General features: G+C 43.6%; 4 protein-coding genes across 7 annotated transcripts in view; 3 read left to right on the top strand and 1 right to left on the bottom strand.

Moving 5' to 3' along the window:
* Nucleotides 1-3,348, top strand: part of carmil3 (capping protein regulator and myosin 1 linker 3) — a 75,168-nt gene extending 71,820 nt beyond the window's left edge. For 2 of the 4 annotated variants that reach the window (XM_068568606.1, XM_068568617.1), the window contains exons 37-41: nt 204-310; nt 407-608; nt 752-823; nt 1,128-1,247; nt 2,588-3,348. In XM_068568606.1, coding sequence (XP_068424707.1) covers nt 204-310; nt 407-608; nt 752-823; nt 1,128-1,247; nt 2,588-2,628 — 542 coding nt within the window. In that variant the 3' untranslated portion in view covers nt 2,629-3,348. The remainder of the gene's footprint in view (nt 1-203; nt 311-406; nt 609-751; nt 824-1,127; nt 1,248-2,587) is intronic. The other 2 variants (XM_068568626.1, XM_068568635.1) reach the window with 2 other exon arrangements.
* Nucleotides 3,349-12,571: 9,223 nt separating this feature from the next.
* si:ch211-119o8.4 (somatostatin receptor type 5) lies at nt 12,572-20,033 on the top strand. Its single transcript, XM_068600437.1, has 3 exons — nt 12,572-12,978; nt 13,571-14,166; nt 19,888-20,033. Exons 1-3 carry the CDS (start codon nt 12,572-12,574, stop codon nt 20,031-20,033), a joined length of 1,149 nt encoding a protein of 382 aa, XP_068456538.1.
* On the top strand, nt 19,976-44,676 carry rem2 (RAS (RAD and GEM)-like GTP binding 2). Its single transcript, XM_068601142.1, has 5 exons — nt 19,976-20,106; nt 22,558-22,894; nt 24,970-25,043; nt 34,659-34,836; nt 43,458-44,676. The coding sequence occupies exons 1-5, from the start codon at nt 20,095-20,097 to the stop codon at nt 43,784-43,786; spliced, it is 930 nt and encodes a 309-aa protein (XP_068457243.1). The 5' UTR covers nt 19,976-20,094; the 3' UTR covers nt 43,787-44,676.
* A 5,994-nt stretch (nt 44,677-50,670) lies between these two features.
* LOC137782067 (nucleolar protein 9) lies at nt 50,671-57,356 on the bottom strand. Its single transcript, XM_068571159.1, has 12 exons — nt 57,298-57,356; nt 56,637-56,962; nt 55,762-55,998; nt 55,450-55,641; nt 54,627-54,734; nt 53,002-53,143; nt 52,698-52,890; nt 52,452-52,592; nt 52,152-52,271; nt 51,788-52,000; nt 50,963-51,068; nt 50,671-50,869 (listed from the first exon to the last, which is right to left on the bottom strand). The coding sequence occupies exons 2-12, from the start codon at nt 56,896-56,898 to the stop codon at nt 50,715-50,717; spliced, it is 1,869 nt and encodes a 622-aa protein (XP_068427260.1). The 5' UTR covers nt 56,899-56,962; nt 57,298-57,356; the 3' UTR covers nt 50,671-50,714.
* Nucleotides 57,357-62,970: the final 5,614 nt, after the last annotated feature.

The following is a 62,970-nucleotide window of genomic DNA, read 5'->3' on the forward strand; positions in this document are numbered from 1 at the left end:
ATGTATAGCATACATACAGTGTATACTTTTTTTTTAATAGTTTTTCTTTGTGCTACATATGTTTGGCAGTGAGTTCCTTCCTAGTCTTGTCGAGGCTTACTGCTCCTCGGTGTTCTTGCTTAAGTGTTTTTCCTTTTTATTTTCCAGCAATTCTCTGTGCGTCGTGGTAAGAACTGTGCTGGCTGTGTTTTTCTCTTCCCCAGAAGAGGCGGGAAGGCTGCAAGGAGAAGAAGACCAGAGTGAGAGAAGGCACGAGGAGAAGCAGCGGGCGCGAGGGCCGGAAGGCCAGCGTCCTCTGCTGCTTGGCAAGGTATGTGTACGACATGTAAAACAGAATGAGGAAAACATTTAGTGCTAACAGACCGACGCGTTGACATGGCACACAAACGCTGCGCTCCTCCCTCAGCCCGGTCTCGACCTCTCAAGAGACGAGACCTCTCCGGCTTCTGCCAAAACCTCACCTATGAGTCCAGGCGAAGAACCGACCAATGGCCAGAGGAGGGAGCCTCCTGCTCAGCCAATCATTCAAGAGGAGGGAGCCGCTGAGAGGAAAAGTCCGGCCCCATCAGCCGCGCTGGGGATGGATGCAGCAGATCCCGTCAGTCAAGGTGCTGGAACAACTTAACTTTAGTGGAATGTGGTCTTCATTGTTCTGTATAGTCATTGTAGATTTCTACTATTTAGAATAAAGTGGCAACATATGATGATGATGATGATGATGATGATGATTTTTGTCTGTTCCACCAACCAGACAAGGAAGAAGGTTATAATGGAGTTTCAGCAACATCGCGCCACACCAGGAAGTCCAACTCGTTTGACATAGGTACTGCATGTCTCTCTGACGCGCCCACATCATGATGAAACATGCATGTTTGAGTTCTACGCATGGATGTCTGAGACAGATGCACATCTCGCTGTTTTGTTGTTCATAATTCATAACAAGGACACAGCTCCGTTTGTAATCAAAAGAAAGCGTTGCGAGTCTCTTATTTGATCCGCTCCCATGCCCCGTAGAGCTTCCTGGCTGCGTACCACATTGCCGCTTCATCCTGCAACCCCTCTTTCTGTTCCTACACCCCACTCTTGTGTGTGTTCTCGTGCCATTCCCTCCTCCCCACTCCCTTCAGGCATGGAACAGGACAGCCCCTACGATCTGGAGAAGTCCTCAGATTGCAGATTCCCTGTAACAAAGACCCGTTTCCCTCAGTACAGAAACAGATCTCTGGACTGCCCTGCTGGGACCAGGTGTATGTATCTGTTTCACTTCCTGCCAATATGTGTGGCGTGACAACCATGTAGCAGGAGGCTTGCAAGTGTTCACCCTTGAGTTTTTAAAGGGTTTATTGCAATACACAGTCATTGTTATCTCATACGTCTACAGTCTTTAATAAGACATTTTATAACTTCACTTTTGCAAAAGCTCAATTGTCGGCTTATCCAAAGCCCTACACATGGATGAGTCATACCCAACATATTGAATGCATGCTTGTTCCGGTATTTCGTGAATGGCTGACAAAAGAAAGAAATCACAAAACATCATTTAAAGATGTAATTTGGTGGTTTTCCAGTAACGTCTCATTGCAGCTGGCAGCCGGATCTGACACTGCCTGGATAAGCATGCTATTAAACCCTTATCATTTTTTCCTCAAACACAGAGAAATCACTCTTGCTTTAATTTGAGCTGATTCCTTTTTATACTATGTTGCATTATTGAGATAATTGGCAGCCGTGTTGAGCTGATTCGTCATCAGTTTCTTCAGCGAGCCGTTTAGCACTGAAGATGAAAACCCTGTGGCAGTGGAGCACCGGCGGCACTAATGGCATGGCAAAACCACTGCCAATTGCCTCTGTATTACAGAACTGTATATCAAGAACCTGCTGTATGGGACAAAATGACAATCCCTGGGAGAATCATAAATAGGTCTGCATGTCAGAAATGTAGCATAACAGCCAGTTATATACAAAGTGTGGAAGCGAAGTGGCTCTCTGGACCTGTCTGAAGGCTGACGCATCCAGCCCAGACTTCATCATCCGGACAATAGGCACGACGTCACATTTGTGTTTCCTGCTCGCCAGCGATTTCTTAAAGTGGAGTCCAGTTAACAGTAGAGTGATTTTCTCATGCACTTCTATACAACCAGTCTTCTTCTTTAAGCAAGTAGTCAACCCTGCTGGCCATTAGAAAGAATTTTAGGCAGTTGTTTTGGCTTTACTTTACAGACCTGGAGCCGGCCACCAAGAACACATCTGACTTCTCATCTATTGTTAATACAAGCTATTGATTAGTGCAGCTTTAAACTTGCAATAGCTTGATTATTACTTGGTGAACAGAAATAACCTTAATGAAGTAGATGTTGCCTATTTACAAATCAAGCACATACGCAGCAGCATTATCATTCAGTTGGAGTCGCGTTTGTGTGAAACCGATGAAAGCAAGTCCAATAACATTACTTCAGCTCTGCAGATCAAACAGGAACTGGAGGTTTGGGTGATACTTGTCTGTGGGTCTGTCTCTAATCGTAAAAACCCAAAATGTTGATTAGTTCAGCTTTAGAGTTATGTAGTGACATTGTCTTTGCTTCTTTAGGTTATGAGAGTCCCCAGCTTGGGAACAGAGACCTGCTATGACGTTATCAGTGGACTGGGGGAAACTTGCTGGCCAGGGAAGACTGGAACAAGGAAGACTGGAGAGAGACGAGCTTTTAAAACTGTGTGGACTGAAATGCCGATGCTGCAACAGCTACAGCTACTTTTTTTTTCTTTTCTCCTTTTTGATCCATGTAAACATGTGTTGCTAAAAATGCATGTACTGGTATGCTTTCTGTCCGGTTGTACCTGCCATGTTATTTCTCGGGCGTAAGGAAAATGCTCTGACCTGCAGTACATAGAGCACACCGTAGTTCAATGTCTCTCCAGTGGGCTCATCGTGAACCCTTTTATGCATTTGTGTAAAATAATTTAATGCCGTATGCTCCGCTCACCCCCCTCCCCGTCTTTTACTGACAATCTGTGACTACTAAAAGTGAGTTTGTACTGCATTTATCCGAACAGAGATGTAAATATGGAATATAAAACTGCACTAACCATCGTGGTAACCTAACAATCATGTTTTTAATTGTAATCTTATATCATTTGATAACTGTGTAACTATGCTTTTTTCTTTTTTTTTGTGTATGCTGACATTGATGATTAAGATATGTGTCATCATGCACTGAACACTCCCATCTCTGCAAGAGTATTTAATTATCCCTTACAGTTTGAATCTGATTTTGCAGGCCTGAAAATGAGTATATTTTCTAAAAATGGTTCTCCAAATCAGAATAAATAAAATTGACTTTACACAAGGAACTGTATCCCTGAAAGTCATGTTCATCAGATGATTTTACACACAAGGGTTGTTCATCATTCTTATTCGTCATGGGGTGTTTCTTGCCGAGTTAAGATGAGAAATGCTGGAGCCGCGGTTAGCTTTCTTCAGGATGCCATTGGCTAAGAAATAAACTTTGGCTTTAGCCACATGCGGGCTAAGCTGCAGGGTGTAGCTTGATATAACATGGCATAAATTGTATTTTTATGTATTATGCATCCTTCATTTGGCCAGGAAAGTCCCATTGAGATAAAAGGTCTCTAAATTTCTGGGCGTTCTAGTCAAGGCGGCAGCATTGAAAAACAACAAAAAGTAAAATCTTATAACGTACTATCAAGAGACAACATGAGGTAACGGGTGCCAAAAGAGAGGCCTTGTATGTCCTTCAGGGCACTTTGTAAAGCTGTACTCAAAGAAGGGAGTGCGTCTAAAGTGAGGATATGTTGCCCAGGGTGCACACAAACAGAAATGTTGCCAGTTTGACCAAGCGTTGAGCACACCCTGGGGCATTTCTACAAATATTCAACTGCAGGAGCTACAAGTCAGGATTGTGTCCCTCTGTTGTATGAAGCCAAATCAACATTGCTCAAGCAACATTTTTCCATTGAAAACAATATTTTAACCTGAAAATGCAAGTTTTGGGTCAGCAATGTATTCAAAATAAAAAATAATTGTATGCTTTTTTTAGGTTAAATATAATGTTGATTCAATTCCGTTTTTTATTTATTTATTTTTTTCAAATGTATTTTTTTTTGCTTTTCAGTAATATAATTTATATTTTCAACATTTTTTTTCTTTCAAATGAACAAAACTATTGCTTTTATGGCTACTGTTGCTTCAACTTTAATCATTTTTTCAAAGTCTGTCTTCTTGTCTCATGGGGGCTGTGACGTAATAAATCCAGCGCCACCTTTTGACCGCCTGCTGTTCCCGCCTCTGAGCAGCAGAGGGCAGCAGACGCCCGCGCGCTCCTCTCGCCTGAACCCGACTTCCCGCTGTGCCACAGACAGACGCGCCGCTGCCAAGTCATGCTTCCCCATCATTACCATAAACATGGATCCCAGCCACTGTGGCTGCAGTAATGAGGCCAGAATATGCACATGAAGGGAGGTTACGTCCATGCAATACCGCTGTTGTGATGTTGATGCGATGTCTCCAGAGGAGATCAGCACGGACGGCATAGGCATGCTCATCAATTACTGCGCATCTCCGGTGTATGTTTACAGCGGATTAGGCCAATACAAGCAGCGGGCTCTAACGTGCACGCTCTCTGACATGCACACGTGTGAGATCAGTGTTGTTACAAACCAGGACGGGGCATGCGCCGGGTCACTGGATAAGCTCTTTGTCTTTCCATCCAGCACGCGGAGGTCCCTCACGTTACATGCCCCGCTCAGTGTTTTACGACACTGTCTGTAAACCTATACGCGCGTGCGCAATGTGCGCTCATTCGTCTCGATGCGCATTGGATGGTGTGAAGTGTGCGCTGCAAATTATCTGCGTGTTTTCTTTTTTTTTTTTCTTTTGCGCGTCGCATGGGCGCAGCACCAGCAGATGGGTCAACAGCAAGCCACTTGACTCGCTGTGTCAACAGCAGAAGGCTGGTGATGGGGGGGGGGGGAGGGGGTGAGGGGGATTTGTGTGAGCCAGTGTGCTCCTCCTGAGCAGCACGAGCCCAGGTAACAAAGCCTGACACGTGACGGGGTTCCACTGTAGGTGCAGCATGATGCCAAGAAATTAGAAAAAAAAATGTAGCTAGTGATTTTCTTTGTTAGGTAGCACAATAATACCACACACAAAAAAAGGATTTCCGCATAGTGTCACCACAATGACAATAATAGTATAGTGTGAGTCCTATCTCCTTTCAAACACCTAAGCCCTCGTTTTGCCCTGCTTTATATGCAAGCAGTTTATTCAGCCAATTTATAATTTTTCGTATGCTTTTTATTTCATTCTTCAATATGCAAAACATTCATAATTTATTTAAGAATCGGTATGCAGGCTTGGATGAGGCTGTGGTCATTTTTCCGGATGTTCCCGAATTTTTTAAGTAGAAGAAATGTTCAGTTTTTGTTAGTGTCTCTTGGGCACAATTGTCTTTTCATATTTTCTCGTGGCGATCTGTGCCATGGAAAGAATAATCAAGCGAAATGGTCTGCAGCTTGATTAAGGCTCGGGGAAGCGAACACGACTCAAGAATTAAATAGCTTTTTTACGCAACGGAGGAGCTGTGTTTGTTATTAAAAGCCCCCAGCCAATGCTTTCATTTGGACAGGGCCGAGCAACAACATATCATAGCTCTGACTATCACATTTAAATGTACTGTACAGTCTTTGCTGTGGTCAGCGGAATACAGATTACAAAGAAATACCACAATGGTGGTTGCTCTACACAATCAACTCAAACTTACCACAATGAAACACAAAGAGACTCACACATCTTGGAAAATGGGCAAAGAATCACCAAGAAAAACAAAGCATTGTGATTTTTTGCCCATCACACTACAAATTACACGACAAAGAGACTTAAAATGACTACAAAGATGATTACAATAGAGACTTGTGATGAGTCTCATAGAAAGTCACTCTAAATGACAACAAAAACCCTCAAAATTATTACAAAGGGACTCAAGATGACTACAAAGACTCAATATGACTACAAAGAGATTTAAGATGACAACAAAGAGACTCAAGATGACTACAAAGAGACTCAAGATGACTACAAAGACACTGGGCAGCTGTGGCTCAAAATCAGAGGATCGACAGTTCGATCCCTGGCTCTGCTAGTACATGCTGATGTGTCCTTGGGCAAGACAAGTTAATCCCGTAGCTGCCTGCAGTGCGTGAATGTTGTATGAATGCTAGTCAGTCTTGACGGGCATGTGGCACCTTGCATGAAAGTCCATGCAATTTACCATCACTGAAAAAGACTGCAAAGAGACTCACCATGAATACAAAGAGACTAAAGATGAGTACAAAGAGACTCAAGATGACTACAAAGACATTCAAAATCATTTCAAAAGAGCATCATGATGACTACAAAGAGACTCATGACTATAAAGAGACTCATGATGACTACAAAGAGACTCATGACGACTACAAAGAGACTTATGATGACTACAAAGAGACTTATGATGACTACAAAGAGACTCATGACGACTACAAAGAGACTTATGATGACTACAAAGAGACTCATGACAACTACAAAGAGACTTATGACAACTACAAAGAGACTCATGACGACTACAAAGAGACTCACGACTATAAAGAGACTCATAATGACTACAACTCATGTTGACTACGAAGAGACGCATGATGACTTCAAAGAGACCCATAATGACTACAAAGAGACGCATGATGACTACAAAGAGACGCATGATGACTACAAAGAGACGCATGATGACTACAAAGAGACGCATGATGACTACAAAGAGACGCATGATGACTACAAAGAGACGCATGATGACTACAAAGAGACGCATGATGACTACAAAGAGACGCATGATGACTACAAAGAGACTCATGATGACTATAAGAGACTCATGTCGACTACAAAGCAGCTACAAAGAAACAAAATTACTCCAAAAGTGGAAAGAAAAAAAAATGCAGACAAAAACTGACTGTCCTTAACTTTTGTATGTCTGTGCCCAGGGGCCCAATGTCCCAGAATCCGCCCACAAGTCTAGTAATAACCATGATATGTGGGCTAAATGGTAGTATAGAATATCTGATTAAACTCTGACCTTTTCATTGGACCCTTATAAATAAAACATATGACAAAGGCAGTCAAACGGCATAAACAAAGACCAACAACACTAAAACTGTGTCCAGGTCTGTGCCCCACTGTGCTGTAAATCAGCAAAGCCCATGAACCCATAAACTTTACTGCCTCCATTTCCCTGCCACAACTCAGACGAACACCTTTTAGTCCTCCCTTTAATAGAACGAACGTGACGCAACCGAGCGCCGCATCCTCGCATTCCTCCGGCTCCATCCTGAACGCCCCGCGACAAAGACGTCTCCCACCGACGCAGCTGTGGCTCTCAGGTTCATGAAAGGCTTCTCTTCATTTTCGCATTCTATCTTTACGATCTGAGGAGGCGTGTTTGACACTCTCCACGCACAGGCCTCGGTGGAAGCAGTCATTCATCCACCATCCATCCACCATCCATCCTCCCTCCATCCTCTCTCCATCCTCCCTCGTCTCTGCGTCGTCTGCCTCGCTCTGAACGCTCTTCATCACCCTCTTTCTCTCTCTGCACTCTCTCTTTCTCCTGCTCCTATACCTGTTTATTTTCCCTTAGAACAAGTGAGTCCCATAATACCCACTGCCAGCAATTATTGGAGATTAAAGCTGTGTGTGTGTGTGTGTGTTTTGGTGTGCTTGCCTTTGTCTAGGTTTTTCAATGTGTTTGTGTGCATTCTTCTGCTTAGGCGTGTCAGTTTGTGTGAGTGTTAGAGAAAGCGATAGTGAGGTCAGCGTTGGAGGAGTTGAGGCAGTGTTTAGTGGGAGATATTTTGACAGAAAATCCCTCGAGGTTGAGGGAGAGAGGTTGACTGAGGTAACACAGCCAAAGGGGGGAGGCGGGGTTACTCAAAGCACTGACGTTGCGCAGCGTGGCCAAAAGTATGTGGCCCATATGTGATTGTAGCCAGGCCACTGGTGTGACTCTCAGGATGGCAATATCTTGGCATCTACCAGATGTTTTGGCACAAAGCTTTCATGGTCCCCAGAGGGTGAATCCTCACCCGTTTGATCCTCTGATCCTCCCTCCGTAGCGCCACCGTCAAATTCCACTTTGTGTTTCGTTCAGCGCCAGCATGAGGGCAGAGTTTCAATTTGTACAATACTTTGGTTTTTAATCAATAAAAAAGACAACCGTGTCCATGTTGACCGAAAATAAAAATAAAAGAAACATCTTAAGAAGCCCTTCACACCAGGTTCCATCAGGGAGAAGATGAATAAATAGTTTACACACTAAAAAAAACACTAAATCCGCCACAGTCAGTCACAAAAAGTAACTGTCACTGCGTCATTGTATTTGGTGACGATTAGCAAATGTTACCCTCCTAACATGCTCGATTAAGATGGTGAACATTGTAAATGCTTGATGCTAAATATATATCTACTCTTTTAGTTCATACTGCAGCAGCCCTGTTGCACGCAGTATGCATTCAACTAAGACATCAACCCGCCACTTTGTCATGAAATTGCAGCTTGAACTTTGACCCTCTTGCTCATATATCTACTCCACAGAGGCTTGTGTTTCAGAAAAGTCTGCTGGCATTTTCCATTCCATTATCCAAACAACTTATATCCTATTTCGGGTTGCAGCGGCGCTGGAGCCGATCCCAGCTGTCAATGGGCGAAGGCAGGGTTCCCTGGACGGGTCTCCACTTTATCACACATAGAGACAGACTCTCACTCACATTCACACCTCCGGGCAATTTCAGAGCCTTCAACCTGAGCCGCATGTCTTTGAACTGTGGGAGGAAGCCGGAGAACCCGGAGGGGAACCCACGCTGCCACGCGGAGAACGTGAGATTCCACACAGATTCCCGGGCCGAACATCCTGGTATTTTTCATTAGCAGACTATGTATTGGGACACACTGAGTATGTCCCAATACATATGTAAGTATGTTACTGTCGATCATTCCAGTTCATTCCATATGAGATCAATGTGGATGTCTGTTCTATCTGCAGGCAAGCGAAAACTACTCCCCCTCCATCGGTCTGTCTCTCTTTCTCTCTCATGTTAGAATAAAAAGAATGGCCTGCTCCAAGCTGTTGGCACAGTTTGAGGCACACCTTTGACAATGAAAGGAAAGTGCTGTCTGTGGCCAAAGAACAGCATGAAAAGTCAAAAGGGGGAGGAGGAGGAGGATGGGGGAGGAGGAGGAGGGATTCAGGGAGGAGCGCAGGTGTGTGCCCTCTCGTTCTCTTTCAGGCAGCACATCAGCTGATGGTGAGTGGAGGGCTTTTCCCCTGAGCAGGTCACTCTTCACAGTAAGTGAGGCACACGCGTCTCTCCTCTTTGTATTTCCCCGCGGCTCTGCCCGCATTTTCGACCTCGGCATTTTGCTTTTTGCGCTTCTACCTCCAGTCCCCACCTGAGAGCTGCTGCTCATCATTCCTGGCTCCTGTGTGAACTCACCTGAGGTTTGACTTCTCTGTGTTACTCTGTTTTGATGAAATGCTCTTTTTTTTTTTGGACAGGATTTTTTAATAGATTATTTGGTGAGCTCGTCATAGTCACTTCTTTGAGTTGAACTTTACAGAAATGTGTATAAGAATGCCAGTGCACCAATTTCTATTTAGCATACTAGATATTTAATACTGCTGCGGGTAAAAATTGTCTGCTTAGATTTGAAATCTTCTTCATAAAGGGTAACATGACATGTACGGTTATATAAATATCTTAATGTTAAACAATTATATTTCTAAACTGCTAATGTTTAGTGGCACGAGAAGACAAGTTAGAAGAGGTTTATTTTTACCATTCATCCTGAGGGGAACATGAATGTGTATATGTCATGACAATTCCTCTGATAGTTATTCCAACATTGGACCACAAACGTCCACCTCAGAGTGGTGCAGGAGGAACTATCACCACAGTATTTTGGGTTCGACCTCTGGGGACCTCGAGTGTCAATCTAATAACAATACATCCAATACTTTTTTTAAGAGATGTATCATTCTGGCATGGCTAAAACCTTTACATCTGGTGACTGCAAATGCTCCCTAATTTTTGTATACCCATCAAACCGTTAATGTATCTTTAGAAGCATCTGCTTTCCACACTTTGCAACATTTTTCTCGTATGTCACCCATCTGTATTCCTCAATTCAATTTTGTGGTAAATCAATCTTCTTCTTTTTTTCTCCCCTTGCTGCCTCCTCCTTTCCCGCTGAAAACCACAGGCTGGATTGATTGATTTTTCATCTACAGCTGTATGTGAATCCATGAATACTGCAGGCAAGCAGTGAAAGTGGTGGGACACTGAAAATAGCCCGGAGCCAGTTCCAACTTCTAAATCAGTAAGTCAGCACAGCAGGAGTCAATGTGTCTAAACACAATTAGCTCAGCCTTGTGTTGCTCACTTTGTGTCTCTTCCCATCACTTGTGTGTTAGACTGTCGCTCATCATCCGTCATGTTACGTTGTCTTTCCCCTTTCAGCCCCTTCCCGCAGTACTGCTGCTCCTCACTCCTCATAAAGCTGCAGCTGTCATAATAAAACCCGAGTGACAGGGAAAAAATAAACACGATGAGGTTTGTGTTATTGCGATGTGCAAAGTCACATTTATTTTGCCTCGAAGCGGGCTGCTAATTTGTTATTTGCCCTCAAATAAAGGATTTCCCCCTTTTTTCTTATTTATATACACAATTAACAGTTAGCGAGGACTCTCCGTCGTTGAAATCGCCAACTGAGCGGCCTCGCTGACCTTCTTGCTTCGCATGCGAAGCGCACATTATCACCCACCCCCAAAGATTAATATTTGGACAGGGATGTTAAGCTTGAGTGAGATACTGCAGAAAAAGGACAGATGGATGAAGCAATGAACAAACCTTTGTTCATTTGTCATTTGTACGTCCATCTGTCCCTCACACACACACGCACACATACACAGTTGATTAGGATTTGACATAAGTGGGAGTAATGATGCATCCCACCGCCACACTCTGGCATTTTGTCACATTCATAATGTCCCAATTGATAGTTAAAGAGCTTATCGTTGTGAGCGAAAATGACAAAGAGTTGTCGTATGAATGACAATTGTCAGAACTAGAAAGTAACTCACACACACTCGAGTACTATACTTGTTTACGATTTTAAAATACTTGAGTGTGAGGAGGGACATATTGCACTTTTTACTTCCCAACACTTATTTAACAGCTCTTAGTTAGATTTCGGCCTCAGATGTTTTCGTACACAACATGGGATAACATTCTACTACTCATCCCAACCAAATACAACATTTAAGTAAACCAGCAAATAATCATTTTGTACAAAGTTTCTAAAAGGATTTGCATACACATACATACCATTAGCTATAGCTTCTGTCCTATAGCTCATGTAGCTACTTATGCAGTTCAAGTTAAATGTGTCAAAGTAAAGATTGCATCAAGTTTGTGAGTCCAGACTTCTGAAACGCCCGCATGTCTCAGGATATAGACTCCCATGGTGTTTGAAAGAGCCTTTGGTTTAATCTGTCTTCAAAGTCTCGTGGTTTGTTTGGTTTCAGGCGTCCTGGGGGACGCGGCCGGGATTGGCCCGATCGATCCGAGAAACCGTCGGCGACACGGCTGATATTCAGGGAGTCGGACGCCGATGTAAAAATCCGTTATTCACTCAAACCTTCGCCAAATGTCAGCGCACAGGCCGGCGAATCCATTAAATGGCTTGTTTACGTGTTGAAATAAGCGGTGTGTTTACTTGCAGGGGCTTCGCTCTGGTCGACCACCTGACCCTTAAACCTGAGGCTTCGCCTTCTGCCTCCGCACAACTAGTCTGTGTGTGTTGTTTATCCAACCGGGAGCAAACAAGCTCCCCCATCCTCTGTCTGCCGGTGCCAGGAGAGGTCAGGGGTTTGTGTCGTGACGCAGTCGACTTGCTGGTGTCACCGAGTGTTTGTTGATGTCACCCCTGGAGAGGAGAAGAAGGGCGGGAGGAGGTGGGGGAGCTAGAGCCGTCGAGGCTAAATCATCTGGCTCGTCAATCACAGAGGGAGGGGCCCGGTGAGCTTCGAGTTACAGTTGATTCGGGCCCCATCGCGCTGCAACTATTATCAGCATGAATAATACATGGGAGTGAGTTGATTGAAATTAGTTTTCAGAATTATGGCGACTCAGCGTGCGTCTCGACACTCCTGATTTTGTCTTTCTCTCACAGCCGTTGCTCGTTCTCCTCACCTCTCAGTATCCTTTTGCGCCGTTGCTCCCTCTCTTTCTCATCGTCTCTGTGCCGCTCCTGTCTCATCTCGTTTGCAATTTCTCACATTCATTCTCTCCCCTTGACCTCTATGTCACCCCCCCCCCCCCCCACATTCACTCCCTTCACCCAGCCCTTCCATTTTGTTTTATCGCTTTTATTTATATCCACGATCTTATTTCGTAGAATTGCTCCCAATTTGTTCTGTTTCTTCTTATCGCCCTCTTCTCATTTTTTTTTCTTCCGTACACCAGCTGGAGCCTTGCCTTCACCATGCCTGCCATAGTCAATCTCCTTTTCAACGTGGTCTCCACCAACACCACCATCTCCTTCACCGTGGTGCTGCCCCTGTTCAGCCTGGTCTCTCTGCTGGTGGGGGTCGGAGGTCACCTCCTGCTGTGGCTGGTGCTGGTGAGGAACCCTCGCAGTCGCTCCAGGCCGGGCTCCGTGCTGCTCCTCAACCTCAGCCTGGCGGACCTGGGCGCCCTGCTCACCCTGCCGTGCGTCCTCCTGAGTGCCAGCTTCCGGGACTGGCAGCTAGGGGGCGGGACCTGCGTCCTCCTGGGGTTCATGACCTCTGTGACGGTGGGGGGGGAAATCTTCAGCCTGGCGGCGCTGGCGGTGCTGAGGTATCGTATCGTTGCGCCGCAGACGAGACGGCCTGCCAGCCTGACACAAGTGTGAGTATGTGTGTGTGTGTTTCTTAAAACATATCATTCCTTTTACTTATTGTTAACACGTTCCATAAAAGCAACAATTTATCCTCGAGGTTTGCACATTAATCCACTGTTGAAAATAGTCTGCAACAATGTTGCCATCACTGGAGTTAAAGTAACAGGAAATTGTTCTTGTTTTAGGAAATCATTTGAGCTTTTCAAACTCAACACATAATGGCTTCTACAGGTAGAAATGGGATTGTTACCCAATGCACAAGACGACTCCCTCAAACAGTCACTTCGGTGATCCTCTCCTCTTGTCAGCACGCTTGAGAATAATGCCAGAGTCAATTTCTTTACTCCAACCTAGAGGCAGTAAAGAAGAGGCATAAATCAAATGTGCCAACGCGGAGCCGAACCATGAGCATATATCACAGGTCAGGGTCGACATTGAAGGTCAATGCTATAACAAATGGTTGGCTGCCATTAAATCATAACGTCGCTATCCTTCCTATCAGACCCGAGTCTACGTTTTCTTTCGGAGCCGACCTATTGCGAGCCCAGACGCGATCCTCCTGCACAACCAAATACGCCCGTGCTCTGCTCTCCTCCGCAGGTCGTGCACCGTCGTGGCCATTTGGCTGGTCTCAGTAACCATGGCGCTGCCCAAGGTCACCTACATCGACTTTGACGGGGCCTGCACGTGGGCGGTGAGCCGCGACGAGTGGCTGTACTTCCTGGTTCCCGCTTTTCTGGTTTATTACGTGGCCCCTCTCCTCTGTATCGCCGTTAACTGTGGCCTCATCATCTCCCACCTCCACGGCTGCAGGAACACTCTGGTTGCCCACCGGCGCAACAAGAAGGCCACCGCCCTGCTCATCGCTTCAACGCTGGTGTTCGCGATCAGCTGGCTGCCGTATTATGCACTTGAGTTCGTCAATGTCATGTCCCCTTATGTCAGTTCGGCAGCTTCCCCTGTCAGCACGCCACATGTCCCGCCCACCTCTCTCGCGCCGAGCGAGGCAACCGCGACCAGGGTGTCCCTGCTGTGGGAGGTGGCGTCCCTGGTGGCCATTTTGCTGGTGTGCCTGGCTCCGTGCTGGAACCCGCCGCTCTACTTCCTCTTGTCGCGTCCGGCCGTGCGTCAGCTGCGGGCTCTGCTGCCGTCCTTCTTTCAGAAGCACTTGGGGAAAACCCCTGTGCAGCGCTGGCGTATTGCTCCTGCTCCTCGCACAGGCCTGTCACACCCTCGGCCTCCTGCACACTCACTTACTCAGCAAACTCCAACACTCTGGCTAACTCAGTAAAGTTAGTACACACGGCTGCGCTCACTCATATTCCTGTGACGTACTATTTATATTTCCCATCATGGAAAAAACAAAAAACTGCACCGTAAGTCAGGTTATAAGCCGCTACTAACTTCTGCTCTATTTGATTCTAAATGGACCAAAACTTACTAAATTAACATAATGCTGCATTGAAGAAGACTTGACACGAGAGATTAATACCATACACTCATGTTTACAATGATTACTGAGGGAATAAATCAACAGAGAAGTAGAGTCATTGTCTCATTAACTTTTATACTATCTTATATATTTCTTTTTTGCAACCAGAGGAGTCTTGACTGACTTGACTGGCTTCAACTTGTCAGAAGCGGAGGTTGCCACCTGCAAGAAAAACACAAATGAGTCGCACTATGCTTTGCATACAGATGCTATTATGTTTGTTTGGGAGCGTGTGCAGCCACAGCCACAACCTCAAGATTACAGTAAATGTGAAAAAGGCTCCACGCAACAGCGTATGAGTCTCTCTGATAGACGACAGAGTATCATAAACAAAATGCATTATGTGCCATAAAACCACAGGGCTTATATTCGCCATCGCAATGCCAGTGTCACTCAGCAACTTGCAGTCCGAGCAGTACGACGCTCGCAGCAGACGAGAGCCTCCGATCCAAAATCAAGTGAAGAGAGAATTTTTAAAGGAATTCACAAACGAGTTCCTGGTAATATCAAAGCATTGGTCACCATTTAAAAATCCAGGTCCACTGAACTTAAAGACAAGCCCCGACGTGGGATCTGAACCTACCATCGTAACAGCCCTTTCGGGGACTTAATGACGTCTGCTGAGCCCACACTGGCCATCCAAGCAAACACAAATCAAATTCCCCACGGAGCTTTTAAACAACCATCTGATAAATGTGACATATATCATGGGCACAATATGAAAAGAGCATCTCGGAGATGGTGACAAGCGATGTAACCTCATAAACCTATTTCTAAGCCGTCTGGCTGAACAAAACACTGGGGACATGAAGAGGGCCGTGGCCGTCCCCCTGTAAAGCTCTCGGTGGCCGAACCATCTATATTCAATCTAATCTGAACAACCTCGTGAAAAGGGCCCTCTTTGACTCGTTGGAAGCACGGATAGAAGTGCTCTTGTTTCGCCCTGAGCTTGAATGCGGGGAAGTGCTTATTAAACTTGGATTTGACACAAAGGATCACATCAGAACATCAGCACGGGAAAATGACTTCTTACCAAGTAGAGTCCATCTGCTTGGTTTAATATCGCCATGTAAAGGACACGGCATGCTTTGTTCGACAAATCGCATGAGGACAAGTAATTGGATTGTTTTGTTCGCAGGCTATTCATATTGAGAGATGTGAAGCAGTGATTTTAATTAATTGTCAAGTTGGACTCGCTTGAGCTGAAGAACCCAGATGGAAATTGGTTGATTTCAAAAGCAAAACAAATCTGGTTCACAAATCAAAGTTAGCATCCATTCAAAAATCCTTTAAAAATATTTTTTTTATAAATAGGCATTACAATATACAAGTGTAAGTTCATGAAGACAATTGCATAAATTCTATATTTAATCAGATGCTGATGGCTCGGCTCTGTGTATTACATCTTATTTTCAACCCAAAAATATTTTTCACTGCTTAGCCTAGTGCTATTTAACAGGGAGTACATCACTATAAAATGTTATATCGTTGTTGTAACGTGTTTGTATAATCCTTGAAAGATAAGAAGGAAAAATGTTAAATTCTTAACAGTGAAGTTTCACAGGTAGGTTGTGGGCCGGCCCTTTCTGAGTCCCATCCATCCATCCATTATCTGAACCGCTTATCCTCATTAGGGTCGCGGGGCGCTGGAGCCGATCCCAGCCGTCAAGGGGCGAAGGCAGGGTACACCCTGGACAAGTCGCCAGTCCATCACAGGGCGGACATAGAGACAGACAACCATTTACGCTCACATTCACTCCTACGGGCAATTTAGAGTCCAATTAACCTATGCAGCATGTCTTTGGACTGTGGGAGGAAGCCGGAGAACCCGGAGAGAACCCACGCTGCCACTGGGAGAACATGCAAACTCCACACAGAAGGACCAGTATCCGCACGGGATCCGAACCACAGACCCTCTTTCTGAGTCTCCATTGTTAAATGTCTCACTAGAGCCGAACACCTGTGTAAGTAACAGGAAGACGGCTCCACCATAAAGTCATCGTTTATTATTTCATTTCCTTGAAGAGCAAAAAGCAGTCGCCGGCATGTGAATGTGATAAACACCTGACGCAATCTCTGACCTTGCGTTGGCCATCTTATTGACTTCCCTAAATTGCACCTCTGTTGCCTCTTGACCTCCTGACATCCTGACGCAGCCCAATGACAGACCGCAGTGTTTCCTTTGGGGAGGCTCCTGCGTCGATACCGTCTTGGCGGCTAATGAGAGCACTTATCCACGTCATCTGTCTGCCGCTGTGATCCTCTCGCTCAGTGCAAGGCACCGGCGCGCTCTGATGTCCTGATGAGACTCAATTAAGTCTGCAGATTAGTGAAAGCTTAAAATATAAGTCACGCTCAGCAGCCCCGTAGAGAGGATCCGTTCCATTTCCATTCTCAGAGTCCTCTCGCGTGTCTGCGGGCCTGTTGTAGTTTTAGAAGAAGAAGAAGGAAAAAAAGCACAGTGAGATCAGCCGGCTGCAAAGTGAGAGAGGAAACTAATATGCAAGGCGTTTAGATGGGGCATTTTGGAGAGGTATTGATTATTTGAGTGTGACATCAAGTATCACCTCACCCCATAATTGCCTTAAGAGGACATCTGCTCATTCACTGCCATTGAACACTGTTTAAATCCCACAGGGAGGATCTGTTTAATACAAAGAGCTATAGTGATAGTAGTGATTCACAAATGGGCCTTTGGCTATCCAGCATGTTTACAAAGCAGGATGGACTCTCTGTTCCTCTCAGTAATATACCACATAACACATTATGCTTTTTCATATGCCTATTTCCGACATTTCCAGAATGCATGTTTACAAATCATTGTGAATGCTTCTTTCATCTGCCTCCAATGTTAGTTTTGTTTAAGAAGAAGATATTTAAGATACTTTTTTCATTTTGTAGTTTTTTATAATATTTTGCACGTAGCTTTGGTTCAAATGTGTTAAATGTTTCCGTCTTTGAGACTAAATACACCATTGAACTTCTAAGTTGTGATTTTTTTTAACTTTAATTTGCATGTCATCTTAAAGAAGCTCATCCTGACGGTTTTCTTCAAAGTCCTTGTTCTTCACATAACGTGACCATAAATGGCGCTTTTTGTCTCAGGAAAATGCGTTCCTAAATGAAACTATGAAAGAAGACATTCAGCATCACTTATCACCAAAGTTAGGTCTGAATAAGTTCATTCTGTGATTTATGGGTTCAGCATATGAAGGGCAAAAGCCCTCTTCATGAAGGAATGTTTGTTTGAAGGAATGGCGTACCGTAAGGAAGAAGACAAGATGATAAGAGTTGGCAGAAGGCAACAGAAAGCATCACACACTGTGATGTTTAAGGGTTTTGCAGGCAAAGCCTTGGCTTAGAGACTAAAAACATTAGAAACGCTCCAGCATCGGCAACAAGGACATTACTAAAAGCAACTTGCGTCACTGCTGATCAGGAAGCGGTTGGTTTTGTGCTTCTGGGCTTTTGAGTCTTTTGTTTCATGTGCAAATCAGCTTACAGTAAAGTGGGCCATAACTCTTAAAAACATAGAGGGACAGAGGAGTAAATTGATGGGCGATTGGATCAGAGAAGGTTCCAACTCTGGGACAAAATGTGACTCGATGCTTTATGGAAGCAGATTTTTATTTCTCACATATTTGCTGCGGTTTTGTCAGTTTCCAAGGGGTTTCGTGAATACATCGAACCAATGGATTTTCCACTGAGTGTCACACACACACACACACACACACACACACACACACACACACACACACACACACACACACACACACACACACACACACACACACACACAGTCAGTGTCATTTTAGCAGGTGATGGACTTTATGGCTAATGGATACACAACATCAGTTCACACAGAAACATATACTTCCCTGCAAACAGGCCATTTTGAAGAAATGGGAAGCGATAGATGGAAGACTGAATCAATGGGGGCACTGTGGTCATAAAACTAAGCGTGTACGCCGACGGACAGACACCTCTGTCACCAATACGGAACAATCTATGAAGATTTAAATGATATGCATAAATGTGATGTCAGTTTCCAGAACATTGATTTTCCTTGTGATATTCATCTCTGACAGGCAAATGTCCGGAGAGAGAGAGAGAGAGAGAGAGAGAGAGAGAGAGAGAGAGAGAGAGAGAGAGAGAGAGAGAGAGAGAGAGAGAGAGAGAGAGAGAGAGAGAGAGATTGACCTACTAGAATGGAATCAGGATGTTGTGGAGCTTTTGTGCTTCAACCGTTCTGCTGTCAGGACGTCCCAGTTCATTAAACAAATATTTGTCTTCTGACAGATGATCATTTACATATTTAAATACAAACCTAAAGCACTGTAGTAGTCTACGACCATGATCTCCTTTGAAAAAAAAGACAAAATGGGCAGAGTATACCGAGAATAGTATATTATCAGGATACCCCCAATAGTGCAATTGATAGTTTTGTAACACATGTTTCTGTTCACTTAAAGCTAAACTGAACTGATGACATCATCAGGTTTGTCCTTGTTATCTTCCCAGATTCCTCCCAGCTCCCACACATACATTACTCAACTGTTTTGAACAAATGAATTATTTGACATCGTGACAAGAAACTTCTCCCCTCGAGTACATTTTTCATTTTAATTTTTAATGAAATCTTATTCTCTCTCATTTGACGTCGAACAACAAAAATATTTTAAAACTCTCTAAAAACAAACTTAACTCTGCTTCCCTCTGGTGGCCGCGTCACCCCACCGTGACAAAAGAAGAAGAAGAAAAACTGATCCCCTACAGTCTCAAGCTGAAAGAAACACACCGGGAAAAGCCCTGACCGGTGCTTTTATTGTGAAGGAGCGGGGTGAACTGAAACCAGGACCACTGGTCTCCCCTCGCCATCCCTCCACCCAACCCACAGGGAGAAGGGAGATCACTCACCGAAGGACGACCCCCCCACCCTCTCCCTCCCTTCCTTGCTCCCTCCCTCCCTCCAGAGAGAGAGAGAGAGAGAGAGAGAGAGAGAGAGAGAGAGAGAGAGAGAGAGAGAGAGAGAGAGAGAGAGAGAGAGAGAGAGATGCAGGTACTGATGGAGGTGTGGAGGTGGGCGCAGTCGCTGCTGGCCGTTGGGACACCGAGGGGACAAGAGGGGATGGTCTGATGGTGTGATGGCTTTAATTCTTCTCTCCACAAGAACTCGCCTCTCGCAGGTGTAGTAGCCTCTCCTGTCGCTCCTTCAGCCCCAGGTTTCCATGCGCCGGGGTACACACCACACACTCTCTCTCTCTCTCTCACACACACACACACACACACACACACACACACACACACACACACACACACACACACACACACACACACACACCCTGCCTTCAAGTCACCAGAGGAGCGTTTTTTTTTTTTTAATTTTTTAACGCGAAGTGGGAAGAATAACATAATGTCAAACCAGACGTGGCGCGTCTCCTGTGCGCGCCGCCCGTTACTGTGAACGCGGTGCCGGTCCGCACCCAGCACCCTGCACCCAGCACCCAGCACCCAGCACCCAGCACCCTGCACCGAGCACCCTGCACCCTGCACCCAGCGCAGATGACCTGAACCGAGCGGCCGAAGGGGTTGCAGCTGACTTGTTCCATAAAGAGAAGACTTATTGATAACCATGGCGGACCAGGTAAGGCGAAACCTGCTTCCACACCTCGTGCGCTCTGCACAATAGTCTAGGCTGCACGCGCACACACACACCAGGTAGGCAACACAAAAATCTCTCTCTCTCTCTCTCTCTCTCTCTCTCTCTCTCTCTCTCTCTCTCTCTCTCTCTCTCTCTCTCTCTCTCTCTAATGTGTATCTGAGAGAATCGCACGAGATCTCATTATTATTTTTTTTATCCAGGACACTTTCTCCCCGTCACACACTAACTCTGTATCTGTCATTTTTGTTGTTGTTCATCTTTACTCCTAAAATGTTATGGACATAATTTTGACTTCCAGCGTGTGTGTGTGTGTGTGTGTGTGTGTGTGTGTGTGTGTGTGTGTGTGTGTGTGTGTGTGTGTGTGTGTGTGTGTGTGTGTCTCAATGGGGACTTCATAGTAACCTTCGTAGTAGTGTTCCGCTCTGCATGCTCTCCATCTGTATGCGTCTGTCTGTACCATTTGACCACAGAGTGAATTGCACTGAGCTACACACTGAACGTGGTTGGGAGGACTGAGACTCCAGCAGACATAACTATAGGCTTCAGCTGGAGCACAAGCAGCAGCAGCAGACAGCATAATTGGGCTGTAGCGACGGAGGGATAAAAACATTGCCTGTAGTATTAATTTTGTATCGTGCACTATTGTTTGCCCCAGTTCTGCTCGACAGCTTGGCGAGGGAAGAGAAGATTAACCCTTGACACGCTGGCTCAGTCCGCGGTCAGAGTCCCCCCTCCTCCCACGTACTTAATTGATTAGCTCGTCCAATTAACCCGAGTGATGCCGCATGAATGATGCATGGGCGTATTACGTTACGTCACAGGTAGCACACCTCAGCTGCATGAGCGACACATGCATTATTATACTGATCAGTAGTATTTTAGACTATACTGTATTATACTAGACTATATTATACTATAATATAGTATAATATAGTCTAGTATAGTATAGGATAATATATTATGCCATATTATACTATATTAAACTATACTAAACTATCATTTATTATACTATACTATATTATACTAAACGAGACTAGTACATACTATAATAGACCATTATACTTTACTAGACTATATTATATTAGACTAGATTATATTATACTACTAGACTATATTATACTCGACTATACTATACTACTATATTATACTTTTCTAGACTAGACTATATAATACTATACTATAATATATTATACTATACTAGACTATACTATACTATACTATGCCATACTAGACTAGACTATATAGACTAGACTAGATTACACTAGACTGTACTACTATATTATACTAGACACGACTAGACAATACTAGACTTGACTATATTATAGTATACTATACTATATTAGACTAGACTAGAGTAGACTATATTATCTAATACTAGAGTACAAAGTCACCAGTTTATTAAGTACAACTGGAGCTCCCCTCTAAAAAAACAAATCTAACACAATACGGTCAACAGCCCTGAGATAAATCCTAACTTTGTGATGTTTATAATGTGTAGTCAATGTTGACATCGTGTCAGAGAGACGTGTTCATTCAGGTCATTGTTATTTGCGAGACTTTCCTCTGTGTTCATGCTGAATTGGTTTGCATTATCCTCTAATGCGCTCCTGTTATTGTGTCAATACCCTATAATTAAGCGCCAATACTGTACTTAGCTTTGCCACAAGCAGATGCTGGGCCGTGGAAGCCCAGGGGCGCTGGAGCTAGATTAATTGCTGTATTAATATTGATGAGGGTTGTCCATGGTTGACCTGCTGTGGCTGCAAACACACTATTATTCACATGCACGCGCACACTTTTTCTCTGGCAAACTATTGTTCCAGAGAAAAGCACCGACAGCTTTCCCTTTTTTAATCAAACATTTAAATTGAAATGACTGTGGATGGAGATCAAGACTTTTAGTTTCTGAACCATTAATGTGTGCATTAATGCGGTGGTCTTTATATGTATTTGCACATAGTACAGTAGTCACCTGGCAGCACTTACACATTACACACAGCTACAACCTCTTCCCTTTCCCCTCTATCTGTGTGTGTGTGTCTTTTTCAACCTGCTGTCTTTTAGCATCTTCTTATCTTCTGTCAGTCTTTCAGCAGCTCGTCCTGCCTCCCACCCTTTGTTACCCTCCTCCTCCTCCTCCTCCTCCTCTTCCTCTCGTAGGTTCCCTTTGACATGCTCTGCATCTTCATCTGCATCTTCCTCTCACACTGCCACTTATCTGACTCACCTCCACTGTTATCACCTCCCTCCTCTTTACATACACAGGCAGTGGAAACACCCTTCCCCCATTCTTCAGTGATAGCATTTACCAGAATAGACGGCCCTACTGCACATGTAAATCTGCAGCCTATGTGCACCTCTTGGACTATTTGTCCGAACTGTCTGAGACTCACGTGTCTGTCTTTTGTATTTTCCGTCTCAATGTAATTCTAGTACAGTATGTTTCTCACCACGGCGCCCCCCCTCCGGCGTGGGAGCACACCCCTGCCTCTCAAACACCAGCTGCGGAGGGAAGAGGCCGTATCCGAGGACTGCGATTGGATCCCGGGCATCGCGGAGCCGGCCATGTTGCCTATCAGTGACACAGGGGTGACTCGGGATGAGTCCGGTAGCCAATCAGCAGTTGCCCAGTTGGCTTACCACAGCCATGGCGGAGCATTGAAGATAGTGCTACTGGGTCAGACTGGCGTGGGAAAGTCGTCGCTAGCCTTATCTCTGGCTGGGCAGTCGGACAGATCCCTCTCTATAGACTCTGAGACACAAGCTTGTGGTAAAGACTTGGATAGGGATTGGTGGAGTGTGTTTTTGTGTGTGCACCTGCTAAACATTTTAAAATCCATCTTACCGGTTGACTTTAGAAACGCTTCATTCAGACACTAAATATAACAGGAAACTGGTGCAATTCCGTTGCCAAAAGTTTGATACCACTCTCTATGTCTGGAGGCTAAGTATGAACTTGGAGGTAGCAATTGGTTAGCTTAGCTTAGCATAAAGATCGTAAACAGGGGGAAGCAGCGAGAATGGCTCTGTCCAAAGATAATACAACCTACATAACACCTCTAAACTTGGGACTAATTAACAATATACAGCTAATTGAACAGGAAACAGATGCTATGGGGGTTGTGTGCTGGAAACTGGCCACAGAGCCGGGCCCAGAGGATTTCCCCCCTTTTTCCCCCAATCTTCATGGAAAGCTAAGCTAACCAGCTGTTCACTATTTTCATATTAATATAAAGAAATTAAAGAGAACTTGAATGACGTATTTCCCCTCTTGGTATGTTTCCCTTCGAGGCTTTGGCCTCGGTCTTTGGCCTCAGTTGGTCGCCAGGTCTGTCTGTTACACAGCTCACTGCCACACAGAGGATAATCAGCCCTGGTCCTGAACCAGCCCAGTCGACGAGTCAGTGTCACAGAGACGACTGCTCGCCCTCATGCATGAAGCTCCCTTGCCCCTGACTCACGCCATACAGTATTCATTACGGCCCATGTTGTACACTCAGAGTCATGCATCATAAATTGATAGAAAAGCACTTCCATCCAAGAAGCTTGTACACTATGTTTTTACGACGGCACTCCCTTCCTCATTTAAAAATATTAACCGAGCGCTAAATCATTCTATGAGTTACACGTGTGAGGTGTAAAAAAAAAAAAAATAACCAATTAAAAATAAACTAATCGACACCTATTTAATTAACACTTTTTCGCTAGTTTTGACCAGATGCTCTAGCAGCCCTGTGAGTTGGTTAACACTTCACCAATCAATACGTGTCATCATAAAGTAATTAGCAGTAAATTACAGCAAGACCTTATTAAAACCAGAGGATTTGCTATGCTGTCTAAATTTCCAGCTATTTTGGGTTTGCTCGTATGTTAAAAGTTGCTGTGTTACCTTTTTTCTTCTTTGTAACAAGAGATTTCCTTTGTAATTTACCAGTAGAATGCAGCAAACAGAAGCATTTTCTATGTCTATATTGTTGCTATTATTGTCAACAAATCCCATGAAAAGCCACAACCAGCGACAAATGAATCCAAGCATTGTTTGTGTAGTCAAAGCCTGATGTATTGTAAATAACATATCACCGAGCCACACCACTGTCAGATGTTCTTTAAGACGAGCGCGGATACTGTAGATGATTTTAAAGTAAATCCCACATACTGACCACTAAAAACTTGATATTGCACTAAATGTTAAAATAGTTGAATAACTAAAATAGTCCTAAACAAATACACCCATAAAAGTATTTTTAGCAGCGCTCCCCCTTTTAAACTATTACATGTTCAGAACTTAGTGTCCCTAACCATTAAAGGTTAGGGACATCTGAAAGGGTTGAAAAATAGCCTACAATGTTGTTGGTTTAGTACAAAACTTTATAGAAATGAATGTCCTCATAAAGAAAAGCAGCAGAGTTTTGCAGTAACACTTTCCAAACATGGCCCCATAACCCAATTTAAACATCTTTAAACTGCTTCAAAGTGTCTCGAGTAGGTCAAGGACATTTTTCAAGACCTGACATTTTCAGGTTGAGCCATTTCTCTTCAATTAATATTGCAATTAATTTAGACTCCACAATGCATCTGCGTCGATGTAATATTTTAGAATGTCAATACATATATAAATAAGAAGAGATCCCGGAGAAGACCCAGAACACGCTGGAGGGATTGTATCTCTCGGATAGCAAGTCTGGATCGGTCTGCGGGGTTAAAAAATAGATGGATGAAATACATATATATATATATATATATATATATATATATATATATATATATATATATATATATATATATATATATATCTTTGTCATTGCACTGTGTACTCATGTGTGTAACATGGCTATTTGCTTGCAGGTGAGGGCTACGAGTGCTCAGTGACAGTCGACGATGAAGACAGCAAACTCATCATTTTTGACAACTGGAAACAGGTGAGCTACTGACTGTCAGCTTCACATTGAGTCACTCTGTCTTCTTAAATTTGGCCACTTTTGTCTTTTTCCTCTTGCGCCCGGCATTCCTTTTCTCAAAGTCACCATTTCACTTCTCCTGGTTTGACATTCGTTGCTTGTTCATAAGAAATGGAAGAAGAGAAAAAAGAAGGGCATTTGTTAGATTTCTGTGATGTGCAAATTATTTGTGTGTAAAGAGAGTGTGTTGCCGACTGTGGCTTTTATGTGTGTGGGTGTGTGTTACACTTAGCGGGGAATCCTGTATGAGCAGCTGTGGCCACTGCACTCCAGCTTCTTTTCTTTTTTTTAAGTTCTCTTGTTCGCAAAGAAAAGTGGAAATCGCTCTCACATTAACCTTGCCTGTTTCAATTGGAAATCTTCACTTAACGAGAACATTTTGGGCGATTACATTGCTCCATCCACTGAGCGGAACAGTGCGAGTGAGTTAATACGACCCTGTGGCCATGGCTTCTGAGCTGGAAAAACTTGAACTGTGTACAGGCAGATAACAACAGCATCTTGTCAAACCGCTCCTTATCCCTCTGATGACATTGTGCATGCGGCCATTAATACCTAATAATTAATCATATTAATAATGGGATGGTACCATTGGGCCATCTAATTAGAGTCTACGGTGGTCTCATGCATCTTTTTCCAGATATCCACACGGCCTTTAGGGGCTTTCCCCGTAAGGTTACATTATTCACACACGGTTGAATCAATCTCTGGGGAACTCTGCCTGAAAGCTAGATAATTTCTTTGCTTCCTCACTTTTTTCTGTAACTCCTCTCCCCCTTTTTCCCACCCCCAATTGTGTTACCATCCCTTCCTGTGGCTGTCACCATCTCCAAATCTCACTTCCCATGCACTCTCTTTGTTGTTGTTGTTTTTTTATCTGGTGCTTGCTCGCCTCTATCCACTGGCTTTTTTCTGTCGTGGATGACTCTCGAGTTAATTACATGTGTTATTCTGTGCGTGTTAATACGAGGCAAAGCATTAAGGCTGAAGCAACAGACCCAGGCCAGCGGGAAGCTTGGAATAACTCCAAGGCCGTCAGCAGTGAGGGAGGAGGCAGAGAGGACTGGACTGCCTCCCAAATCATCTGCCAATCCATGCTCATGCTTCTGGGCTTTTCATCTTTTTGGGGTGATGCTCATTGATGAAAGTCACATATATACACGTAAGGACGGAGAGACTAGCACACAAAGAGTGAGATAAGCAGACAGGTGCCGTTCAGCTGCCTCTCAAGCGTCGTGGCCTCAAACTGGTACAGCATTAACTGCCAGCCTCATGATGCTGGGCTGCAAGTGTTCTCCATGGGGCACCACAACCTACACCCAAGTTACCATAGCAACATGCAGACACACACACACACACACACACACACACACACACACACACACACACATAGAGGACTGACTCAATCACTCACTCACGCATAAGACCATGCTAGAACAGTCAGCATCCATTGCTGTTGGCTGTGGAGCTTCTTATGTTCACTGGCCAGCCCGGCGCACAGCGCCTCATTGTTTGCCTTGCAATAAAAACTGCATAAAAAAAAAGAAAAGAAAATAGAAAAAAACCAATACATTCACACTCTGTGATTGTTCCTTCAAGTGCTCTCTTGGCTTGACTCCCAGCTGATTGACACATGAAGGTCTAGCTGGTGCTGTAATCTGCCCAACGAGAGCGGCGCACAACAAACCGCTGGTAGAGCTTAACACGAATGCAGAAACATACACTGCATGGACACATGGACTCTGCTGACAGACATGAGTATGTGTGTGTGCACTGGCCGCATCGGCATCGTCAAGTGTGCGAAACATACCAGCATACACGTGCACAGAAGGCTGAGAGTCTGCTCAGCCAGACGCTGGGATGTTGTGAGTGTTGTCGGCATCACGTGGGGTTGGATGGTTTAAATAAGTCATCCGTTGGCCCAAAATAGAAACACTGGCACACTTGGCCTTGACCTACCCGGCCCAGGCTGCCGTTTGCCTTTAGACTGACGTTGGTTGTGTAATGTATCTCTTAAACAGCCGACTCTTGTATGTCGGGGAACCAAGTGGGATATTGAGGTCACTGAGGTCCAGATCCTCTTTTTTTCCGCCGCCTGAGCGTGTGTCAGCAGTTATTCTAAGCTTGAGCCAGTCCAGGAATTCCTATTATTATTTGATAACTTGAAATATCAACATTTATTAAAGGCAACTGAAAAGTGCAGCCTGAGGCCTGTAAAAGATGTACGCCAGCGTTGTATATGTACATGTATATCAATCAGCGTGTCGTGAGGAGATTTTGCTGCTGCCCACTGAGGACAGAATTGTTTATTATGGCAAAACAGGATGTAATTTGGAAGAAGATAATTGCTGCTTGACCACATTCTTTTTCTCAATTAGGAGGGGAAGAAAAACATGGTTCCACCATCCAGTTCTTGGAACAAATACAGATTTTGGCCCTGTCCCCAGTGGGGAAGTCCTTCCCAGGACAGTTTCCTGTTTTGCTGTTCTGTAGCCTTATGAGAGTCGTTCTGGACCATTTCCAGTTTCTCCTTTCTTGCTCTAATCCACATAAACTACTATACGTCACTAGTCTTGTTTGTTTTAACCTCCGTTGGGAGTCACTGCTCAATTTGTTTGTGTGGACTACTGTGAACCAAAACACACAAATGGAAAAAGCTTCAGGCTGCATTGCATTTAAGGGGATGAATATCAAATGATGGACGGCATAAGCAGAGAAACTCATGGAAAGGTTGTCTTGACAGAAAAGACAGGATCGAGAGAGACATGATAACTGACAATTCAGCTCATTCATCATTTTGTCAATAATCCAATAAAAAAATCTCAAGAAGGGCCTGAGCTCTGAATGCATCACTGTATCTCTACAGTAGTCATAATCATCCCGTTACTGAAACATGATGTGATGCTACAGTGACCCCGTCAGCTAGCTATCGCTAGTTTCTTGGCTAGAAAGCTTTCTACACATGCTTCATTTTTTATGTCAATGATCCTGACGGTATTTCTGAAGTAGCCACTTTAACTTTGAATATACTAACATTGACATGGGTTCTTGCTAACAAACGTTAGCATGAGATGAAATTGACATCAGTAAGCTAGCTGTCTAACATAGTAGCTAACGCTAAAGCCTTTCTGTCACAGTCTTGTCTTTCTGTCCCTCTTCCACACCTCCTCCTCCCCAGGACCCTTCACTGTCCTTTTCCATCCATCCACCAGGTGCCCTCTCTTTCCCGTCATTGCATGACTGCCCCACCCGTCTGCTCAGCTGTTCCCACGTGGCTCTCATCAGCCCTGCAGTTCCCCCAGCCCACCTGATCCACCTGTTCTCCTCCCCTCATCAGTCTTCCACAAATTTCACCAGGCCATTTTCTTTCACCCCTCGTCAGCTCTTCCTACAGTTGCTGTTTCTTGTTTCGTGGTTTTGCGTTCGTCTGTCTGTTATCGTAACATTTACCTGGACCAGTGTACCAGGCTCCCCTGCCTGCCTGGAAGCTTTTTCCATTAACAAATCACTGAATTCAAACTGCCGGGGCCCTATCTCAGTTACAAGTTTGGCTAGATTAACATCTTGCAACTTAATTCTCATCTGCGATAGTGTCACTCAAAAGATCTATACCTCAGACAAAGAGCAGAGAGCCAACAGGTAAAGAGCCACAGCCCTCTTGTGTACATTTCAAAGCATTGATTGGTAGAAAGAAAATTACAGAAAATAAATACTTTAAAAAATAATAGTAGTAAACATGCGCAAAACGTAAACAGCATAATGTAATACTTGTGTCCTGGAAGGAAATCTTCAGAGGGGTAGGAGCAGAGGTCAACTACAGAACAGGGATTCTGGGATTTGCTAATGACCACTTTAGCAGGCTGCAGGCTCCACGTGCTCATATTAAAGTCTGAATCTGGGTCATGCACGGACACTCCCTACACCATCCTCCTGTGTATCTGTGTGTGTGTGTGTGTGTGTGTGTGTAGGGGGCGGGGGGGTAGGGGTGGGTCATGGCATGCAACAGTCTTCACATGTTTACCCATGTCTGTGCTGTGATGTAAGCTGCATTTGGTGATGTGGTCATTTCTGGTCATTGGTGCTCGGCTTACGCGGTGCTTATGCATGTGCATGTGTGTATTTGTGTGTGTGTGTGTGTCTGAGTGTGTGTATGTGTGTGTGTGTGTGTGTGTGTGTGTGTGTGTGTGTGTGTGTGTGTGTGTGTGTGTGTGTGTGTGTGGCCTCGTCAGTGCAGGCCAGATGGCCTCTGTAATAAATTCCCTTAGGGAAGCGTTGTTTCTATGCAGAAGAAAGTAAGTAAGAGAAAGAATAACAAACCCACTAACTCAGCATTCCATCTGCAGTAAGCGTCATCATCCTATTATCAGATTTTGACTTAGCGATCTGAGATAAGGTGCTCTTCCATCTCCTCTTTTGGCTACTGCCACATCTTCCTTTATTCATCACCACTGCATCGTTATTGATTTTTCATTGTGCCCTTACAGGCAAGTCAGACAAATGAAACACAAGCCAAAGAAGCAGATGTGCACAAAGCAGGCGTTTGCATTTGATAACGCAAAATAGTCGCATTAGCGTCTTTGTATTTGTCTGTGCATGTGCACACACTTTTTGGCTGTTTGTGCAAGCAATATGGGGATATGTTTGACATTTTTGTTTGCACATTAAGCAACTTAAGCGGCTTTGCTCATGTATCTTACTTCTGCAAAGCAAATTTATTGGGAGCCAATAGACTGCAAAGGTTTGGGTTCTCCGTTGCCGGCAGCATGGCGTATAATGAGGGATGAACACACCCATGTGCTCACTCACTCGCTCTCCAAATGTGGCCAAACTGGGGCCGTGTTTTCCGTCTTGTTTCACAACTGAGAGAAATAATAGTTAGAGTGCTTGCAGAGCCACAGCGTGTTATGCAAATGATGCCTGATAAGTGATTCATTTTTCTCACTGATAATGGTTACTGATGTAGTGTCTGGCTGGAGCACGGTGGTGCGAGTGTGTTTTTGAGTGCATGTTAATGTATGTGTGTATCATGTGTATTGTCTCTGTGAAATGCTTGCAAAACATTTGAAAATCCCAGTTTAGTGTTCCGAAAAAGGCTGTTCTTTTCACCCACAACTCCGCTGATAGCTTTAAGAAGCACACAAACCGTGATGAATCTCCTTTTTAAAAAGAAAAATATGTCTGTATGTTGCACTGATAAGAACGAGGTTGGAGACCATGCTTTCGCTTTTATTAGATGTGCTGTTCTTATCGACATCTGTGCCAGAAAACAGGAAGTTGTGGAAAAATGACTTCTTAGAAAGCTTGGTTTGTGAGCCTTTTTTTTTAGTAGTGGCAGGGATAGGCCTGTTTGTCTGTTCATCGTGGTGTTTAAAGGCCTGAATGATTGCCCTGGTGGGCTGTGTTCAACAGAATGGGGAGCGACAGCAGAGAGGAAGGAAGAGCTCCACCAATGTGTCTGCAGGGTGTATAATCCGCCGATAAAAGCACAGTATATATATGAAGTGTGTGAGACTCATGTCATTATCCTGCTCAGTATTGTTGCACTTCTTAATTGACCAAAATCAAGGGGTCCTTATTAAAAATTGTCGTTTCTGTTATGTGTTTATGGGCTGAACAATTCAGCGCTAGTGGTAAGTTTCATGGAAATAAAGCTATCAGTAAGATCGATGTTAATATGCAGTCATAAATTATGTGAAACGGCGAGAGGCATTTGGCAGAGACACTCCAGCATGTAGCCCAAAGCAACAATCACCCACCATTATTTATTCATAATTTCAATATAGCGTTGTAGCGTTGAATATAAATGTTGTGAACTTTCAGCAGTGTCGTTATCTAAGCATGAGGAGCTCAGCCTCAACATTTGGAAAACCTCCATCTGGAAGCAATCTGTTGTTTAGAAATATCATCATATGCTCTTGGTTTTAAATTAGTATTTTTCATGACATCAGAAATCCACGGCCAATTGGGTACCAATCAAATTCAAAGTTTGGTCCCAAAAAAGACAAAACATAAAGTATCATTATTCAATTGTTTGACACGCAAAACAGTCTGCTTCATGTGTGTGTGTGTGTGGTTTGATTAGATTGGACTGACATGGCTGGTGAAACAGCAAACCAGGCTTCAACTGTCATCACACTTTGAATCAGATATTGTGAAATCCTAATTTTTTTGGAAGTATGTGACATCACCTTTTATCAATCGGGTCCTGCCCACTATAGACTAGTGATAAGAGCACAAGGTGAAGCATCACAGACCGAAAACTCTCGCGTAAACAACCAAAAGCTGTTTAAACTTAGGCTGGAGATCTTGTGTTTATGTACGATCCCGTTGCTCATAGTGAGAAGAGGCTGGAGAATATAAGTCCCAAGGGCCTTTAAGATTAAGTTCCCTGAATTATAACCATAGGGGCCTGAACAAAACCATGAAAAACAGACACACGCTGAAAGTACACCAAATATGTGTCCACATACTTTTGGCCATGGCACTGTGGCATGGCGGTGAGCGTAAAAGACGATGCCAATCAAGTGAAACCTCACAAAGCACAGATGCACTTCAGGGGAAATAGCTTCGTCAGCCTGATTAGTTCTTTGTTATGAAAGTTGATTTAAATGTTATTTGTCTGAATGCTCACTGATGTCTTTGTATTTGCATATGATTTGAATATTATTCTGTGGGCTTGGCTTTTGTTTTTATGTAGTAGTCCATGCAAATATGTGTGTGTGTGTGTGTGTGTGTGTGTGTGTGTGTGTGTGTGTGTGTGTGTGTGTGTGTGTGTGTGTGTGTGTGCGTGTGTGCGTGTGTGCGTGTGTATGTGTAGGGGGAGTAGGTATTGACAGATGGCCTGCTCTCTGTGAAGAGCTGCTTAAACCAGAGAAAGAAAAAGAGGGAGCTGGAGGGGAGAGTTGGCGCTGTCCTGAGTTGCTCTGCCTCCGTTTGATAGTGACGTGTATTTACTTGGTCACAGTTTTTCGCCCCTGAAGTGCTCCATCACACTCTTAGTCGATGTCCACTCTCTGTTCGTACTCCTATTTTCTCTAAGATTACCGTCTCTCTCTGCTTCTCTCGCTCCCTTTCCCTCTCTCTGTTGTTGTTTCCATTCTTCATCCTCAATCCTAAATCAGACAGTGACAGGTGGCGGAGCCGCCTTCCACGCCAATGGCTCCGTGCCCTCCCCGTTTCTCTGCTCCCTGTCTTTTCCTGGGCTACGTCAAACAGACAGAGTGCCAAGGCGCTCCCCATGAGTTTCCTGCTCCGGGGTCTGATCCGATACTACTTGGCCGCTTGAGACCATGTGAATTTTTCAGGCGTCTGAATCTCTCTGGAGGGCAGGGATTTTCCTTCGGGGCTGTGGATGTAGGGCAAGGGCATCGGAGCAATCACACACACACACACAGACACACACACACACACACACACACACACACACATACACACACAGGCAACAAAGCTAGCGGGCAGATTGGGTTATCTAGAGGGAATAACATGTTTTCATATTGATTTAGTCACCAGCTTCAGAGGCCTATTTCCAGTTGAAATACAACTTGATTGTGTTTGCAGTTCTATAGGTCAGAGATTTGCAGTGTTCAGAAATAACACAATTGGAAAGTAATGGATTAAAACCTCAAATAGAATTCTACAAACCCTCAGGCTATGTTTAGAGTTGAGTTAGGAAAAAAAAACACTTCTGAGCTCAAGACTGTAATATGAACTTTATTTCCTGGTATTTCCCTGTAAACAGTGAACAGAAATACTTTGCTGAAATCGTTGCTTGACCTGGCTTCACTACAATAACCCTATATAGAAACTAATGGTTCCTGTATGTCTTCTAATTGTATAAATGGTCTCTATTTCATCAACAGGGAACAGGATTTTGACTGGCATGGCACTGTGCAGTCTGATCTCAGGTTTCTGTCTTTGACAGAAAAATTGTTTGTATTGATTGTGCGTGTCAAACTTAAGATGCGTTTCAACCCCACAGACCTGGAGTAGCACTACTACCGTAAACGTACAATATAGTGAGAATGCCAAGGAGTCAAAAAAAGTCATAACTGTCATGATTGAGAACAAAATAACGTTGGTGCAAGACATGTAATGTTTTCCATTAGAATCACAGAGACTTTGGATCAAGCGGATAGAAATTGTTATGGATCTAACTTTAGAGTGACTTTAAGGAAATTGTAAAGCAGAAGTAATAGATTTTGGGTGTCTGGAATATGCTGTAATCACAATATGTAGCCTGTATTTGTTTTTTTATACATCGAGCATTCATTTGGGGTCATGGTTCTTGCAACCTGGCAGATGTTGGTTCAATATTCAATAAGAATGTATTTTTTTAAATCTATTTTGGTCTCCTCCAACTCCAAAAAGACATACCTGGCTGTTCAGCAGTTAAATGATTGACTACATTAGCCAGCTAGTCACTAACAATGTCTGTCTGCTCTGCTGTTTGATGCTGGGCAGGTAGTTTCTTTTCAGTAAATGGCCACCTGCTACAGGGTTGATAAGAGCAGTAAGACTGGAACAAACAATGAGCTGATAGGTGCTGAAACGCTCCATGGATCCAATGGCAACTGTAAAATTGGGGAATCATTGTCGGCGGGTCTTGTCACCCTGAGCGACGCCTTCCATATTACACATAGTCATTGGACCTGTTTTTTTTTTAAAGTGGCTTTAAGGGCAATATGAGCAACCACAAAGTAAAAGGTTGATGTTCTTCTGAACAAAGAAGGTGAGTCATTTAAAAAGCTAAAATGACGTGAGACATAAATGGTGCATACCTAATCCTCATGACCACAGGCTCCAGACTTAAATCCTAAATGGGATTGCATTTCACTCTACATTTCACAACCACAGGGTATTAATTTGACTAAACCCTGAACCATATGGCAAAGTCTGTGAGTCTCATATCACTTACCAAATCAGCAGACTTTTGCTTGATAAATAGCATATAGGTCAACAAATGATTAAGTGGGAGGAATTTAGCCATTGATGCGACATTGATATGATGACTTTAGTTGGGATGTTGTTCAAGGTACGTTCATGAAACCCTTGCCGTGACCTATTTTACATCTGAAAACCACCTTCAGCCCAAAGTGGCTGATAGAATCAAGGAGAGGACGCGAGAGAGGACAAAGAGAGACCCGGTCAGGGCTGTGCAAAGCTGCTGCTGCTGCTGCAAGAGCACTCGGGCTAATTGAGCCTCTGTGACCAGAAGCCCCGATGGGATGTTCTTATGGTTAAAGTACCAGGAGATTCAAAGTGAAGCATGTCTTGTGTACAGTAGAGTTGAGCAAAGACTCCTCTGCATCCTCCTATGGGACGATGATAACAAATTTAGTTCAGCCTTCCTGGCATTGGCACTGGTGTCCTTTTCAGCTCCAGCAGAACAACAAAATAAGGACATAAGAAGAAATCTGAGTTTCGAGGATGAATTGCTAGTCGTCGATGTCATGAAAAGGGTCTCGCATAACCTGACGTCTCACACCTGTTCTGCTGTCATCCGACCTCGCCTTTATGCATGCCGTGCTAATCCACTCCATCCAGGTGTTTTATTCATGTGTGCTATTGTTTCCACAGGACTTCTCCACTCTACAGTGTGATGTGTGTATCCTGGTCTTCTCAGTGACTGACAGGCGGAGTTTCCACCGCACCGCCCAGCTCCGCCTCCTTCTCAGGGAGTCCCAGCCACACACACCAATCATCCTAGTGGGCAACAAGAGCGACCTTGTCCGCTCTCGTGAAATCAGCGCGGAAGGTAAGTGAAGTGTGCACGTACGTGACGAACATAAACAGCGATTGTCCAATCATAGCTGAGCAGCCATATGCAGGCATGGCTGGTCTGTCAAGCTATGGACTCCTCCTAGTGGTGAGAGAGGCCATAGGTTTGATGCCTATGTAAACAGCAGAGTTGAAGACTATGTCATAATAAAAAGTAATAGTGTATGATGTCATATGAAATCGCACAGTATAGTATGCCAATAGAAGACCATTTTAAATATCATAGGGTGGAATGCCTCTGAAAAGGTCATATAGTTCATGTCATAAAAAATGTCATAGTATAGCATGGCATAAGAAAGTCAGAAAAACTTCAGATTATAAAATGCCATGAATAATTATGAAAAGGTCATAGTATGATGCAAGGATAATACAAAAAAAGACAGAAAAAGTCATATGATATATTTGAAAGAAATAGTGATATTAGTGAAGACAAAGTGATAGTATAGCATATACATGATTATTTCCTCATGTAAAGGTCTGGAACATCACAATAATGTCTAACTTGCACTATGATTTAGTGTCAAAAAGTAGTGCCATAATTTATTAGAGTAGCCTAAAAGTTGTATTGCATGTCAGCAACTGACTGTAAAATCAAATTTAAAAAAAAGTCTTGTCAGTTTTCAAATTGAATTGGATAAATGATAAATAATACATACTCTAATAATGAATAAATGATATTCTTTCATACAATAAGGGTTGTATTTAAAAATGTAAAACAACATTTCAGAACTTAATTTCATTTTAGAAACATGCCCTGCATTCCTCTCATCTGATATTAGGATAAATGTGTGTGCTGGGACTTTTCTGTGGTTGTTGAAACCTCTTGTTTCAGCTCCATTTTCCTCTCCATTGTTGTTAGGATTTCGCTCAGATTGGTCTCTTAGCTTGTTTATGATCTCGGCCTTCATTTCAGATGTGAGTGGGCACAGAGCTAAAGTTGGCTGAATTAGCTACCTAGCTACAGCGAATCGGCCAATAACCGTTTTTAATATTTCAGCTGATAAAATCCACGCATAAATACACTACAAATGAGAATCTCTTTTTTTGTCTACCTCTGTCTCACACAAATGACCCACTGTTTAAAAGTAAAGCTGCCACTGTTATCTTATAAACCGCCACCCGCTTGTGCAAAGCAAAGCTAACCGTAGCGGGCTGGGAGTTCAGCCAGCGCTTAGCTTGCGTCTGCCCAGACGGCAACTCTGGTGAACACAGCTGGGTGAATGATGCAAGAGAGGAAAAGCAAAAGAGAGATTTGAAATTAATCTTTTCGTTCGCTTCATTTCATTGCTTTTTCAAGCAGCTCTCCAAATGAAAATGGAACATTGAGAATGTCTTGTAATTATGGTGGCTATGTGTACACATGTGCAGAAATATTATCTCCTGGAGATAGATGGTCGTGGGTCGCGTACAATTAATTACTCATATACCTTCTTCTTACTTTTCTCTGCCTCGGCTCATCTGTCTCCCTGCCCAGTTATTTGACCATAAATCTTCTTCCCAGTTTCCATTCAAAGGACTCTTGGGGTATCTATCTTTGATAAACAAAATAAATGTCTGAGCTGTTTAGAAATAATTCCAGGATAAATGTTCAGTTGGTAACCTCCTTGTGGGAAGACAATTCTCTCATCTATTACTGTTTTAAAGTGGTGGAAATAAAGACTTTAATCTGTCTATTTACCCCCTATGTCTTTTTTTTTTATTTTGATGTTCTTGTACTATATTGGGGTGTAACCTGTGTGATGCTGCAAATGTCTGCATGTTAAAAAATTAAACAATATTAGGATATTTTCAAAGATAAACTGCTGATTTTCAGGTCACAGCGTCATAAAGACAGAGATAGGTATAAACAAAATAGTGAAACTATTGTTCTGGTTACATAATGACTAAAGGCTCTAACTGATGCTCTTTATAAAGGTGATAAATCAGGGTTGTCAAACTCATTTTAGTGAAGGGGCCACATGCTGCCCATTTTGATCTCAAGTGGGCCGGACCAGTAAAAATCACAGCATAATAACGCATAGGTAACAACAATATTCATCTACGTTTAAATCATTGGTGAAGGTTTATGAATTATAAACTCTATTTTAAAGTCTTTCAACAATAAACTAGAAACATAAAGACCAAAAATTAGCCCACTCTCCTGTGCAGATTCCCTCGCATTGTGGCGCGTTTGTGACGCCACTTTCATGACGTAATCCATTTTTAACGACTTGCAACACAATGCCTCTCGGTGAAAAATACAGTGAAATAAAACAAAAACGTTATCCTCCATTTTGCTGCTTTCTCCCAGAATTTCGTCCCAACGTCTGTTTTTCTCCCGATCATTGATGGAGCACCGTCTGTAGCCCCACTGAGACAGCAGGGGTCCAGTCCACTCTGACCCGGTCCAGACACCACTACACACAATGTAATTGTGTGTAGTGGTGTCTTTCAGGGGGATCTACTCAAGGAACTCCTTGGTGACGCCAAAACTTCACCAACACCACTAATGAATATGGCCTGTAGCGCGATACGTCTCGTATTATCAGTCCTCTTATCAATTTGTGACTGTGGATAAGTGGTTAGCATGTCTGTCTTTCAATCAAAGGGTCGGTAGTTCAAATTCCAGTTCTGCTGGTTTTAATTTGACGTTGTATTTTCTTTTTGTCTTTCTTCTGTCATTTTAATAACTATCTGGCTTGTCCGGATCCGGCCCGCGGGCCATATGTTTGACACCCCTGGGATAAATTATGAATGCAGTTGATTATTTGGTGTTTTATGTGTGTATTACGTTTCGGTAGATTCTTATCGTTATCATTAGTATTTTTCGATCGATCAATGTGAAGAAATCCTAAAACGCTCCACTGTGATTTAATGTAGGAAAAGTGGAACATTGAAAAGTCCTCGCGGATGAATATTTTTCTCTAGGCATGTATTTGTGTTGTTTTGAATGCAAATTGATTAAATTCTGCTAATCTGAGCGCTGGTAAAAATATAATTGTGTTGAGCAGCAAGCTCTACAGCCCTTCATATATTTTGGCGTGCAAAACTGAAGCACGAATTCACTGAAGAAGAAACACGAGAGGCTGCACCCATTGCAGTTACTGATGCCTGAAAATCCACTGAACAGACCTCAGACTCCAGCCAGGTTGGACTTTGAGTGATTTATTTTGTAGCACCAGCAGCTCACCCTATTGCCTGAATTTCATTAATGTTTTAAGGACAAAGTGGGGGGAAATGCCCACGGCACAGTTTGACCTTGATTTGAACTTGCACTCACAGTTTATGGTAGAAAAACTCAAAACTTGTTGGCATCTCTGCAATTTGTGTGTACTTGCGGTTTACATTCTGTTTGTACAATAAAAGAAAATCCACCGTCACATAATAAAATATAAAGACAACTATTGGGTGGCTGTCGTAGACGTTACCCTATCCGTCCCTATCTAATCCTCTGGAGGGGCTCCATCTGTGTCCCTTTGGTGCTCGGCACACGGCACATCTCTGCTGGGATTATCTCCCTCTTACAGGGCGCCGCTGCTCGCTATCTTTATGTATGTTTGTACTCGCCATACGTGCACCGCCGCCTGCATGCACACACAGACGCACGGCGTCGTGTGTCTCACCATCGACCGGCTGATGGGGGAGGCTGTTTTGTAGCGAGGACTGTGATAAGAGGGACGAGAAGAAGAGAGAGTGTGTGTGTGTGTGTGTGTGTGTGTGTGTGTGTGTGTGTGTGTGTGTGTGTGTGTGTGGCTTGTTTTTCTGTCCTTGAGAGAAAAAAACACTTCAGACTGAGGATATTTTTCCACAAGGGGAGGGGCTGTACATTCATTTGCATCATCTTTCCTCGCCTGTTCAGAACTTCCTTCCTCGACCCCTGCTGCTGGACCCGGGAGGCTTTGATATCGTCTCATCTGTAATCTGTAAAAAAAAAAAAAAAAATGTCAGTGACCTGAGGTGAACTCCACTTCGAGATACATTAGTAAAAGTTATGACTCACGAGAAGAATCCATCCAGATGGCAACTTACTGTTATCTTCACTTGACTCTTTTGGCGTTAAAGTGTTTTTTTATGTTACCACTGAGTCAGATGACCCCCTGTGATGCCCAAAAGATTGGTAGCCAACCCACTGAGAACCCCACATCTTTCACTTTTAGTTATGTGTTTGCTCTTTCTTTTGGTTTTCCCCACCAGGCTGTATGAGTGAGACCCACTGCTCTCAATAAACCCCCAAATTAAACCACAGAAAAGTACTGGCATCACAAAACAGCAGAACTTCAAAGTAAATAAGTGTCTGAGAAGTCGTCTAGGAAGCTGAAGTCCCCGATAATATATTGGTGAAGGCTAAAGGAAAGAGCCAGAAACCTGATTCAAATGGGATGCCTGGCAGTTTGCTAATACGTTATCCAACAGAATACCACATGACTGATGCTTCACAAGGTGACACAAAAAAAAAAAAGAAGACTCAAAGCAGCTTTAATGTGATTTGCCAAAACTACAAAAAGTTGAGGTTGTTAATGTTACTAATAATGCAGTTTATGGCTGTTGGTTGATAATCAAACTACATTAAATAAATCAATGGTATCCCTTAAAACTTAATCAACAATAGAGACAGAGACTCTCAAACAAATGTCTACCGGAGGCCATAACTGTCTTCTTGTGTATTTCAACAAAAAGACATGTTTGGGGTTATTTTTTTCTGTACTTATATAATATGTGAGTTTGTATTGTCTTTACTGTTTTAACCTTTGTATCTCATTCTAATCCTACATGGAGTCTCTGGGGATGGTTAGGGATTAACTTCTTGCATACAATGGTGAGGGATGAGATGAAGAGAAACTGGGATGTGTGTGTGCGTGCGTGCATGTCTGTGTGTGTGTGTGTGTGTGTGTGTGTGTGTGTGTGTGTGTGTGTGTGTGTGTGTGTGTGTGTGTGTGTGTATTGTCTGAACATGTAGAAACCACAGCCCGGGGGTCAATCCTTGTTTGGTTTTCTTTGCTGTGCAAGTTAAACAGAGGCAGCAAGTGTAAAGATTTGTGTGCATCGATGCCTGCACATCGCTGTCGGCTCACGTTCGGTCGCGGCTTTGGGGTATTCTTAATGACACGAGTGGAAAAAAGGAGGGAGGTAAAGAAGGAGGGAGGAATGGAGGTGAAGAATGAGTAATGAGAGGATGCCTATACTCAGCATATTCTCTCTTTATAAAAATATATAAATAAATAAAACCCCAGAGGCAGCGATGTGGTCAGCGATATGGAAATGCTCCATCCCTGCTCCTAGGGCGCCTGACAAGGATGTTCTCATGTTCTCTGGACAGGTCACATGTTCTCTTTCTGATATGCGAGCCTGCTGCCGGCCAGGCTAACTAAGATCCTAAATAAGACTATTTATGGCATGTAGTGACACTTTTATTCTGCTATCTCTCAACCCCCCCCCAGTGTCACACTGGCACTGTACTTATCATTTGTTCACTTGCTCAATGCGGCCGCGGTGTGGCCCTGCTCCTCAGGGCTTTGATTAATATGCACTCTGGCTCCGTTTGCTGAGTCGACATTCTTTCTGTCTCTCTATCGCTCTCCTCTGTGGGTCTGTCTCTCTCTGTCTTTCTCCTCTCGCCCGTCTGCTTGTTCATCTGCCATCTTGCCTGTCCTCCCCTTTCACTGTCTCCTTCGGCTGTCTTTGTGACTCACATGTTTCCTCCCATTTGTCCTCACCTCCTCTCCTCACCTCGTTTCCTCTGGTTTCCTTTCTTCAGTGCAGCTCAACTTTATTGGCCCGCTATGGGGGAACTTTCCTCATTCACTCTCCCCTTTGCCTATCTTCTCTACACTTGCTGTTTACACTTCTTTCTCCTCCTCATTTCCTCTCTTATCCTCTTGTTTCCTAACCTCTACCTTCCTTTGACTCCCTCTCTTCATTCCCTCTTTTCTCCGCTCGTATAGCCTCCTCTTGTCCTCTCATTTCTTCTTGTCTCTTCTCCCCTCCTCGTTTCCTTTTCCTCGCGTCCTCACATCTCCTCTCCATTTTTAATCTCCCCTCTGCTCTCGTCTGTTGTTCTCGTGTGCCATCTTCTTTGCTCTCCTCATCGTTCCTCTCTTCTTTTAGTTGTTCTCTCTCTTCCCCAATTTAATTTCCCAAACGTTCTTTTAACAAGTTATAAAGATCTAGTTCAATTTAATCTTCTGTCGTAGGTATTAGGATAAGCCCTGTTGACCTGGTTTGGGATTTGTCTTTTTCCTCCGTTTTTACCTCAGACTCCATGAGGTGGCATTGCTCCGGTCGACAGCTGCTGTGCCGGCTGGATTATTACACCCAGATCAAATCCAATTCTCTTCATTTTTGTAATAACTGTGCAAACCTGCCACATTAAGTAAATGTTCGTGCCGTTTATAAATGCAGCCAACAACAACAACAGAGCAGCATGTTGAGCTGTAGTTCAGAAAACTAACACGGGCTATGCGTTTTTAGTAAATCATCTTCAGCTTGAACTACTTCTATTTCTTGTCGCTGGAGTGTGCTTGGTACCACTTCAACAGTCATATCGCCATGAAAACTGAGCAAACTATTGACTGATGAAGATCATGCAACTGAAAGCTCTTTAAAAAAAACAAAGGCCCTTGTGTAACGATGATCCACCACAATGTGTTGTTTTTTTTTATCCTGGGTGTTTCTAGCAGATTTTGGGGTGAAACATAAAATGTGTCTGTGGCAATGTCATCTTCCTGCAGTCATTTTGAGTTTTATAGTTGTTTTGAAGAGATGTAATAAACCTTAAAAGTACTTTTTTCTGGACACTGCTGCTCAAGAGCACTCGTATCCTGGCTCTGGCAGAGCAGAGCAGAGGCAATAAATAAAAATCTGAAATATAGTTGGGAAAAAAATGTTATTGAAGCTGACAGTGGAGCCCATTTGCGGCAGAGCGATCTGTATCTGTCAGCTTTCCTTATCATCCGGGCGTGTTTGACCAGGGACGAGCAGGAGTTATTTTGATGAGATACTGAGCCGTGTCAACAACACGTTTAGGCACCTTTCTTCATCCAGAGGAGTCACATTGAGATAATGTTGTTGTTGTTTTTTACATTTAAGTGCCAGCAAAGAGATTTAAGCTTATACAACTCAGCTAGTGGCAACGTTAACCTTTTCCTCGCCAACACCCTCTTTATTTCTGGCTGTTAGTGTTTCTGACAGAGGAACAGACAGCATCTTAATTTTATTTACTTCATTTTAGAGCATTAGCAATAAAGGCTAATTGGTTTAATTGGAAAAAAAAAGATCTTTATCAATGTACAATTTATAAGTAGATGAAAATGTAATCATTTACAGATCTTGCTTAAAGACTTTTTCATATGTTTTTCTTACATTATGTACAAATTGTATGAGCTGCTCATTGGCGGAGCGGTGCTCTTTGTTGAAGGACCTTTGAACTACACTGATCAGTGTCAGGAAACATGACATCTGGATGAAAATCAATTGAAAAAAACAAACCTTCTCCTACTAATTTGCTACATAAACACATTTGTGAATATTGGCGAAAACTAAAATGTATTTTTTTTTTTCAAAAGCTAGATTTAAATTTATATGGTTATTAGCTTTATACAAAGCTTTTAAACGTATCACTCTTTCTTTACTTATGGACGCAGTTTGCATGGAGGTAGATCACTAACTGGTCGGGACTTTTCTTAACCTTGAAATTGACAAAAACAATCAAAATTTATGGTTTCAGTTACAATCTTCTTGTCGTTTGGACTTTATCTCACGGTCCTTTCCGGAGTCTGTTTATCTGTCGACTGTTTACGACATGATTTGAAAGGTCCGGGGGGAAAAAAGCTACCAAGTGGACCTTGAGTTGTGATTATTTGATGTTTGGGGATTGTGTTTTTTTTGTAAAAATATGATGCCAGTATTTTTAAAGTGTTAGCGGTACAATATGTGTCCCACTGGCTAGCTGAAATGCTGCTGATAACAAACCTGTGCAGGCAGTCAATACGGGTCGTAGCAGTGGATCAATCACGTGTCACGTTAAATCCTGTATCTGGGATCAATAAAAATGATCGATTGCATGTCTCTTTTGACTGGAAAGGTTTGAATACTACTTGTTACTGGATTGATTCCGTACCTTTAAAAAGGTATTCAATACTGTTCCCTACCCCTACAAACTACTATTTACAGGGTCAGGAATAGACTTTCATGCCCATCATGCACTGTGCAAATGAGAATAAGAATATAGTTTTAAAAAGAATGCTTATTTTGTAACTGTTGGTATGACTGAAAATCCCCCCAAAAAACCGTTTTCACCTTTATGACTATTTCTCCCACAATACAGAGAGGAGTGCCCCTTCCCCAGAGAGTGAGATCCTGTAAATTGGCTCCATTTGTCTCAATTTGATGCCGTAGAAGTTTCAAATTAACACTTGAGACTCTAATAGAGTCTTTTAAACATCGCTGAGTGAGCTGCCGATGCAGAGGTACTATCTTGTGGTGAAGCAGCAGCTGCTGGTTTCATGATCCAATATCTTAAAATGTCTGCCTCTGATTGCCGTTTGCAGCTGGCAGTGTGTGACGCATCAATTTTTATCAAACGTGTGCCTTACCAACGTCTTCCTCTCCGTCTTTTACCAGAGGCCCAGTCCAGCAGCATGATGTTCGACTGCCTCTACATGGAGCTCTCCGCCTCCCTGGACCATGGTACCAACGAGCTGTTGGAGGCCGCGGTTCGGACGGCAAGGGGCGACTGCGTGGGCCCCGGCTGGACCGACGGCGAGCCCGGGGCGGGCCGCAGAGAGAGCCTGACCAGCCGGGCCAAGCGCTTCCTGTCGGGGTTGGTGCCGCGCTCGTACGGTCGAGACCGGGATCGGGATCGGGGCCGCTACCGGGAGATGAGCCGCCACCGGGGCAGCAAGATCCTCCGCCAGAAATCCCGCTCCTGCCACGACCTCAGTGCACTGTGATACAAACACACACACACACACACACACACACACACACACACACACACACACACATGCATACACACAAGAGAAGAGACACACTCACACACTACTTACATGAAGGACATGGGGAGGCGGCGTGAAAGAGGGCGAGGGAGAAGAGGGTACTTTGGAAGATGGCAGGGATTTGCAGTTAACTAGATGTAGCGACAGAGAAGGAGATGGAGGAGACCCACATGAGTGGGGCAAATTAGAGGGGCAGAAGGATGGAAACACAGTAGTGACGGGTAAAGGTAACAGGGGAGAAAGTGGCAGAAAAAGTTAAATTGGCGTAGCCGAAATCAGACAGGATCGCAGCCCTGACCCTTTGTGTTCCCCTTATCAGTAAAAAAAAAAAAAAACTTTGAGAAAGAAGGAGGCCAGGGTTGGACAGATAAACAGAGACACAGTTAAGGAGGTGAGCTTGATTTGCTGCCTCCAGCTCGAGTGAATCAGCGAGCGCTCATCACCTGATGAGAGCAAGAGGGAGAACATTCGTGACAGTGGAGAGAGTCACATCAAGGTGCTGATCGAATGCTTACTGTGGCGAAGCGAGGGGTGGGGGAGTGTGTGTGTGTGTGTGTGTGTGTGTGTGTGTGTGTGTGTGTGTGTGGAGGTGGGGGGGGGGTCACAAATAAACACATCCAAGTAGCACGCACTGATTATGTAGAGACTGATAGCATTCTAATGTGTACCTATTGTAAACCCTGTTTTATAGCATGCCGAGTAGACGATGTAAGACGTGACCCTGTAGGTTTACAGTTACATGATACTGGGTTGACTGTACCTCAGTGGCCTATAGCTAATGCACAATCCAGCTAGTGTCTCTAGCAAGACCCTTTATTTATTAAAAAGAAGAATAAGAAAAAAAATGCACCTTTGAGCATTTCTTTTTGGTGGTGGAGAGGAGGGGGGAGGGGGGAGGGGGGGGCACAATCTTCACACTGCATCCACCGCCTGTGTCCCGTACCGATTTTGTAGTGTTTGATGAAGCCTCCGATGGCATATATTCATCTGTGATTATTTATTTTTTTTTGTATACAAGGCTATAACACATCAGCGCCCAAGCCATATTTACGCTGAATGCATCATGAGCGTTCAGCACAAAGAACCCTTTACCGAAGTATGTGGAGCGAAAGAAAAAAGGTCAACGTGGCTCAGAGGAAGAAGACGTAAGCAGGGATTGACCGGACTGAACTTTTCCTTCATCAGAAGCTGAGTCACAGAACACCGGGATGTTTTTGAGGACAAACAAGAGAAAACCTAATCTACCTGTGGCTGTTTGATGTGTTTCTTTCTTTCTCTTTTTACCTACTGGCATTGTTACGTGTTGAGACTGATATTCTGAGGGGGCTGGCCACACAAGTGACCCAAAAGAGAACGTTCTGGAAACGTTGTTTGGATATCTTGTCAAGCTTGAGGCAGCATCACTGATACATGCTCACTCGCTTGTCACAGTCTACTAAGCACACTTGTCTTTCCACTGAGAATAAATTAAGTTTTGTTTGACATCCTGAATGAGTGTCTTGTCTTGTCTTTTATATATATATATATATATATATATATATATATATATATATATATATATATATATATATATATATATGTATATATGAACTCAATGTCTCATTACAGCCTACAGCCGTTACCAGGTTGAGGGATGGCATGACAGGTCATCAGATGACTCACAGACTGTGACACAGTCTCTCAGGACAGTTGGTCCCATTTAAGATTGAACGGCCAAAAGATGTAATGTCAGCGCTCTGTGGCTGGAACATAATCTCAGGTTGAAAATAGATTGTATCATGGGAGAACAGGAACTGAGACACAGCAATATGAACTGTCCTTACTTCAAGATGTATCCAGAAGACAAGCTTTTTTTTTTTAGATGAGTCAAATTACCTGCTTAATGGTAAAAATGTTAAAAAACAAAACAAAACAGCAGATTCTTTCCCCATGGTCCTCTATGGCAGCGATTCCCACCAGCCCATAAAGATGAACTGACAGAAAGAAGAAACAAATTTGGTATACGTGGACTGTAATACTTTCATTTGGCCTGAAAACTACACCATTTACTGATTACTATGAACCATTTATCCACTGTTATCCATTGCCGCTATCTATTTAGACCATGCTCCTATAACTTGAGCTGTTTGAGCTGTTAATACGGTACTTTAAACTCACTGTGTCAACTTCTCTGCTCATTTGCCAACAATATTTTCACTCAACCTCAACGTGGTGTCCAGGTGTGTCAGCTGACTCCGTATGTGCGTAATGAGGGTGGCGTTGGTCGGGGGGGACGGGGCATAGGAGACTGTCCAAAGCTAAAAATCTAGCAGTTACCTGACGTATTTCCAAAAGCAAAGTAAGTTACACCAGCTAGCTTTGCATAGACGCTTTCTGGATTGACAGTTGTCCCCTTTAGGTCCAGGTGGTGTATAATGTGTAAGCAATGCACACAGATATTGATCTTGTAGGGATTGGGCTAATCCTCTTTTTTTTTAATCACACGATGCACCAAATGAGCATTTCGGTTCAACGGGCAGGCGTCTGGCACAAATGGAAGCGTCTCTGTCGCCCTGCCCTCTTTCTGCTCCACCCTAGTTTCAGCAGGTGTGCGGAAGCGCCTCGGGCGGAGAGGCGAGAGCACGGTTCCCTGCAGTCAATCACATGTGATCACGTCAGAGAGCTTCTGATGCCGGTACAGTAACTATCTGGAGTGGACAAATGGGAGGACTCCTGAGAGGGAGGCAGACTGGCAGAGGCAGAGGGGTTGAGGAGAGAGAGAGAGAGAGAGAGAGAGGGAGAGAGAGCGCGGGCGAGAAAGAGACGGGGTTGGAGAAATGCTTTGAGGAGCAATGGTTGCTTGGAGACTGTTGTCAAGGAGACGATGAGTCCCAGAGTCCTTTGGCATCTCAAATGTCCTACATTCATGTGGAGTTTCAGCATAAATGTTTATATGATAAAACCATGATAAGGTGACTGGTGATAAGGGCAGGGTTTGGCGGGACAGAAGATGACACATGAAGGATCGTGTCACCCTTAAACAGGTCAGATAACTGTCAGATAATAGCACACATTCGACAGCTGCACAGAAAGCCTGGCGGAAGGAAACGGAGATGGAAAGGAGGACAATATGATACAATTTATTTTTGTGACACCCTATCAGTCTCTCAAATTGTGACAAGACACCCTCCCTCTCCCTCTTGTCTCTCGGTCGCTGACTCATTCTACTCATTTACTGGGATGAGATCCTTCGGGTAAAAGAATACTTTCCCAAGAGCCGGGAAGACAGAGGGAGCTCAAAAAGCCGACAAAATGAACAGCGACTGTGTGCCAGCGAAAGACTGTCCAACTTACTGCTCACTTTGCAGCGGAGAAAGACTATTTTTCACCGTGCATAACTAATGAGATGCAAATTCCGTGCAGGTGCACGTTAGTTCGGAGGTAATAGTGCACCTGGGGGGAAGAGGGCGGGGCAAGAAGAGGATGCAGTGAAGGCCAGACATAAGATGGCATTAAAGGTCGCATTGCTGAACCCCTAGGGGACGCCGTGTGATTTGTCTTCAAGGGCCGATGGTCTCATTGGACCCCAGAGGTCATATTGTTTGTTTGCTTTGTCTCCAGAGCACTGCAAGTTATTCATGCACAGTGCTATAATAACCAAACAACGAAAGGGAGCGGGAGTGAGGGAACGATGAGGCCAAGTGGTTGTAACAGCAGGTTGACGACGAGGACACGAATGAACCTCATCATGGGCTGCTGACGGCCTCATGCGGTGCTCCCCACGTCTCCGCTAATGTGGACTAATGGCAGGTCGAAAAGTGAGAGCGAACCGCAACTGGATGGAGATGAGTATCGGTCTCGACGTGGCAGGGAACGCGCATCTAGTGGAACTTTCTGTCTGAACCAATGCTAACACATGAAGATGTTAGCTTAGTTGAGCATAAACACTCAACGTGGGGGAAACAGCAAGCCTGGCTCTTTAAAGTGGTACATTTATAAATAAATACAGTTATATTCTATTAAAGAGCACCTCTTAAGCTCAATACTTAACAGGTTGTATCTCATTTCTTCAATATATTCATAAACTGAAGGCTGAAAAAGGAGACCTGTTTTTTTTTTTTGCGGGACTATTTCTTGGCAGGGAGCAGTGATTTCTCTTGCTATCTGCCATATAGTGCTCTACATTTACTGCCTCTCGTCATGTTTGGGGGCCAGAATTCTGATATGAAAGTTGTGCACTATATAGTGCAGGCAAAAGAAAAAGTGTCCTTGGCATGTACATTGCTTTCCGCTAACAATCCCACAATGCAACATGTCACATTTTACAGCTGTAAATTAACAATGATGCATACGTGCCTAAAAATCTCAGTTTACATGTAAACCTTTGAGTGTCTAACACCCAACATTAGCGGTGATTGAGTGAACTATGGATGGACCGTGACCCCGGGTTATAGCTCATTGTGCCCGGCTGAAATTGAACCTGGCATAGAACTCACATAGTACTTAAGTACTGCATCACTCAAGAGGAGTTAATGCATCGTGTATGCACCGTGCATTCCTGTCGCTCACGAATAACAAGTCACGATTAGTTTATGTGATTAAAGCTCAAAGGACCCTCATATGAAACAACATCTGGCAGATGTCAGCAGAACAGAACCCGGGTGAACCCGCACGGACACGTTTGAGTCACACATCAACGATTTACATTGTGATGACGTGCGTGACAAAGACACAACAACAACCGGTGATTGACGCTGCGTCATGAATCTGATTGTGACCTTAAAGAAGCTTCTCGTGCGTGAGAAGAGCCACTGATGAGAGATAAACAATTAAAGCTGTAATTACATTCACTCATATTGGCTTGATCGTTTGCTAATGATGATGCTTATTAATGCGTTAATGGGCATGGGATTTGGATCCTAAAAGGTGACCGCTTTTGTGCATTGACGAAACTTGTTATTCTGAAGAAAAAAAAGGGCAACGGGAAAGAAGAAACATTAGGATTCATCCCGAGGAGATAGTATGCACCATCACCAGGACACTTTGAAGTGGAGTTTCGAAAGGTAATCAGTGTTTCTGGCTTTGATCCCTGCAAACCAGCTTTTATTCAGCTTAACTGTAGTGAGCTGTCTCAAAAGCTCACTACCAAAAATAAAATATAAAACTATCCTCAAAGTAACAACCTTGCTTTGCAGAGACTTCCTCTTTCTGAGACGGTACCTTGGAGACATGTATTGCACTGCAATACTAGGAAACATGTTTCTAATATTTCTTCCCATTTGCATTGATGCGTCTCTAATATTGTTGTTTCGCTTCCTCTCCATGTTTCTGAAGAGAGAAAGCACTAAACCTTCATTCATCTCATATATTTGTTTTCTTTGTTCCACGACTTACCTTTATGGAGAAAAAAAAATAAAAAATACAAAAATCCAACAATAAAATCCCCAACAACAGAACACAACCTCAAGGGACCGTACAGTTGACATTGTTGTTGACATTATTACAAAGTAGTAGATTGAATGTCTATTTGTTTAATGGGCTCAAATAATGTAAAGATTTTAAAATAAAAAGCACTTCAGTTGGACCGCAGGTGTTTTTCTATAATGTGTCTGTGCAGTATGTCCGGTATGGAGCACTGCATGCCGACTGTGTGATCACGTCACACGGTGAATAAATTAGTATGAGTATTCATTACCCAGGAGTATGTTGGGCTTTGTTGTTGTACGCACACTGACAATACGTGCCATCCTGCTTCTTTTCAGCTCAGAAGCATCTGCCAACATGAAGGCCTTTTCCTTTCGTCAAATCAATATGTAATCAATGTTCCCATGTGTGACTAAGCTAATGCGTCTGCCGCAGGCCGGCCACCAAAGGAGCTCGCCGCTGAGCAGCCTGGATTCAGTTTGAGTTGAGTAACTATGATGAAGCACAACATTAGGCCGATGTATTTCCCCCAAATCTTTTGTATTAACATGCACTAAAACCGCTTTTACAAATATAACATATCGATGGCCGAAGAGTATCTGACAAATTTACTTGCAGAATGCTATCTGTTAGGGGTACCAATACATAATGCAAAAGAAAAATAATACAAAAGAAAAATACAAAGTGCAGATAGGAGGTTTTGCACTTTGGCCATATGCATGCTGTCAAACAGACAGAATAAATATGACACTAGCACCCCCAAGTGGCCATGCGGGTCCTTACATGCAACAGTACAGTGGAAAGACTTCTGAAGGTGCTACAGGACAGATTTCACTTCATTGTATTTTCTATAATAAATCGGACACTTGCATTGAAATAACATCACGTTAAACAATTTAAGCCAAAAATTGAAAATATATTGGGTGGCGGCAACAAATTTACATTTAGTCTTGAACAAAGTTCCTTTGTGTAATTGCACTTTAGATCCACCCATTCAGCAATGTTTTTGCAATTTTCAAGAGACCGTGATGATAAAACACCATATCTGCTTGAACCTTTCAATCATTCTGGATTAGTGTCCGGACAACATTTCACAGCAAGTTGTGGTAAATTCCCAGAGGCAGAAAACTGCAATTCTTCAGCATTTTTTTCTCATAGCATTTACATGTTTACGTAATTAAAATCTAAAATGTAAATTAAAACCACTCTCATTTGACACAGAGTCAGCCATATGCTATTTTATGTTTATTTTTGTGATATGTATTTGCGATGGCTGTTTTTATGCAGCTCCTCTTCACTTGTTAACATGATTTACATGAGAGATTATTTAAAAAAGTAAAATTATGTGAAAACAAATTCTACAACTAATGAGAATCAATGCTCCTTTTGAGCTTAGACAAAGCACACAAATAAGATACAATTTTCTTTATTCATTTTTTATCCAATAACATAGCAAAAACATATGATATAAATATTTTTTTTATGCAATAATGTCACTAAAGAGCTTCCGTTTCTTGGACTCGCAGGTCTGGATTTCATGCCAGTGGCCTCTCCTGTGGATGAAGTGGTAGAGGGCAAACTTGGCCCACACATGGCGAGCAAACTGATCCGACCTCAGCAGGCTTTCACGCAGCACTGTAAGAGGACACGGGGGAGGAAGTCATTGACAAGGAACAATGTATAAAACATAATCAAAAAATGAATTACAGAAAAGCCACTCAGTCTTACCGAGTTCCTGTGCGATGCTTTGCCTGTGACTGACTGAGGAGCCGTTCCATATGGCTTCCAGCACCCGACTGCCCAACCTGGAGCAAGCCATGGCAACGTACTGGCCCTGTGAGGACAAATGGGAAACAATCGAGAACGAGTTACGTAGCAGAAAGATTATCTGGTGTAGATCAATGGCAGCAACAATAAGGCAGGGTTAGGGTCGTGGTGTAACACCACCACCAAAATGTTGATAAAAGGCAGGATGGATCCCAGCTTTAATGATTATAACGTCCCATTCGGTCCCTTCCATTTAAGCAGATCTGCTTCAGGATTTCAAGTGTTGTAGTTGAGAAGTGCTCTTTCGCATACTTAGGTCGTACCTCATGGGTATTTGAGCTACCGTTGCCTTTCTATCAGAAACTTTCAGAGGAGAATTAGGAAGCAGCCTGACTGGAAACATTACAAACTGGCATTAAATGTACACGGGAGGGGAGGGATCTATAGCGGGTGATTACAACCACCAAGAACATCAATGGTACCCATCTACAGAGCATCAGTGATATTGATGACAAGTGGCCTGCAAAGAGCCTAAAGGATTCTAAAAGACAAAACCCGCCCCATCCACAGACTGTTCACGCTGCTGCAGAAGCATGGGCTTCAAGGCAACAGCGTCGCCTCAACCATCTTGATGGATATTCTTTGTTTGTTTTTTTTAACAAATTACATGAAAAGACGAAAATAAATGTTGAAAACAGCCAAAGGGAACTAATAATGGCTAAAAGTTTCTACATCACTAACCAGCCTCCTCTTCTAAGATATTCTCATGATGTCCTGCAGTCCTACCTCCAGTCTCTTGAGGATCTTGCCCCGCCCCTTGTCGCTAGATGTGGTGATGAGGGCCTGTAGGACGTGGCTGCCCGAGGGGTCCGAAGCCAGCGTCAGGAGGTCAGCGGGGGTCAGAGTGCGCAGGCTGCTGAGGAGGATTGAGCGCTCCTTGAACTTGGCAAGAGCCTGGACCAGCCGGGAACCATGGTAACAGATGGAGGACAGCGGTACCTAGAAAGGACGAATCGTCAGAGCTGCAACTCACCGCATCCGCAACATCTATTCAATGTCGTGCGCTGCAAGGGAGCCTTCCAGTCATCAGAGAGCTGTTGTTTTGTTGCAGCGTAGCACTAAATATGAAACTGAAATATCAAGACTTTACCTCCGTCTGTATGTTGCCCTCCGCGGTGTCAGAGTGGTAATACACCTCGTAGGTGAGCAGCGACATGAAGAGAGGGAGGCAGCTGACGTGTCGGGAGCCGGGCTCGGCGCAGTGGAACGCCTGCGAGGCAACACATCAACAACATTTTCATTACCCACAAATCAAAACCATAAGTGGTTGCGTCGCGTCGTTATGCACTTTACGATTTCAGTCATGAAGTGGCGGATAAATAAAACAAAAGGGTACTGTCAGATTGATTTAGGGATCTAGTCTCAGTTGCAGACACTCTCTGGCGCTTACACGGAGGAGGCACTGGATCAGGTCTTCCTGTTTCTCTTTGCTCTCTGCACAGCTCTCGGCCAGTTGGACAATCACACCCATGTGACCCGCGGCCAGGATGGGCTCGATACCTTGGATCAGCTCGTCAAACAACTGGAGAAACTGTGGAGGAAGAGAGAGGGAGAGACGATCGGCATCACGTTTGAAATAAAAAAATAGAAAGAAACCCTGATATTAATCCGACACGATGGAGACATGAAGACCAACCATTTTGTGTTTGGCCGTGGCTGCCGTCAGCCTCTGTACGGGGAAGTTGGCGATGGAATGGAGGGCTAAGTCCACCAGCTGCCCCTTGAGGTGGTTCTTGTAGAGGTCCCGGAGGAGCGACTTGTGGGACAGCTGTATGATTACCTCAATGAGGTGACTGGAGGCCGGGTCCTTGAGAAAGACCAGAAGGGGACTGAAATGAGGGCAGAAACAAACCAAAAAAACGGCAGTTACAGGCCACGTCATGGCGAGTCATTCCAGGACAACAACAGGGAGGGAAAGCGGAGCAAGAGTCGCCTCGTACCTTACTCCCGGAGCGGCGCTGCGACTTGCCAGGTACTCTGTGGCGCGCTTGAGGAGCTGCTTGCCGAGTATTGGCCGCCTTCTGTGGCACACAGTGAACATGGTCTGGAACACCGCACTGGCAACAGCATCCGTCACACTTACTAGAGGAGAGAGACACAAAAGGGAGAGGGGAACATTTAAAAAAAGATCCTCTCCTCTAATGCATTCCCTTCCGTAGCTAAACTGATAAACCCGCCAGGCTGATGCCAGAATCCTGATGACAGTTCTTGGAAAAAAAAAAAAAAGAAATCTAAGGGATTGTTTTTTTTTAATGTTTACATTATATTTGTTGATATATAGCTATCACATTTTTAAACTCTCAAATATCATTACAAAAAAAATTGGGTGGAAGTGACAAACACCCGGATGTATTCTAGATCAGTGAGACTGTCTGAATACACACACAAACCCTTCCTGGACTCAACTGCCCCCATGATGCAATTCTGCTCTGTCACGGTAGAGTGAAGGTGCTGAGTGAGCTCACATGTGTAATGGATTGTACCAAACACATTGACTTCGGTGACGTGGCGTTGTGGTGAAGGCACGCGTGACAGACAGGCAGCATGCCGTCCATACTGATCGAGTACGCGGCTCGCGGGTTGTCGGCATGCGATTTCAACACGAGGAAGGTTGGCGAGCTTGTTTGCCATCTCTGCCTGCTGTAAGCAAATCGCTACGCTTCTTTGTCAGAAACCGCCACCCGGCGTAGTAGAATGGTTTAAGCAGATGATACTTTCTAAGCAGACAGAAGCAGGGCTTTCCGTAGCTTTTATCACGAAGAAAGAGCAGAAAACTCTTGTTTCCAAAGTTACACCACGGCTCTCTTTTAGCACAAGCACACCGTCGTTCATTAGAGCAGAACGCTGCAGGCCTCCGTGACTTCAAAAGGAATATTAGAAGAGATGCATCTCATACAAGGTCTCTCCTCTCCTGTCATCCAGAGACTCTGTGTTCTACGTTATAGTGATGAATAAAACAGGGTTTCCTTTTGTCCCTGTGCAGGATCACTCTGTTAACAGCCACTTAGGTTCCTCTGCAGCCCGTGCACTTGCCCTGAGGATGTTTATTGACTATTTTATTTTGATATTAAATGGCAAGGTTGGATTTATTGTTTGAATTCCAAGCAAAATTCAGATGGTGAACTAAAAAAATATGCCCTTGGGTGTAGCGCTCTCTCCCCCTTTAACTCTTCTAAAGTCCTCGCCTGCATTTAACAGGGCTTAATGTTATTTTTTTCTGATTCCAAGAAGAAATTGCCACGGCTGCCAGTGGAGTAGAAGGAGGAGGCGCGATTCAACTGACAGTGTTGAACTGAGGATGTCTGCCAGATTAGGTTTTTTATATTCCCTGGCCAACAATCACACCTACATATACTACACATTCAAAATGTGTAATGCACACAAACAGTAGAACTAGAATTATTAGTTATTTGTAATTATTTATTTGTTTCTTTAAAATATTCAAAGTCATAAATTAACTATTTATCCAGATAACAAAATATAATACGTGAACAGAAATACATACAGATAGTGTGTGATTTTCCCTCCACGATGAAAGAATTGGGTTTGAAGAAAGACGACTCACGATTAACGTTGTCCAGCAAGATGTCCGTCAGGCTTTTCAGCTCGTACCAAAACGACGCGGGAATCTCAAAGTCTGTCAACTGAGGGACAATGTTGCGTCCCTTTGCACCTGGGGAAAAAAAAGAATAACACAAGACGACGTGAATGCATAAAACAAGTCTCTCTCTGTGTGTGTATGTGAGTGTGTGTGTGTGTGTGTATCCCCTACTGGGACAGCCTCTCAAAGAACTGGCACTGACAGATCAAAAGTTTGATTTTCTTCCTATTTGTCTTGTAAAAGAAGAAGAAGCAGAGACAGCTGAGGTGACTACCACACCAAAAAGACAAAATCACTTGTTTTCAAAGATGAAGTCTTGCGGTGGACTAGAGTCTGGGCCGGGTCACTGACATTCACCGGCAGCAGCGTTATTAAGCTAGGGGCTTTTTAAACTCTGCCCCTCAGAATTCAGTCGAAGACACTGCCTGAGGCGATGTGCTGGTGTTCTAAACTCAATGAGAAGTTAATGACTGCTGGTTACAGCTCGGCCAAGGATTTGACTCAGTCAACGTGTATAAACGTCCATGAATTCACATTAAAGAAGTCACAGCGAAAAAGACTTCATGTTTATCATATAATCATAGTCATAATTGTTTTATACAGTTTCTTCTTAGCTTCTTAGTTGCATGTTTCCTCATCTTAACCATTCTGTACATTTCCCCCCGTGGTCATCTCTCAAATATAGACAAGACAAACAATAATTATAGCAGGAGTGCTAAATGTTCCATGTGGGCCCCAGAGAGAACCCATGTGTCAGGTAAAGCTGAGAGTCTGTGTGGGCGCGTACCTGGACGAGACTCGGTGCGTGGGGGTCCGAGACAACCCGCCAGCACATGCAGAAGTGTGCGGACCACGTGTGAGCCATGGACGTGTTTGATGAACTCTGTGATGTTGTCCCTCACCACCTGACTTAGAGACAACACCTGGGCCTCAAACGCGTCCCAGCTCTCCTTTTCGTCTTCTTCTGTACTCGACGACTCTAAAACATTATTGGATAACACAAACGCCAGGTGAGAGCCGTTATTCACATATTCATTCCGAAGCATTTCATTTCAACCACGAGCAGTCTACCGCCTCGAAACGACGCACGTAAACTCACCCGTCCACCCGGATATGCGGCGGGCCGCGCTCTCCACCACGTGGCCGCCACACCGGTCGCAGGAAACCGCCTTAAACCCGGACCCCTCGGGGCCACCCAGCTCGAGCAGCACCTCCGCCACCTGGCCAGGGCTGCAGAGCGGGAGCAGCCGCTGCAGGACCATGCTGCCCGTCTGGTCCATCGCCACGAGCGCCGCTTTACCTTTGACTTCGATCAGGACGTTCTCCACAAACATCTCTGTGGAAGCATTGACAATATTGAATAATTCAAATAAATTGGCTGAGTAATTTTGACTGGTAAAATGATGCGATAAGCAGAGTGATATTAAACCATTGTGAGGGCAACAAGATGTCATGAATATGCGACTGCGTGTTTATATGTATTTTAGTAACCAGGTTACAAAGAGTAACTTACAGGGTTAACTCATTGGAGAGCATGTTTTTTTAATGCACTTCAACAATCTGGTTTCTGTAAAGCTACTTCACATGTCTTCCTCTTGTCTTCCCATTAGTAACAGAAGTTCATTTTCTCTGAAATGCCAAATTAATTTAGAGCAGAGCTGCGCCTAACGATTGTTCTCATCGCCGATTAATCTGCCAGTTAGACTTGTCAATTGGTTCATTTATGATAGAATAACCGTGAGTCACAATTTCCTTGAGGTGACATTTTGAAATTGCTTACCAATAACTCAAAAGAATTTGTTTTCTTCTGGATTGTTCAGAAGCTGACGTGACTTCAAGATTTTTCTGTTCACTATAAAATGCCAATTTTTCTTCTAATACGATGATCTACTAGTGTCGTGTGCCTTTCTGATGCACATTCCCAACTTCCAGGCTTCTACCTCCTCAGATGACCTGGAAAAATGATCCTCTCACCTCTCTCCTCATTTTCTTTAAAGCCTTCGCCGAGTCTGTCCCCAACTCGGCGGAAATAGCCCACGCTCAAGGGATCCAGGCGCTTCTGGCCACCGTCTCCTTCACCTTCCCTTCTCTTCCTCTCTCCTTCACCTTCTCTCCTCTTCCTCTCTCCTCCTCCTCCTCCTTCTCTCCTCTCCCTCCCTCCTCCATCTTCACCAGGGTGTCTCCTCTTCATTCCTTTGATGTTCTGTCGGTTCCTTTCCTCTGTTTTCTCCAACATCGCCTGGACTCAACAGCGTTCAGGTTTGACTTGTGAGGAGACGATGCTCAGTGAGATCGTCCGGCTAAAAATGTGAACAACAACAAAGTTGTCGTTAGTATTTGGCGGTCAAGTCCACATTCTCTGGGTTCATCAAACACATCCTCTTTGCGATTGGTTCTGAACACTAATCCTACTAAAATGTACAAAGTACTCACTCTCCTTGCAAGAGAGAAGTGGAGCACTAACTAGCTCGCTAGCTAACTAGCTGGCTCTAAGCTATATGTCTTCAAAACAAGTGGACGTCGTCAGCAAACTGTTAGAGACGATTTAAATGATACTTGAAGCTAAATTCATGCAAAAACTGTGAATCATTACAACCTGAATTTGTGGAAGGCAAAAGAATGTAGTTTAACTCACGTGTGAACTGTGGAGACCAAAGACTGCGTGTTTAGTCGCGGATTGATGACGAGTCACTTTACCTTTTCTTCTTCGACTTGTTGAATGTTGGTGGCGACTACCGTTAGAAGTGCATTACCGCCACCTGCTGGACTAGAGTATGAGCCAGATAGGCGATAAGATAAAATACGGTATTCCTTTATTAGTCCTTCAGTGGGGAAATTGTAGGATTCCAGCAGCAGACAGGTAAAGTGCACACAATAGACACATAGTAAAATGAAATAAAGCAAGTAATATAAATAAACAGTAAAACAGTAATACAAACAGTAAATAATCCACAATGGCAGTTATGTATATACAGAGAGAATACACTTTAGTTAAAAATGCATTTATATTGCACTAGTTCCATTTGAGCTCAGAGAAAACAAACAAACAGGGGAAAGTTAAACAGTGATATCCATTCATCCAGTTCCCTGCCTCAATAGAAAATGCAATCTTAACATTCAAAACTCCGACTGGACCAACTTGTGTGTTTCTATGTGTTTCATACTTCTGGCAGTGACGGATTACGCGTTTAATCGTTTCTTATTCTACGCCACATTAACAGACCTGATGGATTTGTTCCCATGAATGTCTTTGTTTTAATTAACCTTGTGTGTCCGAACCTGAGTTTTGATTTGACTGTTTGCTCTCCATTCATCCTGCTGCTTTAGTTTATACTGCCATGATTGTATCTTGTTTCAACTGCTTCTTGTATATTTCCTTGAATCATTGTATTAAAATCTTATTTTTTTCTGCCCCCAAATGTAATTAGTTAAATATGTAAATGCATTACAAGCCTTAGATTCATTTTACAGCTGCAGTGTTGCTTCACTCGTGACCCGGCCTACAGTGTTCCTCTTAAAAAAGAAAGACCATTATTTACTGTTACAAATACATTTCACCTTGTAAGCCATAATTAAAACAAACTTACCATTTTGCTTGGTAAATGAACACTGATGTAAATTATTGCCTCCAGCTAGTGGATACTTTAGAAATCAAATAACAACTATTTGTTATGTAACATTACAAACTATCAAATTACAAACGTATCAGTCATTAAGTGCAGTGAGCTTCAGTTGTAACCACCAGAGGGCAGCATGGTGAGGCAAAGACAACTCTCACCCCACCAAAAAAACCCTCCATGAGGTAAAATGTGTGGACTGGAGCCCAGGGCTGCATGAGACTCAGTCAAAGAAAGAAAGACCTGTGATCCAACTTCCACCTCAGTGACTCATGACGTCACGAGGGCTTTTGATGGGAAGGACCGAACCAAAGCACAGAGCAGAGGAAACCTTGGTTCGGGTTACAGCTCTATGAGCAATAAAAATAAATAGAGAGACAGTTTTCCATTTGTTGGCCGGTTTGAAGGTCGTCTGCACTTGTTTTGAGCCTTCCCATGAATAACTGCAAAATGAATGGCAGGATGTCATTTGAGTGCCAGAGATGTACCTATAATAAAAAAAGAGCGACCGTAGAATGAGATTGCTTTTGTTAAAAGCATAAAAATAATGTATATTACAGTCACTCATCTCACATAACAGAGTAGATTAATGCATAATAGGTTTTATTACTGAGGTCAATGGCACATATTTGCATGTAAGTTTAGGTACAGCACACATTTGATTCCATAGTTTTGACACTAAATCAAAGCATCTCAATAGGTATGAATGAAATAAATTGATACGTAAACATAAATAATTAACTCAAATTTTACAAAGGCAACAACAACAGCAACAAAAACGGATAAAAATCATGGTTTGTGTCTGATAATCTTAGCCCCGCTGCCCCTTGTGTGACAGTGTAATGACAGCGTTACACTTCCTCTAAAACAGTGACGTACCCTTGACAACAGTCTATGTTTGGGCATGTAGTTAAATGAATCAGAGGTGAGGCAGGTTGGGGTGTCGTCACTAAATAAATAGAAAAAGAATGCACTTTAATGTTTTGTACCTGCCACCATCCGGGTAGAAGTGACATATTAGATCCACACTGATTAGAAAGATTGAGATGGAGATAAAGGGAAGTACTTAATTTGGTCAGCTAGTCGTTTGGTCCATCGCTTTGGTCCAGAGGAAACATCTGAAAAACGGAGACTGCCATTTGATCATGACTGCCATTGAATTTGGCACAGCTTCTTTTGGGTTTTGTGGTAACTTCCTAATCACAAGCTCAGCAGGTGAGCCTATAGTAACCGTTGTTGCATCAGCTGAACATCCAGCCGCCACGTTAGCGTTGTCTTTCTTTATGCTGACGTTAGCATTTAGCTTAAAGGCCAACAATGCTGACTCTTCACCAGTTGAATTGAAGATTGCTAAAACATATGAAGTGAGATTGCTCTGACGCCATAAGAGTACAAAGATCCCGAGGCATCGCACAGACGTAGGATGTAAATGGAGGGAGTAAAAAAAAAAACCCTCTTGGATTAGAAAACTATGGAAAGCAATCATAAATGATTCAAATCTGGCCCACTCTTTGTAAATTATTCAACACATTTCCTGCCTAAAATGTGCCCCTGAACCCCCCCCCGTCCTCATGGCTTTGCCTTTAAATATGCTACACACAGGAGAAAGTGAACACTAAATGCTCTGGGTGTTTTATATTGCCGTTGTTGTAATGGTGCGCCTTCGAGCAGCGGGGCAACAAACAGCGACAGATAAATCATTTGTTCAGCAAGCGGAGCTCGTGTTTGGCTTCAGTTTGTTTGTGTTCTTCTTCTACAACCGGGCTACCATGAATTCCCACGCACTCACGCAGTGAGCTGTGAATGAACACTGCTGTATACACTGCTATTGATCAGGAGTCACTCGGACGCTATTCCACCACACACCGTTGTGAAACACGAGGGCGAGCCTTGTTGACTCACACAAATCCGAGCAACAGCAGCATCTTCTCGGGAAAATTGCCCCGCTCATGCGTCTCGGGGGAGTCAACAATCTTTGAAAAGGATGTTTAATAAGTTGGTGAAGGTTGAAACGATCTTCATTCTTTCATTAGCCTCTGCGTGATATCACATGATCATCAGGGTGAGAGGTTACTATTAGTCACAACCGTGATGGAAACGATGGTGTTGATGCTTTGCCGTCTGTTATTTCACAAGTTAGAGATGATGGGAGCACAATTTGTTGGTGTTGTTGTTTTTGCTGAAAGATTTGATCTTCTCACCTAGATGTTGTCCAGAAAGCATTAGCATTCAGCAAACTAATTCCTTAAACATCATCTGGACATTTAGTTGGCACCATCTTCACTACTCCCGTCGTCCTCGTCATCTGAATGTCTTCATATGTCTGGCAGGGTTTAAATGGTTTTGGGTTTTGACTCTGTGAGCCTTTTTTTGATCCGCATGAGTTCAGTAAAGGTCAGAGGGACTTGGTTATTATTTAACAGAGATGTGTTGATACAGCGCATACCAAAAATATTCTCATTATTGCTCTTTGACACACGCGGAGGGAGGAGGGGGATCCTGCCGTACTGTGTGTTTGCAGAAGAGCGGCGGCCATACATGCGTTGTCCACACAATGAACAAAAGCAATTGATTTCCAGTGAAAATGTATGTAATGTTAATAAAACCCACATTTCTCCACAATGCTAATACACATTTCTTCCAGAAGTTTCCTTTGGTCCGCTGCACAGTGCGAGAGCCAGGGAACCGATCCCATCTGTTATGCTCAGATTCTCGGCGACCCCGGGTCACCTTTATGTTTCCGCTCACGCCCACTGCTCTGCACATCCCACAAATGTTGTCCGCGCCATTCATCACGTCGTTGTCAGGCCAACAAGATGAACAATGCCTCTGGTAAATGCTCTGCTATATTTCTTCAAAATACAAATAGTCATGGCAAAATGTAAATCGTTTCATTTTTACAAATGATACTGTAGCAATTTCAATAACACATTCCTCAAGGGTATTTTATGACTTTTTCTTTATTTTTCTTCTGAAAGGTTTTGTTCAAATATTTTATTGCACGCTTATTACATAGCAGGAAACGATGATACACAACACCCACTGGAAGTGGCTCCCCTGAAAGGTATTTTTTGCATCATTAATCTGATTAATTTACCTGTGATGACACGTAAAAAGGGCCACCAGGAGAAAAAAGAAGAAGAAAAAAAAGAAAAAGCACATTCACAAACCTGACACTACTCTTAGGCAATGACTGATTACATCAATTCCAAAGGGATAGACTATTAGAAAACATAAATCTAAGGAAATTTAAGAACTGCAGTCTGGACACCCTCTATAGTATTTTGCATCGAGGCTATTCAACACAAGTCCACAAATTATTTAAGTGGTGTCCTTGTCATTGCTGTAATATTTACAATGTGTTTTCCGTTGTATTTCGGTTCATGCCGCCATACTCCCCCCTCCCTATGCACTGTTTAATCCAACACCACCGGAATGAACAGTCCATAAACCAAAGCACCATTTAGCACTCGCAGTATAAATACAATCCAGTCCAACCATTGCATTGCTGTTTTGTACATATTTGTATACTCCATTTGAGTCATCGTGGAGGTTCCAACGATGGCAGGGTCTGTTTTTCCACCACTTTGGTTCTGGCTGGAATGCCTCAAAAGAAATTGGATGGATTGCCGCGACAATCATGGTCCCCAGAGGATGAAGCCTATCGCCGTTTGGGTGACACCCCCCACCTCAACCTCTGTAGCGCCACCACACGGTCAAGTTTTCCCCTCATTGATTTTAATGTCTCAACGTCTGCGATGACATTTAGTGACATTCATGGTCCCCACGTGATGTATCCTTTGTGATCCCCTGGCTTTTTCTCACAGAGCTCCTGAGCGGTGAATAGTTTGCTATACTGAATGCATTGCTGTGAGATGTTCGGTATTTAAAGTCCTTTAAGGTTAGATTCTTCCTTCTTCAGTGATCCAATACTTGTATTTACTTGCGTTCAGAGTCCTGACGGCTAAGATGGAAAAAAGTGTTGGCTAATAGCTATGTATCTTCAGTTGTCACTGGTAATCCTCACCGCCTACTGTATGACTTCATTATGGTCTCCTGCCAAACCACAAAGCTCACATAGCTGCTCTACATTTCATCACATCGTGCTTCTGCTGAGTAGTTTTCGTGGACAGAATTAAACAAAATGCGTTACCGAACACACGCCCTGGCCATCTTCCTCATATTTGATATGCTGTGCTCTTGAATTTGCGAAGTAGAACCGAAAGTGTGCAGGAGAAGTTCAACGTCCGGTAATATTTCTGTGACCCCTGACAACATTGGCAAATGCAAGGGGGTTTCCTAAAGAGGAGGTTGAGCCTTGCACATGAAACTGTGGTTTTGGTTCATTTTGGTGGTTACAACTGTACGCTTGTGGCACTAAATATACAACATTTGTGGTAATGATAGAACAATTTACCCATCTTCATGGGCTGCATTTTACACCTCATTTCCCCTACTTTTTTCACACTGCAGAATGCTATTATGAGGGGCTTTATTGCATAAATGGCTGGAGTAAGTGCACCGTTTCATTGGGTGAGTCACCAGACACATCCAGTCATCAAATACTTATCCTGCCCTCGGCCTGCTCCTTGCTTCCACTCCCCGGTGTATCAAAGGAACGCTTATTATTGCGTAACAAACTTTTCTCACTCAGTCTCCAATTTCCTTTCGTGTGTGCGCGTGCGTGCGTG

The sequence above is a fragment of the Clinocottus analis genome, unplaced genomic scaffold (assembly GCF_023055335.1).
Source record: "Clinocottus analis isolate CAN_PGR_092001 unplaced genomic scaffold, fCliAna1.0.p SCAF_11, whole genome shotgun sequence".
Lineage (NCBI taxonomy): Eukaryota > Metazoa > Chordata > Actinopteri > Perciformes > Cottidae > Clinocottus > Clinocottus analis.

Coding starts and splice junctions, on each gene's coding strand:
- rem2 (XM_068601142.1), top strand. Junction 22,895..24,969: donor CTCTGAGACACAAGCTTGTG/GTAAAGACTTGG, acceptor ATTTGCTTGCAG/GTGAGGGCTACGAGTGCTCA. Junction 25,044..34,658: donor TTTTTGACAACTGGAAACAG/GTGAGCTACTGA, acceptor TTGTTTCCACAG/GACTTCTCCACTCTACAGTG.
- si:ch211-119o8.4 (XM_068600437.1), top strand. CDS start 12,572: ATGCCTGCCATAGTCAATCTCCTTTTCAACGTGGTCTCCACCAACACC. Junction 12,979..13,570: donor CCTGCCAGCCTGACACAAGT/GTGAGTATGTGT, acceptor TCTCCTCCGCAG/GTCGTGCACCGTCGTGGCCA. Junction 14,167..19,887: donor AACCCCTGTGCAGCGCTGGC/GTATTGCTCCTG, acceptor ATGTCAAACCAG/ACGTGGCGCGTCTCCTGTGC.
- LOC137782067 (XM_068571159.1), bottom strand. CDS start 56,898: ATGTTGGAGAAAACAGAGGAAAGGAACCGACAGAACATCAAAGGAATG. Junction 52,001..52,151: donor AGGGCAACATACAGACGGAG/GTAAAGTCTTGA, acceptor CGTCCTTTCTAG/GTACCGCTGTCCTCCATCTG. Junction 50,870..50,962: donor AAGCATCGCACAGGAACTCG/GTAAGACTGAGT, acceptor GTCCTCTTACAG/TGCTGCGTGAAAGCCTGCTG.